We start from the raw sequence: 70,664 nt of genomic DNA, 5'->3' as shown, positions 1-70,664 counted from the left end.
CAGTTAATGACTTGATGTAGCATTAACTGTGGTGATAATACTACTACACAAATGGTGCTATTTTAAGGTATTACCTTCTGCTATCAAACATGATTCGTTTTTAATTCGGTAGGCCCAATTATGCCTTGAATTGCCTTGTGTCAATAATGACATGTATGCTATAACAAGTACACATATATACCTGTATTAAAATACCTATTTCAAGTTTGAGAAGTGAAGGTCTCTGTTGCAACTTGGATAGAAGAAAGGCAAATCAATTTAATTCTCAATCCGAGCATACAGTAGTTACAACTTCTATTCACTTTAACTAATAAATCAGCACTTACACAACAACATAAGTATATAATATCCAACAATAAAGAGAGAGAAAGTTAGTACCATAGATTTTAGGATTTGAGATAATCTCCAAAATACCCTTGTACACATCACAGAACAAAATATGAGCATTTGGAAGATATTTGATAAGTGGAGAGACCTGAGACTTATAGGCAATAGCAAATAAGAAGCTTGCGACTTGGATTTGAGCAAATATCATTGGACCCTGAATTTTTTAACATTAAAGAATAAGGTGAAATAATTGCATCATAGATATTTCGTGATAGATGAGGATTCTAAATGGCTATTGCAAGGCTGGATATAATATTAGCAAAAGTCAATAGCAAGGCACGGGGAGTACTGGAAGCTTGAAACTAAATCACGAAATCACCAAACCAAAGCGGAGAAGGATTAAGGCCCGACGGAGCACTTGAAATAGACCTCTTATCAATCATGACAATTCATTGAAAAAACAGATTCAATTACGTCCATTTCACTGCGTTCTTTTGTCAAACACTTGATTTGCACCTCTTATCAAACATACCTGATCGAAGAGGACCGGAGAGACGATCATCAGACATTGATGGATTAGGCGACATCATTTTTCCTTATTTTTATTTTGGCTCTTCTTCTTCTTCACACATCAATTCATCTCTCTCTGTCCCCGTCTTACTCCGGCCCTCTTTCGTTTTCACTTGAGAGTTGGGGACTCCGCTGAATCGGATCTCTTGCTGCCATCTCATCGGTCCGATCATGGCGGCGCTTCCTCCGAGGATGCATCACCTTCGCGCACGACCGAGACAAGTGCGCGAGGGAGGGGGTAGAGGGAGGCGTGCAGGGACGATAGGAGGGGGCGCGAAGGGGAGGGAATGATCCTTCTTCCCCTTCTCTCTCCATCTCTCTCTCCTAGGTTTTTTTTTTCATTGGAAGAAGAAGGGTCGGGGAGGGGACGCAGGACGCTGGGAGAAAAAAATTTCGCAGAAGCGTCAAAATTTGCAATTATCTCCTCTCCGGTGTGGCAATACGTGTAATAATAAGTGTGGCGGGTACAATTGTAATTAATTTTGGACTTCTACACAGAGAAAGACTGTATTTAATCAAAAAAAGGCAGATTAATTATTTAGATAGCTCAGATTCAATCAATAAAAAAAACAGTAAATCAGAACCGTTGCAGGATCTAGACATTAAGCTCCTTAATAAGATAAGGAGAGATATAGAACCTTTTGTCAACGCAATAAATAAATAAATAAATAAATTTTTATCTTTCTTGAGCTTGGATGGATTTTTGTGGGTGTTTTAGTTAGGTTCGAAAATCAGAGAGAACAAATTCGTTATTGTGTTGTCTGCTGCAAAGGGTCCCTAATTCTCCTGGGATACATTTTTCTTTTCTTTTTGATCGATGTGGGACGCTATCATGGATTACCAACACTCAAAATCCAACAAATAAAAATAAAATTAAATAAAATTAATTAGTTTCCTTTTTCTTTTTTCTTTTTTCTTTTTACAAAATTGTGGTTTGACCTCGAAAGTCTTTTGCGAGAAACATAATATGTATGATTTAATTGATTATTGAATCATGTTTACAATGTACAATTGTTATCTATTTATACATATTTGGGCTATGATGACCGTACCGTTATAACGGCCCATCTTTTTGTTATCCCTACAAACAATACAATAATAAAGCCCAATTTTTTCCTCAAAATAAAATAAAAAATAAAGCCCAATTTACCCACTATGTCCTCTCCTTCTCCTCCTCCTCCTTCCCCTGTGACCCTGTCAGATGTCAGATGTCAGATCTGAAACCGGAGTTACTACTCTCTCTCCAACTAAGTTTACTTCCCTCCTCTCTTCTCTTCTCAGATCTGAAATTCTGAATTAAACAGAGAGAGAGAGAGTTAGAAGAAGACAGACGAGCTTTGTTCCATCGTCAATGGCGTCCGTGGCCACAGCCACCGACCTCTTTGGCGAGCCTATCGAGGCGCATCCCACCTGGTTTACCCCTGCCGCCTTCCTCTCCTCCGACTTTGCCCCTTCCACCTACATCTCCTCCCTTCGCTCCTTCGTCCCCCTCGAAACCCTCGCTACTGAGCTCAAATCCCACCTCACCTCTCTCAACTCCGATCTCATCGACCTGGTCAATCGCGACTATGCAGATTTTGTCGGCCTGGGTACTAGGCTTGCTGGCGCCGGTGAAGCGGCGGCGCGGATCCGGGCTCCCCTGACAGAGTTACGTGGTAAGGTGGCCTCATTGCGTGGTGCCGCTGCTACTCAGCTTGTCGAACTCAGAGCAGGGATGGAGCGCCGTGCAGCTGCTGCTGCGGCCAGGGAACTGCTTGAGAGAATGCTTGATACATTTCACGTGGTTTCTAAAGTATGTTCTCTCTTTCTATTTTCGCTCCTCCTCCTATTGTTATAACCTGTTTTATTTGAATTATATCTATATGATTTATAAGATAACCTATGATTGACTTCATCATCAATAATCATGATCTGACTGATACTGGCAGATCTCTACATATTTTGTAATTCTATCCTTGATTATTACACAAGTTCTTAATTAGTAAATTAAAAGTGCGCTCAACTCTTGTTCTTCTTTCAATTGCAATCATTTGGTTTTGATTGTTTTTAACTTGAAATAAATTATAAGACTTCAAGGAGCTGGTACATTTTATATATTTTTCTGATTTAGGTTGAAAAGCTTATAAAAGAGCTTCCTACCACACCATCAGATTTGTCAGGAGCAGAGATTGGTTCTGTAGCTACTGATGGTAGTTTGCAGAACTTGGAAAGTGGAACTAGCAGTAGAATTACTCAAAGCATTCTATTGGAAAGAATCGCCAGTGAGATGAACCGATTAAAATTCTACATCGGTGATGAGAAGGTTTATTTTACTTTTACCCAAATATTTCCATTTTCAGTGGTTATAATGCACAATTATGTACCTTGAGGAAGGTAAGGAAAATGTCAAATCAAGCCTCACATGAATCTAAGCTGACTGAAAGCTTTCCATACTCTTGCAATTTGAGCTTCATTTTTTCCAAATTGCCTACATTTACCCCCTATGTCACAATTGTAGTCTTAGGTGATGATAAGATTTATTTTACTTTTACCCAAATATTCTATTTTCAGAGGGTATAATGTGCAATTGTGTACATTGAGGAATTTGGTACCTAAAATGTCAAATCAAGCCTCACATGACTCTAAGCTGACCGAAAGTTTTCCATACTCTGCAATTTGAGCTTCAATTTTGCCAAATTGCCTACATTTAACCCCTGTGTCACAATTGTACACTGAAAGGCTTGATTGAAGTAATTGATAAAACCGTGGAAAGTTGTGGAGGTAAATCTAGGTTTTATGTGCATCTACAGAATCATGATTTGAAGTATATCCAGAATGGATGAACCAAAAAAGAATGTAGAATAGGACAGTAGGCAATACCAGTACCTTGCAGTACAGATTTTTGGTGCTCATTGTTGTTTCTATTACAATGGCAGTACAGAACCTCCCATTCATCGAAAACATGGAGAAGAGAATTCAAGCTGCAACCTCACTATTAGACAATAGCTTGGAGCAGTGCTTCGTCCAAGGCCTGGAGAACCGTGACAGTAACGCCATCTACAACTGCCTCCGTGCATATGCAGCTGTAGACAACACCTCAGCAGCTGAGGCACTTTTTCGTAAAACCGTGGTTTCTCCTCTAATACAAGAAATCATTCCAAACAGCAGCAACAACCAGACTGAGGCTGTTGCAACGGCATCTAATGACGAACTTGAGGGGGATTATCGGCGAATCATGCAGTGTATAGAGAAGGATTGCAAATTCATACTTGAGTTATCTTCTTCAGGTGAGAAGTAGCATTTTAAAATTTGATCAAGTGTGTACTGTGTTGAATTAAGCCCAATCAACTTTTTCTTGGACTCTTTCTGACCCAACTTTGTCTATTAAATTCTCAGGTGTGAACTTAGTTATCAAATGAAAAATAGGCTGTGGGAAAAGGCAAAATAGTTATGATGTATGGATAACAGACCCTCTTTAGTGTATTCTGGCAACCCTTGACCAAATATTTAGTTGTATGCAATTGGCTCACGTGTACTAAAACTGAAGCTCACGTGAGGCAAAATAGTTATGATGTATGGTTATGATGTATGCAATTGGCTCACGTGTAGTCTGTTGTATGCAATTGGCTCACGTGTAGTCTTTAGTGTATTCTGTTATCCATACATCATAAGCAATTGACTCACGTGTACTAAAATTTGTATCTCTATCATTGGTATCATCTGAACATGCTTTTTTGCAATGTTGTAGCAAATTCTGGGTTGCATGTTTTTGATTTCCTGGCCAATTCGATACTGAAGGAGGTGCTGTTTGTGATTGAGAAGGGGAAGTCCGGGGCCTTCTCACCAGGAAAACCTGCTGAATTCTTGAAGAATTACAAATCTAGCCTTACTTTTCTTGCATTCCTTGAAGGTACTGCTTGTAAAATCTCTATGATTGCAATAGATTACTTCTCTAATGATGTTGGATTTGTGGGCCTTCTCTAGGTTCATATACTTTAAGAAAAAAATTCACGTAGGATTGATTTTTGTTGAATGATGTATCTTTGTTCTGTCAAATTAGTACTGACAACAACCTTGCTATTCCTTTTTTAAGGCTACTGCCCCTCAAAATCTGCTGTTGCTAGATTCCGTTCAGAAACAGTGTATGCGGAGTTCATGAGGAAATGGAATGTTGATGTGTATTTTTCATTGAGGTACTTCCATAAAAATCTGTAAATCATTGTTTTTTTGAAGTTTTATGCAACAACCATCATAATATTTGGATTTTGATTTTCAATGTTGGGTTGGTCTTGAAAATTGCCACAGATAACCATAGATACCAGTAAGGTTGGTGGCACTAATCAGAATTACTACTGCCTGGCACTTAATACTATAATCCTTGGGGTCATTAATAATTCACTACTATATGTCCTGCTTTTACTTAATGTGCTTTTCTTCGACTGCCTAAGATTTCAGGAAATTGCGGGGGGTCTAGATTCTTCCTTGACTGGTCCCATTAAACCAGTCGAAAGCGAAGGGAAAACCCAGAAACTATTGTTGAAACAGAGTATAAAGCTTCTAGAGAGTCTAAAAACTTGTTGGAGTGATGATGTTCTTGTTTTCTCACACTCAGACAAATTCCTGCGTCTATCCTTGCAGCTTCTCGCAAGGTTGGTTTTTTTTCCCCTTTATTTATTACAATTCTTTTAATTTTACTTCTATAATAATTATTTTCTTCCTTTTTGGTGATCTGATCAGGTACTCAACATGGCTATCTACTGGTCTGGCTGCTCGCCAAGCACATAGTGGGGATGCTGATTGGGCAACATCTGCACCAGTGGAGGATTTTGTATATGTATGCTTTCTTGTTAATTTGAATTTATCTTGCATAAATTTTCCATCACTTGTGATCGCTGAACCTTATTTAAAGCAATGGAATTTGAGGGAGCTATTTTCTCAGTAGGTTATAGGGAATCTCCTTTTTCTTATATTAGTATCGAAAAACAATTAAACATTGGAGGAAGAGAAAAAAGAATATTCAAATTGTGGGAATGTAACATAACTTGCACGATCATCATATTATTCTGCTTCTGATATGCTCAATGTTGACAACTTGTACAGTTATGACCAAATTGGTTCATTTCTTTTATCTAGATTAAATATTTAGTTGTTTTTTTCATTTTTCAGGTGTTCCATGATGTTTCTGTCTTGATCAGTGAGCTTTCTGAAGACTTCATGGTGCACGTGAGGCAATTGCTTAGTTCCTGTTCAGATGAAGTTACCCAGCTTGTGAGAGAAAGCATAGCTCAAGCTGGCAAATCGCTCCAGCAATTGCTACCTATTATATTGGATATCATGATAGATTCCATTGTTGAGAAATCTGAAAAGGTTAGTAAATTTGATGCAAGTTTTCAGATATAATGGTGGTTGTTAAAACTCACACCTGTTTCATTTATCTTTTCATTATAGGACTTGAAGCAGTTGAAAGGAATATCAGCGAAATACAGGATGACGAACCAGCTTCCAGTTAGGCATTCACCATATGTTTCAGGGAGTTTAAGGCCTCTTAAGGTTCATTTCTTTGTCCTTTTAAGGTTCATATATAAGGACTGAAATTTGAAATTTGAGTTTGCCTGAGATTGGTGGTATGTTTTTGTATAGGTATTTCTGGAAGGAGATCGTTCAGCTTATTTAACTAAAGATGCAACTCAGAATCTTCTGTTGGCCTCTATTGAAAAGATCACCAACCGCTATTATGAACTTGCATCTGATCTTGTCCATGTGGTAAGTAGCAATTTTAACTAGTCTATATGATATAAAAGGAATTTCATATTTTATTTAGCCATTTTTAAACTTTTTTTTTTTGTAACAGACAAAGAAAACTGAATCTTCATTGCAAAGATTACGGCAAGGTGCGCAACGAAGAGTAGGAGCCAGCTCTGATGCTTCTGACAACAATATTTCTGACACTGAGAAGATCTGCATGCAGTTGTTTCTTGACATTCAGGTTTCAATAATTAAATCCCTTGTAGATACGTGCAGACAACACATAATTTCTTCATATTTTCTGATGCACCCACCTTTTGATATGTGTCACTGACAGTTTTGCCCCTTATTCTATAAAGCCATTATTCCCCAAATCCAAAATAAACCAAACAATTAATCAAAGAGGTTTCATGTTTTGAGTTTTAATTCATGTTCTAAACTTCCATTGCAATGTTCGGGACCTTCATGTGATGTTCAGAATAACCAAGAAAAGATTGGGTGTTGGAAGGAAGGAAAAATATCAGACAAAAATGAGATCTTGTATCATCCCCATTGTCCTCTGTTATCTTATTATTGAGACACTTGTAATGGAAGTGGCCATAGTCTAATGCTAATGTTTTACCAATGTTTGGCAGGAATACGGGCGCAATCTTGCAGCAATAGGGATAAATGCTACTGATATTTCCTCTTACCGCTCCCTTTGGCAGTGTGTTGCCCCAGAAGAAAAGCAATCTGTTATTGCTTTCTAAACAATGTGATATATTAACTTGAAAAGAGTGTATACTACAAGGACTTGAAAGAATGTTCTACAATTTTTTCAAATTGTAATCGGTGTTTTGTTTTGGATTTTGGGTTCTACTTTCGTTTGCAGGCTTTGTAGGATGTACTGGATAGATATGTTCATTGATTTTTATCGAGGAAATAAGATTTATTGCTTACTATATTCCTTGTGGAAAAAATATAGATAAAGATTAAAGAGCATCAACCGTCAGGTGGCCTGTATAGCGTTTTAATATGAAGCTGACAAATCACGATTGAGATTTGAGAGGACCACAGTCATATCTGAAATGCATTTAGTTAAATCTAGCATCATCATTTTTTTATTAATTTTAGGAAATCTACAATTAGCTTTGAGTTAGTCCCCTCAATCAGAACAAAGGGTATTTTAGATGATTAAGCCTAACATAATAATAATAATGCAGTTAACAAGAACTAGAAGGTCATTAAAAATGAAGTGCTGCATTATTAGAATAAACGTTACAACTGGAGCGGAACTGTACTCTCCCATGTCCCATCACATTACAAAAATAGAAATTGTAATATAAATGGAAAAAACGGGTGAAAAAGATCGGAACTCATGCCACTTTAATTTAGGTAACAACCGTAAATAAAAAAAGAGAAATAAATTTCTAATGAGCATCTCAAAACTTGTACACCGTCTCTTCAGTATATCCTAGCTCCTTTAGTATTCCTGTAAGCTGAAAGCAATAAAAAGAACAATTAAGCTTAGCTGAGCCTTAAAACCGTAAAAGAAAAACTATCAAAATTAACAGTTGGCATCCACTTCCTTTTTGATCCAAGTATTAAACTGAAAGAATAAATATGTAATTTCATGTATTACCACACCTTAATATTTCACTATCATATCTTGACATAATTAGCTCCAATTATTCACATATGTCCTTGCTAGTATTGTTTCATTACTAAGATTTTAATTACATCAAAAGCCTATAGTGTAAAAATTCTTTTGTAATATAGCTCCAATTATACACCGATGGAAAACAATGTTGATATCAAATAAGTCAAAGGAACTTGATGGCCTTGTAATGCTAGGACCATTGATGATTGTCTATTAGTTTTCCTGCTAGGATACCTTACAGTGGTTGTGATATGTTTTATTTCTAGCCTACCCCAACTTGTTTGGGACTAAAGGCTTGGTTATTGTTATTGTTATTGTTATTGTTATTGTTGTTATTGCATTTTAGGGATTCACAGCTACGAAACAAAGTTTGCCAAAATATAAGACATTATATATATTTGGGTGCCAGAAAAGAAAACACAAAAGCTTTACCTCTCCTTGAGATCTATCCTTTGCTTTATCTCCAGAAATATGCTTCATCATTCCTGGAGGGCCACATACCTGTTGGCAAATTATAAAATTTGCAATTACAGCTGCCTCATCCAATTAATTTGTGCAAAAAAGAGTAAAAAGAGATCAAAAAGAATCTCACTAGTATTAGAGAGTCAGCACTAGGACTAGGCAAGCCTTTCAATGCCATTTCCTTTGATATGTAACCAACACCTCCTCTCCAGTTATCAGCTGGTTTATCCACTGTATAAAACACCTATAATATATTTTTTTTAATAAAATAACTGAACTTGCATATATGCAAACCTGCTGAAAAATTCACTCAATTTCTTACCTTAAAATTCGGATAGCTCGCGGCAAGCTTGTCAAGCTCTGCTTTCAGCAAAATATCATCAGGCGAAACATTTGCATATACTAGAGAAAGCTGTGTATTGGCATGAAAGTAATTAAACAAGCACCAATCAGTACAAGTGCATAATTAAGATTCCAAAGAAAAAGAAACCATCTCAGGATATAAATGTAATGCATAATTCCCTGAAGGACATACATTAAAAAGATATTATATCTTTCATTGCCCCCAATGTATTATAGGTAGTTGCATAAGATGTTAGCAAGCTTAATAGAAAAATATTGAGTCTGAACTGTGAACAATAAAAATTCATAAAAGATTTAAAAAATTATAATGAGGTAGCTTGCCTGAGTGATGTCATCAGGGTTTTTAAGTACAGTCTTGATGACCTGAAGCATTGGTGTTATGCCCGTACCACCAGCAACCTTTGAAGGAATATATAGAATATATAAGCACGAGTTACTGACATGGAAGGGACAACAAACTTTTTAACTATATATTGCTTTTTAAGGTTTGAAGTAAGTATCGCCTGTTCACTTTGGCACAAGTAAATAATAGATGGAATTGGGAGGAAAAAGGTGGAATTGTTGTCAAATACAATAAAAATAGATGCAAGAGGGGGGATGGAATATCTTATTCTGGGATTGGAATTAGATATTTAAATAGCCTTCAAATTAAACCTATTCCACTTTGCCAAACAGAGTTAAATAATGGAAATGCAACCTATAACCCTATTTTTCACTCTCCAAACACATATCATGAGGTAACTCTTTTTTAAAATACAATTGCAAGACAAGACGTACCATGCCAATTTGTCTCTTCATATTTGGCTTATATCTGAGCTTCTCAATAGGCCTGCAAAATGAATAATGATAAAGTTTAGATATATTTTTTATGTATCCAAAGGGGACAATTTCATGTAAGCCCATATCAAACCATAAAACTCTCATGCACATCCCTTTTCATCAACTTCTTTTTTAAACCCAAATTGTCCCTCTTTCCTTGTGAAGAGAAAAAAAAAAAAGGCAAATTATATTGTTGTAAAGAGGATTCTTTTTTGCATATTCTATATGGGATGTAATATATAGAAAAATGGGAGGATTGTAAGAAACTAATATTGCTGTGCACGATTGACCAGTATATTTTGCAGTTATGCATGACATTTCTTGTTTTGCATGGGCATACATTTGCATTAATTCTGTTTGAGTAAAAAACATAATTCTGTGTATCAACTAATGCTACCCTTTAACTTCAACAACTTCTCCAGGTCTCAAGCTTGCAAAATGCTGACTCATTTTTCCTTCAGGATAAACCTGCCAAAATGTTTATTATTCATGTAAAAAAAAAACTAAATGAACACAAACTTAAACATCAATAAATTTAGAAATACATCAAGGTCTTATTACCTTGATTAACAAGTCGAAGTAGCCCTCAGAATCGGGATCTGATATTGGTGTGTACCTAAAACATTTAAACCAAGAATAGCATAGAATCTGGTTTTTATATGTAATTTTAAAAAATAACATATAAAATGCAAAAACAGAGAACTTACGGCCGGATTACATATTTTTTTTTTCCATCAGATTCCTCTCCAATGGGAGCCCTGGAGAATCACATTAAGATTAAAACCACTTGTACTATGAGATGCAATAAGATTGGATCCATATTCAACATTTCTAAAAAGAGATCTTCATTTTTGTAAATTTACACCCAATATTTGCCGTTGCAAATAACATACAACTATTATCATGTATCAATCTAAAACCTAATTCTGGTTGTGAATTTTACAAAAGAAACTCAACCATTAGGTTGATGCAATAGAAAAGGTACAGGCCCCGAAATATACATTGAAAATTTTATCCTGATATAATTTTAAGCTTGTTTTTCCAAAACTCAAAATGTTCCAAAATCATGTCTCTTTATTCAAATTTTATATTTAAGGTATTAAACTAGTCATGAAAATATTTGAGTTATTACAAAAGTTTAACAATGTAATTTGGGCAATTTGCTGCTAAACTTACTTTTATTTTAGACAGTTCTGCATTATTTGTGAATAACCAAAAAACTTGTTGCATAGTAATTGCAAAAGAATGGATTGCTGAGTTTGCAAAAACATGATAAAAATAGTGCATTGGTATTGCACAACAAAAATCTGTTACTTCTGTCTGAATAATACCTGGTTATGAGGCAAGAAGCAACATCAAGGCCAAGCTTCTTGGAAGGATCAAATGTAAACCTGAAACAATACACGAAATCAATCAAACAAAAAAGAAAATTCTCCATTTATTAGAATAGTTTTCCTCGAGTCAAACTATTGCTTTCAGATTATATTTAGGTTTATCAACCCATTGATCAAAAGATTCATATTATCACAGGAATCCTACAACAAACAACTAATGTAAAATTTGAAATGTATTCTCTTCTTCACAATTATTAGGTGAAAAGGTAACACCACCTGAAAAGTTGAGTGTTATGGCTAACTTTTGCCTTTTCATGAAGCTTGAATTCCAACCATTTTTCAGGATCAAGAGCTGAAAATTTTGAAGAAAAAAAAAGAACCATTGATCATGATAGTAAGAAATTAACTTTTTGGCATCAACTATTAAGCTTAAGTGAGATTGGTCACATTTGTCCTTATGTTGTACATGCAAGACTTAAGTTGCTACAGCAAATATATAAAGCATCTACAATTATGCATTGAATTAATTATGAATGGGATACAAACGCACCTACATTAGGTGCATTCTCTTCACGATTTTCATCAAGATGAGCCTGTGAATATGAGATGAAGATGAGCTTTTAACCACCTCTTGTGAATATTTAACAATTGAAAAAGTAAGTAGAGAGTTAAATTATATGATGAGTAGTGCGGCAATCCATAAAGAGAATCACTCTCTCTCTCTCTTTTACTTACACAGCTTCATTCATGCTAAAAGAGTAAATCGAATGAGCACACTCGCATCTACCAGAAAAGAATTAGATGATCGCGTTGTCTGAGGTCAGATCAATCAGCTAAACTGGCGATCGCGTGTTATAGATTGACAAAAGTAATATCGAGAAGAGAAGAGAAGAGTACAATGGTAGGCGAGGAGGAGAAGTAGTAGAGAGCTAGACCGCCGGAGACAAGGGCGGAGAAGGAGGCGCGGACGGGAATCCCGCGGCCCTGAGTGGAGGAGTAGTAGTGTTGCCTGAAGGGGGCGGGGATGCTGGCCAGGGAAGAGGATTTGGAGAGCCTTCGAAGATGAGTCGCCATGGCTGCGACACCTTTGTTTATGAGCTTCAGCTGAGAAGAGTCAAGAGGAGAGCGAGAGAATGAGAGAACAATCTAAACAAGGGAAGAATTATGGATCCAGGAAGGCAGGAATTTATATCACCCGAATTAACTCAAATTTTGAGTTTATATCCTCAGATCCGAAACGTTCGATATACTTTAGCACGAATATTAACGTCCGAGGGTCCGTGTATTCAACAGATTCTGATCGGATGGTATGGTTCTAAACTCGAAATTTGAGTTACTTTAGAGGATTCATACTCCATAAAAAAAAAATACATTTCGCAATATAATTAATGGTCATTGCCTCATTGGTCGACTGTATTTGCAATTAACACCCAAATATTTTTTTCTGTTTGGTAAACAGTTTATTCGTATTGCAACAAGTGTAAATGTTGAACAAAAGTCAAGTCAAAAGAGTGACCAAATCGCTCTGGAGAATAAAATTTTCCATTATCACCTGGAATGTAGCAAGGAATTTACCTAATCAGTTTATTTTAACAACCTTTTGCTTGCCCCAGTTAAGAAAAAAAATAGTTCTAGTTCACTGTGACAGAGCCGGTTAAAACGAGAGTAAAATGAAAAATATGAAATGACATAGGTTACAAAAATTAATTGAGACGACAAATAACGAATTATACATCTGACATCCATGAACAATTATATGCAACGGCTAATTAAACCCAAAAAGAAGAACGATTTGTTGCTAATCCTGGTAATTCTATATCAACTTCAATTCTTCATCAAAACATAAAACAATTTTAAAAGAATAAAAGTGAAGAGTAAATAACACCACTCAACCCCATGCAATTTTTACAGCCCCAGATGGTAATTAAACATTCCAAATTAAGTTGCCACTTTTAGTCCTACTGAAAATGTCCATTTTAAATACATGGACAACCTATTTGGTTCATTTGGCACGGTATTTATTTTCTAGAAACGAAGAAAAACAACTGTCTAATACCCACCTAATTAGGATATCATTTTTTACTAATAGAGGAAGGTAGGTATGAAAATGTACAGATTATATGTCTACGGAACACAATGAGAAATTTTAGACCTTTAATCAGGAAATAAGTAGAAACATTAGGGCACATTTTCTAAAGATTACTCAAAAGTCAACAAGCATTGCAACTTTTTCGACAAGCACCAGAATAATCGGCACTCCCAAGCATAAAAATTGGGTTCCTCTCGCACTCGCCAAATTCAGCCCAACTTGCACAATTATCATCCTCGTCACTGCATTCCTCCTTGTTAACGGTCAAAGTCAAAGATGATGTCAGCTGCCTCCTGTCAGTGGGCCCTGTATGGAAGTACTTTGTGGCGGACCATTTCGCCCCTTCAAGCACCTTGCAACTCTGATGCAGACTGCTATTATCTGGTGTTGAGTCTAAATTTAGATTGAAGAAAAAGACAGCACTGCCCTTAACAGGTTTTATTGCATAACCGGCTGAAGCACATTCTGAGAAACTCTCATCTTTCAGTCCGGTTGTCTGTAAAATTACAAGATAAAAGGTATATCTGTCAGACAAAGTCAACAGTTACGAAAAATGGCAAGTACTTGCAACAAAAAAAAAATCATTAATTGTTGGATTAATTTTGTTGTTTTAGCATAAAGATCACACAAGTTGTTTTGACCTGAGACTTGGGGAAATTTGTTTCACCACCACGAGTGACATTTGAAAGATATATCAGAACTGTAGCAACTCTATTCCCACCAGGTTTGTCTTCATTGTTCTCGTAGAAGTCAAAATGTGGGCCATAGCTGTCATTGACTCCATAATGCCAAACTTGTATACCGCCTCCATGGTCTATAATCATAGCTCATGATAATTGCACGAGATTCACAAGCAGCTTATTAAGAAATGAGCAACCAAAGCACTTCTACAATTTTACTTTTAACAAAAATAAAGATAACCTGGTCCTCCAAAATTACAAAACATACCTTGTCATACTTGAATTCACATTCAAGCCCCAAGAATAGGCTTTAATCACAAATAAAGGATATGCCACTTGTTGCTTATTTAAAATATTATTGAAATATTCTGCCAAGTGCTCATTGGGCTTAACTAATGTACTGATACTAGTCAAGTATCAGAAACAAACAGCTCTTTTGGCTATGTGAAGTTGACATCTGTTTTTATGGGTCTATTTGAGAATTTTCATAGTAATTTCGTTGCAAGAGCCCTTTAGCTCTAAAATTTGAAACAAAAAAGAAGAAGATGTGGGGAGTAACAGTAAGAATACCTTTAGGAAGCAGTGTCCATAATGATATTCTTTCTTCAATCTTTGACAAGATTTCATCCTATCAAAGGTGGAAAAGGCTGAAAACAATCAATTTGAAATTATTCGTAGTGATCAAGTAAAGAGAGAACGCATAAAAAGAAGGACAAATACACAAACCTGCTCAGAATTTACCAAAAATTTCTTTCCTGTCGAAATGGTTCTTTGCATACCAGTGCTGGCACTACTATCAACAACCAGAGGTTTCTCTATTCCACCATGTGCCTAAAATAAGAATGTCATATTTATCAACCACGTAAAGCACTGAAATAGCAAAGCACAGGAAACAGAAACACACTTCTGAAATTTCAAATACGAAACACACTTTTGAAGTTTTAAATATTTTTTTATAACTTGTAACCAGTAATCAATACTAACTGTAAATTCTGAGCACCAATTTATCCATAAACCTAACAGAACTGATACAAATAGGAAAGATAGTGTAAATTTTGTAGACTGGTAAGGCAATAACTGGTATAAGTTGAGAACATTACCAGAGAAATCAAGTGCTCACACTCTCTGTCTGAAAGAAAATCTTCATATATGGAGACCCTAGCTTGAGGTAAAAAGAAGTCATAATTGTCAGAAAACAAGGGGATGTAACTAGGGTTATTTTTCTTGTGCAAATTGTACAAACTTTTTGTGAACTTGCAGATAGTAACCCCAACATTTTTCATATTATAGCTGAAACCCTGCTTTTTTGGATACTTGCAATAACACCCAAAGGTTAAAGTGATAGAAACAGCATTTTTTGTAAAAATATTTTCAATTTTACTCAACATGTAACCAGCCATTTTTTCTCCAAAAAAAAAAAAAAACTAAGTCAAACAAAGAGGATTCATATGTCAGTACCAAGCTTGCATGACTGTTTAAAAAGTGATCTGTTGGACTTGGATCTGAGAGAGTATTTGAAGACAGTATATAGGGTGCTAATTTCAAAACATTTGATAGTAAGTGTGATTTGGGAAACAATTAAATGTGTTTACAGTTTACACTAAATAATAAAATTAAAAACTGGGAAACAGTTAAATGTGTTTACACTTTACACCCAAAAAAAAAAAATTAGATAGAAAACAAAGTAATTTAGTTGAAATACCTTGGATGCCAAGAAATTTGCTTTGATTTTGACGGGTTAAATCGAACACTTTGCATTCGTTCACGCAAAAGTATAAGATGCTCGGCGTTCGATATTTTCCCCTTTGTTTCTATCCTATAGGGACAGAAAACAATGCTTATTTCTCTCACAAAATGTAACCATATACATTTCTCATGTGAAAAAGATACAGTCTCATATCTTAGAATCCAGACACAATGAAAACATTAATGACACAAATACAATCCATATAATGTTTCATTTGTTTTGCAACTTATAAAAGAATTGCAGATTTTGCTACTAGTCTCAAAAAAATTGTGATTGTTCCCTTTTATCCATTTTGTAGCATTTGACTTTTTTTAATGCTTACACAATTAATATTGAATAAACTGAGTCTAATAAAGTGAATTAAGGTACATAGACCCATATTGGGTGAATAGAAGGGAAATGGAAAAGTTGAGCGAATTTTGGGCCCAAATTGTTCAATCAGAGTTTAGTTGGAGCCTAATAAACCTGAAAATTTGTGCTAATTTACAGACATCAGTTGCTTGTCCCTACTCCCTAGTGTAAAGTAACAGTTAAAAGTTGTAACTATTTTATATAGCTGATAAATTTTCCCCTTAAAAGAAATGTATACATGATCATATCAATGAATGAATTCAAACAATTATAATTTCAATTCAATTAAAATATCATTTAACATTGGGCAAATTTCAATGGTCACTGCTGCGACTGTGTAAATCTGAGCTAACAAGAGGAGAGAGCTTACAATCGAGAAAAGGAAGAGGAAAAGGAAAAGGGGAGAAAAGAAAAGAGCGCGAAGAGATGCAGAAATTGGAGAAAGCGAGATGCCATCCCAACTCCCAAGAATAAGAAATTGCAATCGCTTTTGGAGCTGGAAGATGATTTGCAAAGTTCAACGCGGGGCGGAGATTCCTTGTTCGATTCTTTCCGATTGTATTAACGCAATAAATGAGAGCCCTGCGATCAGATCAGATCTACCTGATTTATAAAACTAGAATCTGATCGTCAGATCTTAAACTAGAATCACGGTCAGATCTATATATTGGGCCCAACTAAAAGGGAGAGGGTCCCGGCCCAACTGAAACTCAGCCCGACCCAAAATGAAGTGGTATAGTGTATAGAGGCCTAGAGGGTGAGAAAGAGGCACATCGATCGATCATTGCTCCTGATTTGCACTTGATTCTGTAGAAGACTATCAGTCATGTGTTGATGAGTTAAAAATAATTTAATTTAAAATCCTTAATTTGTTAGTTCACTCTTCGCTCTTCACATGTGGAGATCATGCAAAGGAAGACTTTGGACGGAGATGGTCCAAACAAAACTTTTTTCCCTCCAACTCATAGAAAGTAATTAAGCCATTTAAATAAAAAATAAAAATAAAAAATAAAAAAAGTGAGATGGAAGTTGGAACCTACAATTTTGGAATTTGAGCGAGATTGGGGGAATAAACAAAGAAAGGCACGCGTGACGAGACGCGTGCTCATTGGAGCAATTGAGTGCACCCACCTTCTCTTCTCTAAATGCAAAAATATATAATTTACCACCGTTACCGTTGCGTTGAGTTGAGGTCTTTACCTAAACTTCTTCTCTTCTCAATTCTCATACTGTCATACACGCCACTAGTGCTGGCTCAAGAATTTAATAACAGAGGATGTGCAACTAAGAATGAATGAATTCTTCAGTAGCAAGTAGCAAGTAGCAACCAGTACGTGATGAAATGATTGTTCAAGTTGAACACCTTTTTAGAATTGTGCTGTGCAACAGACAACAGTGCATGCAGCTCCATTCGCTTATATCTCCTACGAGAGAGTTCGATTCGAATCTAAATTTCCATGGCAGAGCAGAGCATCCATCATACCTACCCTTCCTCTGAATCACCCACTTATCACCTGCTCTCTGCTCTCTGCTCTCTGCTCGCCTCCATTATTATTTCTTCTTTTCACCATCGACTCAAAAAGTCATTCATCTTTTATATACAACAAGGAAAATTAAGTTATTCACACATCTTCTTATTAATTTACAAAATATATCTTTCTACCTTCAATATAATAGTAAAAAGGAACTTTAAAATGTAAAATTTAATATGTAAATACATTTTCAAATGAAAATCCTATAGAACGGTTTTGGATTTTTAAAAATGGAGAGATGAGTTTCTAGCGGGCTGTTATGTAATATGCATATTACTATAGCCTCACTTTTTTTTTAAATACAACCATTTTGCAGACTTCTTGTAATTTTCAAAAGCGTTGTGTGCTATTTAAAATATTTATATCGTCTGTATATATAAAAAAGAGTTATTTTAAAACCGATCAAGTAGTATATATTATAAGAGAGTTGAAATGCCTTCATTTTTTTTAATTTTAATAACTCAAAATTTTAAACTTAAAAATTTAAATAAAATTGTTAGATATAGATGTGATTTACATCATTTTATCTATGCACGTGAAAAAAATTATGATATTAATTAATTTTGTTTTTGTTGTTATCAAGAACTTGTAAAAATGTACTAATGTGGATAATTTATAGACATTGATTTTTCAACTTATTGATTCACATAAGAATAAAATCAAAATGTGATATTTGTTTATGAGCACGTAGAAAAATAACATAGATCACATCTAACGGTTTTATTTTGACGTTTATAATTTAAATTTTGAGGTATTAACATTTTAAAAATGAAGACACAAAAAAGAGACATTTGAACCTTCTTCATGTTATAATTATGTAATTTGGATAACATGCATCAACACGGATATCAGAAAGTATAGCATAACGAAGTACATATATAATAATAATAATAATAATAACCCTACCAAAAGTGTGTATAATAATGAGAGAGATAATTATGTAATTATGTATACAAAGTTGATAGAGAATATCATGTATACATACATATATATATATATAGACATATAGTTGAGCTTGAGAGGACGTACCCTTGAATTGAGTCCACAACGCACTTGTAACTCTTTTTATCATGCATTCTCTCAGTTACGTTTGACTTCATTCATTTATCTTTAGTCTTTATTCTCGTTCTCAATTTCAAATAGTATAAAATAAATAGTAGTGGCAGAGGCAGAGGCTAATGATGCAGGGGATCAGTACGTAGATTCTTTAAAATATATATGTAAATACCATTAATCGTTTCTGATATTCTATCATATATATGAATTAATTATAATTAATTAAAGATAATAGTCACATTAACTAACTTTAATTTTCAACGGGGATTAAGAGCAATTAATTGCTAACATAATTAATTAATTAATGCGATTCACATATTAAATATATATATATAGTTACTCCAAATAATTTAAACCCCACACTCCCACGGCCGATTTTTTTTTTTTATATCCAAAAAAATATATAAATTTAAAAAACTAACCAAACCTCTTGTTTATTTCGAAAACCACCTAAACCGGAAAAAAAATTTCTGGTTTCAATACCAATTTCCGGAAAAAATATTTCCGAAAATTGGATATTAAATCCGGAATTTTTTTTTTTTTAGGAAATTTTTTTTTTCCGAAAATTTTTTTTTCAGATTTTTTTTTTCATTTTTTATAATTTATTTATTTTTTGTATTGAAGTATTACAAATATTTAATATATTTTTTAAAAAATAGATGGAATACTATATAATTTGATTTATTCAAAAGACTGCTACAAATAATCTGGATCAACATTTTTCAAGCCGGATTTTTTACGACCGTAAGAAAAATTAATATTATATAATATATGTATATATAATATAATATGAGGAGGGTTCAAATGCACCCAATTTTTTGTGCACCCAAATACACCCTATCTTTCAAATCTTTTTTCTCCGTTTTCAAAGTCCAAATAGTCAATCCGAACCGTTAGATGCGATCTATATATTAAGATGTGCTTGGAGACCAAATTTTACCTTTTTTGGAATTTTTTACTATTTATTAAGCCACTTTGAAAATCGCTGATTTTGCATTTTCTGGACCATTGGATCAGCGATTTTCAAAGTGGCTTAATAAATAGTAAAAAAATTCTAAAAAATGTAAAATTTGGTCTCCAAGCACATCTTAATATATAGATTGCATCTAACGGTTCGGATTGACTATTTGGACTTTGAAAACAGAGAAAAAAGATAGGGTGCATTTGGGTGCACAAAAATTTAGGTGCATTTGAACCCTCCTCATATAATATATGTATATGTATATATAATATAATATAATATATGTATATATATGGAGATGGGCTATGGTGCATTGCAATGCACAGGCATTCTTGTGCATTGGACCATAAATCACCAATTCAAAGTCTAAATGACCGATCCAAACCGTTCATCTTGTTCTCCATATTAATATGTGCTTGGAGACCAAATTTTACATTTTTTTGAATTCTTTTACTATTTTTTTAGATTTATTGAAAATCTGCAAATTTGGGTGAACAGTAAAAACAGTAAAAATTTCTGGACCACTGGATCGGCAATTTTCAAAGTGGGTTAATAAATAGTAAAAAAAATTCCAAAAAATGTAAAATTTGGTCTCCAAGTACATATTAATATGGAGAACAAGATGAATGGTTTGGATCGGTCATTTGGATTTTGAATTGGTGATTTATGGTCCAATGCACAAGGGTGCCCATGCATTGCAATGCACCATAGCCCATCTCTATATATATGTATATATAATATGAGATTGGCTAAGATCAAAGTGGTAGTTCCTGAGCTTTAGTGCTACCATTTCATTTTTCAATTTTCAAAGTTCAAAGCATTGATCCGAACCATTCAAGTTGATCTCTATATTAAAATGTGCTTGCAGACCAAATTTTACATTTTTCTGAATTTTTTAACTATTTATTAAGCCACTTTGAAAATCACTGATCCAACGGCGGCTTAATAAAACAGTAAAATCAGAAGCCACCGTTGGATCAGCGATTTTCAAAGTGGCTTGATAAATAGTAAAAAAATTCAGAAAAATGTAAAATTTGATCTCCAAGCACATTTTAATATAGAGACCAACTTGGACGGTTTGGATCAACGTTTTAAACTTTGAAAATTGAAAAACGAATTGGTAGCACCAAAGCTCAGGAACTACCACTTTGATCTTAGCCAACCTCTATATAATATAATATATATTTAAAAAAAATTATACTAAAATTTTTATTCGACCCGAACCGTTCAAGAAAAATTTTTATTTGATCTGAACCGTTCAAAAAACAGTGATTTTCTACCCATCTTAAAAAATAGTAAAAAAATTTCAAAAATTATAAAATTTCATCCCTAACCATATTTTAGTATGGATATCATGTTGAACGGTTCAGATCGACAATTTAGACTTTGAATATGAAGAAAATGAAGATATAAAATATGAGGTATGATGAGGTATAAAAAAAATGAGGCATTGGAACCCTCGTTGAGTGCCTCAAAAATTCAGTTTAAGTTTTCGTTCAACGGTAAGCATTCAACGATCGGTATTTTCAAAGTTTTCAAAGTCCAAACAGTCGATCCAAACCGTTCAACATGATGGATATTTTAAAATGTGCTTGCAGATCAAATTTTACATTTTTCTAAATGTTTTTACTATTTATTAAGATGGGTACAAAAATTCAATGGTCTGAATATAGCGATTTTGTTAAATACTTAATAAATAGTAAAAAAAAATTCAAAAAAATATAAAATTTGATATGCAAGCACATTTTAACATATATATTATATTATATATACATATATATACATATATTATATTATATATACATATACATATATTATATTATATATACATATACATATATTATATTATATATACATATACATATATTATATTATATATACATATACATATATTATATTATATGAGTAGGGATCGGATGACACCCTTTTTTGGTGACATCGGATAACATCATGCATTTTTAAAGTTTTCAAAGTCTAAACAGTTGATCCAAACCGTTCTACATAATAGATATGTTAAAATGTGCTTGCAGATCAAATTTTACATTTTTTGAAATTTTTTTACTATTTATTAAGTATTTAACAAAATCACTATATTCAGATTGTTGAATTTTTGTATCCATCTTAATAAGTAGTAAACAAATTCAGAAAAATGTAAAATTTGATCTGCAAGCACATTTTAACATATCCATCAAGTTGAACGGTTTGGATCGACTATTTGGACTTTAAAAATGCACGGTGCCATCCAATGTCACCAAAAAACGGTGTCATCCTGTTACATCTGTAATAAAAAAAAATAAAAAAAAATCGTAAAACGTTATGTAACGTTTTTCACTGTAAAACTTGATAAAAATGGCAATTTTATGAAGGCTGGATTCAATTAAAACGTCATAACGTTTTCAGAAAACGTTATAACGTTTTATACACTGAATTATGTGTTTTATACGCTATTTCTTGTGTTTTTCACCAGCTGAATCGTTATAAGGATTTACCAAAATGTTATAACATTTTATCCGACAATGTGAGGGTCTATTTAGCAAAATTTTGTGTCTCTTTCTCTCTCACTTCGTCCCTTCTCCCTGCCTCTTGTGTGTTCCGCCAAAGAAATAAGAAAAGAGAGAGAGAGCTTCCCCTCCCTCAAAAACTCACCAAAACTCCCATGAAATTGAAGGAAGGAACGAGAAATTGGTTGCTTCTCTCATCTAGCTCTCCCATTCAGTATTCCCTTCTCTCCTCTTCTCCCTCAAAATCCAAATTTCACCATTGTTAGGGTTTTTCGTTTTAAACCCGAGATTTGTGTTTGAATTACTTGTAAACTAGCTCCTTGAGCCTCCTTGGTTGTTTATGTGTCGATTTTTTTCCCGATTTCACCTCGATTTTGGATTCCCATTTCTAGGGTTTTTGGTACCAAATCCGAAATTTGGAAATGTTGTTGATCGGTCATTTTAATCCGACCAAATAGACTTGTAATCGGTAAACCTCTCTCTCTCAACCTTGACATAGAGCGATTAATTCAATTTTCGACCAAATTAGGGTTTAATTAATCGGCAAATTTAATTGTTACGAGAACCAAAATAGTGAGACAGTAAAGGAATTGTTACCAAATTGGAATTGTGTATGGTCTAGAGGACCCAAACGTGAATATGAGAATTGATAAGAGATGTTAAGTAATTAAGACCAATGAAGAAAAGGTTGACACTAAAATATATGAATTTCGTTAAGGAAAGTATAAAGAGATTAGTACAACTCAAGCAAGCACTCGAACAAAGGTTAAACAATGGTACATGTAATATAGGTGTAGGCTCGGTCAAGCAAGACTTTGCGGAACATTTCGAGACGTCTGATCCATAACTAAGCGGTACGCTCGTCGTAATCAGGTGCGGGATTCTTGGACTTGTTTGATACTTTATTTTCAGGAATTAAACTGTGTATTCGTTTGTCATGTTGAATATCATTGATTGCATCATTGAATTGTGTAAAGCATTTGCATAGCCCAATCAAATTAAACTCGAATTTATGTGACTTGAGTGATTTGCATGCTGGTATGGTTGTTGATTGTGTCGATCTATTATGATCTGATTTTGATTGAAAGTCACCACGAACTATGTATGTGAATGGATTTACGAAGTTGAGCACTTGGATCCAATGAATTTGCAAAGTCGGGCTGTATGCTGGCTTTGATTCCCCGGATCCTAATGGCCTTAAGTGAACGGCCCTCAATGTTTCCCAGTACCGGTTAGGACGAGGGAGGGTGATTATGTTATGAGGTGTGAATTGGAATCGTGGGTGACATGTGTAACACTTGTGGCTCGGTGGCATTCTCCTACGTGTTAATGCATTTGGAATGTCAATTGAATATTACGAATACTGGAAATGATTCTAAAGAGAATTTTCTTTATGTGACTTGAACCAGACCTTAATAAACGGTTAAGCCAAGCGATTACAGATGGGTGTCAGATAAAGGGTCCAGCTCGGTGGGCCATCTGTAGGTGTCAGTAACCCTACAGATGTGGGTTTGATAAAGGGTCCAGCTCGAAAGAACATATGTAGTTGCTACAAGCCCTAATGAGTCGAGTTAAGCCAAATATGTGTTGTGTTTGAAATTCATCTTGGAAATTCCGTAGACTGTGATTCAGTTTGATTAATTGTTGTCGAGCATTGGCATTCTGTTATTTATGAATATATATACATCTGTTTGAATTGTTATTGCATGGGTTTCATTTTTGAGTATGGAGTTTGATTGCAAGTCCAATAATCTAACTGTGGCAAATTGGCACTGAGAATTTATTCTCACCCCTCCCTTTGGATCATTTTCAGGTTTATTACACGGATACAGAGAGACGATTCTGGATTGAGAATGACAGCATAACCACACATAATTTGGGATTTGGGTGGTTGAAACTGACAGGATGCGGGAGACAATTCTAAATTGTAGTCTGCCGTATTCTGTCAGATAAATCTTGTAAGGAATATAGGGATGTGGTTATTATGTAATGGTGTTATTGGTAATGCATATAAAAGATCCACTGCCTTGCGTATATATATGTCTTAATAAATATACGCGGCAGGCTGTTATATCCTGGATTTGGGGTGTGACAGTTAAGATGGTATTAGAGCATGGATATGCAGTGCCAATAACTCATTTGCTGTCGAGAGAACATCAGTGAGATTCGATCGAGTAATTCTTATCGTTGACGAAATTCCCTTGTCTATTAATGACATATCTTGAAGGAAGTAGAATAGTGTATTACACTTTAAAACACTCATGTACAGATATAAAAGAAGAGTTTAGGATATGATGGTAACACTTTGAAAATATAATGCAAACTTTAACATATAAATTTCCATGATTGTTATAGTACCAAGACGTTATGATTGTGAATTATTTTAAGTAAACATCTATTAAGAATATCTAGCTAAATTATTTAGGGATATTTGGTACGAACCTATGTGGTAAACATTTTTAGAAAAATATATAGTTTGTCATGGTAAACATTTGGTACGAACCTATTTGGTACGAACCTAAATTATTTAGGGATATTTGGTACGAACCTATATGGTAAACATTTCAAGAAGATACTCTTGGTCTTGAACCATAGAACTCTATATAATGACAAACATAAATCTCTAAAATGTTCACAAACTTGGTTATTAGCATGGAACACTAATATACCATGATAAGTTTGTCATGTTGATTAAAGTACATTGTAGTTCTATAAATGTTGATAAAGGCTTATCGTTTAATAACATGAGTATATGAAAGGTTTCATATATTGAACAGACCTAACGAATGAAAATATTATATGGGTTATGTTAGTGCCATTAATATTTTCATTGTGTCTTGGAATTCTAAGATATGAGATGTATTTCTTTTTCACATGAGAAGTATATAATGTAATTAGTATTAAAAGCTGCTTATCATAAGTGGTGACAAAAATATTAGTTCCTTGTATATAACTTGTGCGGGAGAAAGTTATATGTCAAAAGTATCATTGCCCCTCATTTATAATGAGTGATGATATTTTATGGGCCCTTTGGTAAAGTAGAATTATAATGCATGCGATATAACTGAAGTGCAGTTATATATTTATAATTTACTTAAGAGACCAAGAAACGAATATAATACAAAGATGACACAGCCCGACTTTGTATATTATTCATAATATCATGTGGCAAGGAATGGACACAAGTAATGTTATTCGTAACGTTACTTTAAATGATCATATATTGTAAAAATGATACTTTACATCTATGTTATTTGGGTAACTATAATGTATAGCTAGAATACCGCTTATAGTTTATGGTAATAAAATGTTTTATGCCATTGCCAACATAACACAGATCCTCCATATAGGTCACACCAACTGAACGAGAAACAAGAAGGATATTTTATTTATATGATGTATATTGTTTCATATGACATGAAATAATATACATGTGATAAATAAATATCATGACTGCTTAGAACGAAGATAAATTTATGAGAAGTGTGCATATATATTATTTGGTATAATATGGTGCATATTATATAGTATAATATACATGACACATAATTAATAATGTGCAAAACATTGTTATAACATAAGTTTATTAAAACCCAAAATGAATATGAGTTGAGATTGGCAATGTAGCAGTTACTGTAGCGCGCACTGTAGCAGCGGCTAGGGTTGGCTCTTTTAATAAGGAGAATTATACTATGACGGTTATATAATATAAATCCTAGTATATTTGTATATAAGGAGAGGTAGAAAAGGCATTAGGTGTAAGAAATTTTCTGAAAATTTATTTCCTTCTCTTCCTCTCCCTCCTAGCCGCCATCTCTCTTCCTCTCATATTATTGGTTTCTCTAATGAGAAATTATTAGAAGAACAAGAAGGGTTATTAACTAGGTTCTAAGCTTAGATTAAATTAAGATCTCTAGCAAGGTCTTTCTAATCCTTGTTTAGTTCAAGGTGAACACTAGGAGGCCGTTTCGACAAACGAAGGTATCCAAGAGATCTAGAAGAGAATTCGACTTCTCTCTATTTACCAAATTGACATTTGGTAGAGGTATATCCAAATCACCTTTAGTAAATAGATTTGTGATTAATGAATGAGTAGATATCCATTTGCATGCATTTGAATTGCTTTAATATAATTAGCATAATAAAGTAGATCCGTAGATGCTTGTAAGAAGGTTAAAAATCTTTTGAATTTATTGCCTTGCCGCATCATGAAATCCTTCAATAAGTTCCTCGAGATCTCTTGAGCGAAAGTAGGGGAGGGCTCGTGTACGAGATTCCGCTGAGGGCTCTGCAATCGGGCTGAGAGCTCGCGTATGAGATTTCGCTATGTTGGCACTCATTCTTAATAGAATAAATCTAACCTATTCAAAACAAATCTAATTACTTCACATATTCAAAAAAATAAATCTAACATCTTTATTTAACCTATTAAAAATAAATTCGAATTTCAAAAATAAAATCTAACCTATTCAAAACAAATCTAATTACTTCACATATTCAAAAAAATAAATCTAACATCTTTATTTAACCTATTAAAAATAAATCCGAATTTCGAAAATAAAATCTAACCTATTCAAAACAAATCTAATTACTTCACATATTCAAAAAAATAAATCTAACATCTTTTATTAACCTATTAAAAATAAATCCGAATTTCAAAAATAAAATCTAACCTATTCAAAACAAATATAATTACTTCACATATTCAAAAAAATAAATCTAACATCTTGTATTAACCTATTAAAAATAAATCCGAATTTCAAAAATAAAATCTAACCTATTCAAAACAAATCTAATTACTTCACATATTCAAAAAAATAAATCTAACATCTTTTATTAACCTATTAAAAATAAATCCGAATTTCAAAAATAAAATCTAACCTATTCAAAACAAATCTAATTACTTCACATATTCAAAAAAAAAAAATCTAACATCTTTTATTAACCTATTAAAAATAAATCCGAATTTCAAAAATAAAATCTAACCTATTCAAAACAAATCTGATTACTTCACATATTCAAAAAAATAAATCTCACATCTTTTATTAACCTATTAAAAATAAATCCGAATTTCAAAAATAAAATCTAACCTATTCAAAACAAATCTAATTACTTCACATATTCAAAAAAATAAATCTAACATCTTTTATTAACCTATTAAAAATAAATCCGAATTTCAAAAATAAAATCTAACCTATTCAAAAGAAATCTAATTAATTCACATATTCAAAAAAAAAAAATCTAACATCTTTTATTAACCTATTAAAAATAAATTCAAATTTCAAAAGTAAAATCTAACATATTTAAAACAAATCAAATTACTTCACATATTCAAAAAAATAATCTAACATCTTTTATTAACCCATTAAAAATAAATCCGAATTTCAAAAATAAAATCTAACCTATTCAAAAGAAATATAATTAATTCACATATTTTAAAAAATAAATCTAACATCTTTTATTAACCTATTAAAAATAAATCCGAATTTCAAAAGTAAAATCTAACCTATTCAAAACAAATCAAATTACTTCACATATTCAAAAAAATAAATCTAACATCTTTTATTAACCTATTAAAAATAAATCCGAATTTCAAAAGTAAAATCTAACCTATTCAAAACAAATCTAATTACTTCACATATTCAAAAAAATAAATCTAACATCTTTTATTAACCTATTAAAAATAAATCCGAATTTCAAAAGTAAAATCTAACCTATTCAAAAGAAATCTAATTAATTCACATATTCAAAAAAATAAATCTAACATCTTTTATTAACCTATTAAAAATAAATTCAAATTTCAAAAGTAAAATCTAACATATTTAAAACAAATCAAATTACTTCACATATTCAAAAAAATAAATCTAACATCTTTTATTAACCTATTAAAAATAAATTCGAATTTCAAAAATAAAATCTAACATATTCAAAACAAATCAATTTACTTCACATATTCAAAAAAATAAATCTAACATCTTTTATTAACCTATTAAAAATAAATCCGAATTTCAAAAATAAAATCTAACCTATTCAAAACAAATCTAATTACTTCACATATTCAAAAAAATAAATCTAACATCTTTTATTAACCTTTTAAAAATAAATCCGAATTTCAAAAATAAAATCTAACCTATTCAAAAGAAATCTAATTAATTCACATATTCAAAAAAATAAATCTAACATCTTTTATTAACCTATTAAAAATAAATCCGAATTTCAAAAATAAAATCTAACCTATTCAAAACAAATCAAATTACTTCACATATTCAAAAAAATAAATCTAACATCTTTTATTAACCTATTAAAAATAAATTCGAATTTCAAAAGTAAAATCTAACCTATTCAAAACAAATCAAATTACTTCACATATTCAAAAAAATAAATCTAACATCTTTTATTAACCTATTAAAAATAAATCTGAATTTCAAAAGTAAAACCTAACCTATTCAAAACAAATCAAATTACTTCACATATTCAAAAAAATAAATCGAACATCTTTTATTAACCTATTAAAAATAAATCCGAATTTCAAAAATAAAATCTAACCTATTCAAAACAAATCTAATTATTTTACATATTCAAAAAAAAAAAAAATCTAACATCTTTTATTAACCTATTAAAAATAAATCCGAATTTCAAAAATAAAATATAACCTATTCAAAACAAATCAAATTACTTCACATATTCAAAAAAATAAATCTAACATCTTTTATTAACCTATTAAAAATAAATCCGAATTTCAAAAATAAAATCTAACATATTCAAAACAAATCTAATTAGTACCCATCTAACAAATCTAACATAAACTAAATAAATCTAACAAATCTAACATGAACTAAATCTTACAAATCTAATTACTTAACAAATTTAATAAATCTAACATTCAATAAATATAACAAATCTAATTACTTAACATTCAATAAATTCAACATAAACTAAATCTAACATTCAATTTAAATTCTAAATTTCTCTACAAAAATAATTCTTACATCAAATTTAATTTTTAAATTACTCTACAAAAATAAATCTAACATTGAATATTTCAATATAACAAAATTTAATCTAGCAAAATTTAATCTAACAAAATGTAATCTACCAAAAATTAATGTTACCTTTTTAATTTTGCGGGAAAATCTTCGAGAATACCTTCGTAATTCTGTTTGCGTTTGCGTATTTGTTAAATTAACAACTATATTTTTTTTAACAATAAAATTTAAATTGGAGAATAATAAAAATATTGAGATTGAGAGAATAAGAGATGAAAATATTGAGAGAGATGTGAAAATTTGTAAGGAATGGGTGTATATTTATAGAATTTTGTTTGGAGGGATTAAAATTTGAATTTAAAAAAAAAAAAAAAAAGGGTAGGGGTTCGGGTAGAAAGTGTGACTGTGGGGCATGGTGGGAATGGGGGGTTGGGGGGGGGGGGGGGGGGGGGGGGGGGGGATTTGAGTTTAAATTTTGAATTTTAGACCAAAAGTAAGAAAAAAAAAAATCTGCCACAGACTCACGGTCACGGGTATGGGGGTCCGGGTTCTCATGGATATTTTTTCAAAAAACCGGGTCCGGTCTGTTTAATACCCGTGCCCGTGTATCCGTGCATACCTGTGGCACGAGCACGGGTACGACCGGACCGGTCCCGGGTGGGTCCCGGTGGTATTTACCAAACACTAATGTACATGTATTACGTCTACCTGTGGCCTGTGGCCTGTGGGACAAAAAGAAAGATACAAAATTAATTAATACGTACACAACACAACACAGCATGAGCATGTGAGCATGAGCGAGAGCGATTGCTAGATACACTGGTAGGAGACTAGGAGCCAGAGCCTAGGACAGTAGGACTAGGAGGTGGTCGGTGGGGGTGCGTGGGTCAATAAATTGTATTTATTTCAGTCACATTCAATTTGGTTCATGAATTATACTTACATTGCATTGCAATGCAGATCGATACCACAAGTACGTAATTCCTACCTTTGTATTTAATTTGTTTCTTAACTCGATCTGGTTTTATATTCCAACATTTTGAATTTAATTGGCATTCATTTATGTTATGTCGTAATTTTCTTTTCTGAAAAGATGGTAACTATATATATATATATAACTTCACCAAATCAAAAAAAATGAGCGAGCACAAGATATTACCTTAATCATGCTAGCTAATTAATTTAGTAAATTAATCTGAAAAGAACATACTAGCTAGAAATTAACATACCCAAAAAAAACAAACTTTTACAAACATCTACAAGCAGCTGACGTACGTGGCTTCATTTAGTTATCTCACTTTTCCTAACCCACTACTAATTAATTAAACTCTCTAAGCAAATTTGTAGACCGTTGTAAAAGCTGCCTCTACAATTGTGAAGTATATTCACTTATAATTAATTAGCATATTATATACCCCTCAAAAATACTCGATATATGGTGGAATACTGTTATATGCTGGTGCTGCTTCCCTGTCTTTTCTCAGAACCCTATAGTTACCACCTAAGTCATTGCTGATTCTTGTTTTTTGCATCTCTCTCGGCACCTCTGGCGGTTTTACCGACCTGATCAAAGCCCAATTCACGCCTTTAAAGAACTCGTGCCGTTTTATCTCAACCGACCCCTTCACACTACCAATTCTCTTTTTCGGATCCTTCACCAGCAATTTACTCATCAAGTCTTGTGCTTCAAACATTTCTTCCATGTCTTTCATGCTTCTCGCGCCTATTTTTTGAAAGCTCAATGGCTGCTTGATTATGTTGATTAGGGTTTTCTGGTTATCTTCTCCCTTGAACGGCGTTCTTCCGTATATCATCTCGTATACAAATATGCCAAGTGTCCACCAGTCGACCGCACTGCCATGTCCCCCACCAGATATAACCTCTGGTGCAAGGTATTCGTGTGTACCAACAAATGATTTTGATCGGGCCAATACAGGTTCTGCTACTAGCTCCGGGTTGAGCTCAGTTTCTTTGGCTGACTCATTTCCTCTAATTGCCTCTTGGGTCACCTCATCTCTGGCGACTTCTCTGTTACACTTGTTAACCCCACTATAGAAGCACGAGAGAACCGGTTGTATAGGCAGTACGCAAGATGAACTGGAGCCTGGGCTTGATGCTGAGATTGAATTTTTAGAGGTTTTATTGTCTGAAACTGAAATAGTGTTTGAGAGTTTTTCTTGACGGAGGAGTTTCGGTACGACAACACAGCGCATAGCGAGGTCAAAATCAGAAAGCATAATGTGGCCATCGTCTCGTACCAGTACATTTTCTGGTTTCAGGTCTCTGTATATTACACCCATCATGTGTAGGTACTCCAATGCCAGTAGTATCTCAGCCGCATAAAATCTGACAAAACAAAAAAAACAAATTTTCATCCATTTTGTTTTGAAGGATACTCAAACTCAAGTACATATATACTAGAATTTGAGAGCACTGGCATATTAAAGTTTTGAAAGTTCTTAAGAAGTACCTGCAGCTAGAATTAATGTACCAATACCCGTTTATACATAGAAAATTGCAAAATTCTATTGTTCCTTTTAATTATTTGTTTACCCTCTTAGATAGCTATATATACTTACCTTGCTGTAGATATACTGAACCTTCTCTTCGGTTGCCGTTGTCGTGCCACATGTAAATCCCCGCCGGTACAGAACTCCATTACTAAACAGGAATAATGCGCTGCCTCAAAATCCGCATAGAGCGTTGGTAAAAACGGGTGGTCTAGAGCACGCAATATCTCTCTCTCAGTCTCAGCCCGTTTGAGCTTGTTGCGAAATGTGAGCGCCTCCCGATCCACGACCTTCATCGCATACATGCACCCGGTCCACCGTGGATCCCTGAGCCGGCACAAGTACACGTTGCCCAAATCGCCACTTCCTAGCCTACGCACCAGGAAGAAGTGCTCTAGGCGGACCCGTCCGGTGGGGTTGACAGACCGGATCGATTGAATTGCCTCCCACTCAGCTTCGGTCGATTTGTGAGGCTTTTGCGCCTGCCGGTGCTTCGATTTGGGTACTTGAGTATAAAAAGATCGGACAGAAATGGAGCTTGAGCTGGCCAAACTGGTTTCGCTAAGCCAGCTCCGACACGAGCCAATGGCTGTGAAGGAAGAACTGCTGCTGTCATAGTCAGAATCGTCTCTACTTGTGGCCATGGAAAAGGAACAGAGGATGTAATTAACTAGCTAGATGGTTTCCAAGTTTTTGTAAGTTTTGCTCTCTTATATAAGGGGTGCTGACTGCTGAGGAGAGATTTTAAGTTATAATTACAATTGGGGTAAATTTAAATTTTGCCAAGGTGGCTAGCTGGTGGTTGACCATTATTCTAAATTTAAATTCAGGAAATTAAGAATTTCAATTTACCTTTCCTGAACCATTGAAGTTGTTCATATATAATTTGATATAATAATATAATATATATATATATATATATATATATATATATATATATATATATATAGAGAGAGAGAGAGAGAGAGAGAGTACGGTTAACGCGCTTCCTCTAGCATATGGGCCGAAATGCTTCCGGTAGAAATTTGAAATTTCAAAATCCAAAAAGTCGATCTGAACCGTTCATCTCCTTCTCCATATTAATATCTGCTTGGAGACCAAATTTTACATTTTTCTGAAATTTTTTACTATTTATTAAGCCACTTTGAAAATCGCTGATCCAATGGTTTTACTGTTTTGTTAAGCCACCGTTGGATCAGCGATTTTCAAAGTGGCTTAATAAATAGTAAAAAATTTCAGAAAAATGTAAAATTTGGTCTCCAAGCAGATATTAATATGGAGAAGGAGATGAACGGTTCAGATCGACTTTTTAGATTTTGAAATTTCAAATTTCCACCGGAAGCATTTCGGCCCATATGCTAGAGGAAGCGCGTTAGCCATACTCTATATATATATATATATATGAGTAAAGCTAGGGTGTGACATGCTCACCAAGAAAGTTTGGTGAGCATAACTCCAAAAGTATATCGGATCGATGCCAAATGCCGAATCCAAACCGTTGAAATCCATGTACTTCATGAGTGATGCATATACATGCAAAATTTTGAAAGTTTCGAGTTTATTTGCTACACGGTCAAGTGGTCAAAGAAACGAACATTTTATTATAAGTTATTTTATATTTTCAATTTTTATTATTTCTTTGACCACTTGACCGTGTAGTAAATAAACTCGAAACTTTCAAAATTTTGCATGTATATTCATCACTCATGAAGTACATGGATTTCAACGGTTTGGATTCGGCATTTGACGTCGATCCGATATACTTTTGGAGTTATGCTCACCAAACTTTCTTGGTGAGCATGTCACACCCTAGCTTTACTCTATATATATATATATATATATATATATATATATATATATATATAGGAAGCAGCTAACAGTCCTCCAACTCCAGTCCCTCAAAAATCTCCGGAGATTTTCAACTAATTCTGTAAACATCAATACTAAATCCTGTAAACTAATTCAACAAATTCTATAAACATAAAAACGCGTGAAAGCTGTTAAAAACGCGTGACAGCTGTTGGGGACCACCTTCTGTAAACATACACATAATATCCTGTAAACATACACATATTATATTGTAAACATACACATATTATCCTATAAACATACACATATAATTCTGTAAACATACATAGTGTACTTGAAATTATAGCAGTTGAAATTATGGCTAATATCCTGTAAACATACACATATAATTCTGTAAACATACATAGTGTACTTGAAATTATAACAGTTGAAATTATGGTAGTTGTGGCAGTTAAAAACGCGTCATAACTAAACTAAAAAAGGAAGGCTTTTATACACAGGGATTTTTGGGGGACTGTAGCCCAGGGGACATTACCTTTTCTCATATATATATAGAGAGAGATGGGCTATGGTGCATTGCAATGCATAGGCACCCTTGTGCATTGGACCATAAATCACTGATTCAAAGTCCAAATGACCGATCCAAGCTGTTCATCTTGTTCTCCATATTAATATGTGCTTGGAGACCAAATTTTACATTATTTGAAATTTTTTTACTATTTTTTTAGATTTATTGAAAATCTGGATGAACATTAAAAAAACAGTAAAAATTTCTGGATCACCGGATCAGCGATTTTCAAAGTGACTTAATAAATATAAAAAAAATTCCAAAAAATGTAAAATATGGTCTCCAAGCACATATTAATATGGAGAACAAGATGAACGGTTTGGATCGGTCATTTGGACTTTGAATCGGTGATTTATGGTCTAATGCACAAGGGTGCCTATGCATTGCAATGCACCATAGCCCATCTCTCTCTCTCTCTCTCTCTCTCTCTCTCTCTCTCTCTATATATATATATATATATATATATATATATATAGAGGTTGGCTAAGATCAAAGTGGTAGTTCCTGAGCTTTGGTGCTACCAATTCGTTTTTCAATTTCAAAGTTTAAAACATCGATCCAAACCGTTCAAATTGTTCTTCATATTAAATTGTGCTTGGAGACCAAATTTTATATTTTTCTGAATTTTTTTACTATTTATTAAGTCACTTTGAAAATCGCTGATCCAACGATGGCTTAACAAAACAATAAAATCAGAAGCCACCGTTGGATCAGCTGTTTTCAAAGTGGCTTAATAAATAGTAAAAAAATTCAGAAAAATATAAAATTTGGTCTCCGAGCACAATTTAATATGGAGAACAACTTGAACGGTTCGGATCGATGTTTTGAACTTTAAAAATTAAAAAACGAATTTGTAGCACCAAAGCTCAGGAACTACCACTTTGATCTTAGCCAACCTCTATATATATATATATATATATATATTCAATCCACGAGGTAAAAATCTCTATTTTTTAAGATAATCAGAGCAAAATTTATTATTTACAAAGATATCACTATTACCGACAGTAGTATCTACTGATATTATTAATTATTTTTATTTTTATAGATAAAACAAATTCTTGTAATTCTCTGTCACTATTTCACTGTAATTATAACTAATGCAACAATTAATGATAAAATATATATATATATATAGTTTTGTTAATTACATTATCTATAAATGCACTATTTTTTTTTGCCAAAATCATAACTTTGAAAAAATTATTTACTAGTAATCAATACTATTTATGAAGAAAACAATATAATTGTTATATTGTAGAGCGAAGTTCAATACATGCCATACATACATCTAAACCTCATATTTTAAAATGTTCATTATCTATATTCTATACTACGAAGTGATCCAATTTTTAATAGTGTGCATAAAAAAATAAAGTCCAATATTAATGCAACTTTATATATTCTCAAAAATTAAGTGCCTATCATTAAATACTGATTACTTAACATGCATGCTTTATTAAAGAAATATATATATATAGAGTACGGCTAACGCGCTTCCTCTAGCATATGGGCCGAAATGCTTCCGGTGGAAATTTGAAATTTCAAAATCCAAAAAGTCGATCTGAACCGTTCATCTTCTTCTCCATATTAATATCTGCTTGGAAACCAAATTTTACATTTTTCTGAAATTTTTTACTATTTATTAAGCCACTTTGAAAATTGCTGATCCAACGGTGGCTTGCCAAACAGTAAAAATCAGAAGCTACCGTTGGATCAGCGATTTTCAAAGTGGCTTAATAAATAGTAAAAAAATTCAGAAAAATGTAAAATTTGGTCTCCAAGCAGATATTAATATGGAGAAGGAGATGAACGGTTCAGATCGACTTTTTGGATTTTGAAATTTCAAATTTCCACCGGAAGCATTTCGGCCCATATGCTAGAGGAAGCGCGTTAGCCGTACTCTATATATATATATATATATTCTATATCAAAAGTTCATGTAATGCAATATGAAATAAAAATGTAGAGCTAATTAAAGTTACAATGTTTTTACTGATTTGTTGCAAGGACACATGAACCTCTCCATTCACATTTCACAGTGGTAGTTAATTATAATTAAAGTTGAGAAAACTACTACTGCATGCATCCGTTAGCGCCAAACTTAATAATTAATTAATATATGTTACAGAGATGAGTAGACTAATTATATATTTATGCTAAAATAACTTGTGTAATTGTTCCTGTTTAAAAAGTAAGTAAAATATATTAAGGTCGACTTAACTGAAAAGTGCTTAAACAGAGAGACATGGGACATGAGACATGAGACATGAGACATGAGACATGCATGCCTGACCCGTGCCTGTGTATTAAATACATACACAGCCCATAACTATTACCTCTCCTTTTTATTCCTATAATAAACGGAATAATAAAAAGGTAATTAAATTAATAATCGAATGCTCTAATCGCCAAAACATCATGTGACTCATTTAACTGCCTACATTACCCTTTGTTCATTACATTCCTTTTCCTTTACACATGTAGCTATATATATATATATATAATAGAGGGTACGTTAGAGATCGAATTAAGTAGAGCATATGATGTACATGCATGTAGATCATGAGCACAATCATAATCATATATAATCGAATTCATATCTATACATATCATCATGATTATACATTTATATATGTTCATCACTTGTAAAGCACCAAATAAACCCCTCGATCTACTTTATTCGAAAATGTATTGATATATAATATACTTTTGTCTTTTGAGACAACATATCCTTAACTAAGATGATTAAAATATAGAAACGATCCAAGCATCTTATCCAGAAGAAGAGCAAGGCAAATTTTGAATTTCTTATATATTATATATATATATACACACGTCACAACAGCTTATTTCTTATTAGTGACTAGCTAGCTTAATTTCCGGGATTTCGCAAGGTTGGTAACAAGTGCATCCGACTTCTGTCTGATCTGCTTTAAGATCCGTACGCACTAGATCCACACGAATATTAAAGCATGCAACATGCACGTATGGATCATAAAATGAAACCCATCAATCTCAAATTTGAGTCCGATGTACTACGTACGGACGCACTCTTTTCCCTTCAAAGTTAATAAAACAAACATATATTACCTAATTTTTTCTAAAAAATATTAGTGGCATGCCAGCTTGAAATAGGAATAAATTAATGATGAAGCTTTTGAACCTTACAACTTTTATGTTTTTGTTAACATAGATCTTGTCGTCTCGTTAGTTTACAAGATGTTGTTACATACTTATTTGCCCTCTTATCTCTTCTCTGAAAATATATCCTGCGAATGTATATTTTCCTCCATAATTAATGATAATACAAAGCAAATTGACATTTGAAGTTGACTGATCGTTTTATGGTTGGATTTGAGTTCAGCAGCATCTGTCTTAACTCTTAATTAATTAAAAAGGACGTGATATTTTATAAACTTGATTAGATAAATTAAGTGGCATGCATGCAGGAAGCTAGTATGAAATTTGATCTGGACCGTTCATCTTAAAATTAATTAGACAGCTAGCCCATGCATGCATATCAAAATATATATATGGTCAGAAATAGATAAATAAATTAATTAATCTTCGGATCTGAAACTGATGATCCAAATTTATTAGCTCAAATATATCTACAATGAAATCGTTACAATTGGAGAGGAGAGAGAGAGAGAGAGAGAGAGAACCAAAAGGGGAGAAATATAGTTTAGAGGTCATACTCTTCATGTGTTCCTTTGTGTCAATTTTTGGTACCACTACCTAGCTAGCTAGCTAGCTACCTTGTGACCTGCCACCCACCATCTCTATCTATCTATCCATACATTTTTCACCTCTATTTAATTTGTATTTCAACCCTTGTATCCACGGCACATATATATATATATGACGTACCAGTCATATCTACATTTTAATTTCCAGCGGCTGCAAATTGTTTGCCAAACTCCTTAATTATTTCCTTTTGTTAATGCATGTGCTTAATTTCTTTGGTAACAGAGAATCAGGTTGTGTCTGTACTCTGTGCATTTTGCAAGTCATATAGCAGGCAAGTGCATTTGCTTTATATGTCCCCAATTTCTCTTCTCCATACTCTGAATTTAACTGATATCATTCTCTGCATCTGCATGCCAGCCATCCACCCAACATCCTCTGCACCTTTCACTACCTCCATACCTCTTACTTTTTTACAACCAAAACACACAGAAAAAAATCTTATAATAATAATAATAATAGTTTTATCATGATGTAAAGCAAGTCAAATGAGAACATAATTAAGTGTTACTCAAAAAGAGATGCTCTACACAAAAACAAATCCACTATACTGGTAGACTTCTTGAAATTATATTATTTTTTAATTTTGTTTCTGGATGTCTAATGTGATTACTAGATAAATAAAGATATCATAATAAGAGAATTTTAACTATTTTGTTGTACCAGCATCCTATAAAATACTGTTACAGATAAAGCAAGGTACTATAAAAATTTCATAATGTTATTCAAAACAGCATTTTGTGCTTAGAAAGATAAAAACAAGAGCAAAGATAGGAAAATTGATACAAAGATAAAAACAAGAACAAACGGACCAAATTAAGGTGGGACAAAAATCCAAAAATTGATAGTTCACTGAATTGCAATCAATTCCAAAATGGACCACAAAAAATGAAGCGCTTTTGCATAATGAGAAAAAGGTTTTCACCGTAGTAGAGAATCAAGTAGAGTAATTGACAAAGCCAAAATACACTCCAAGATGGCAAGATCTTTAAATTTGGCGAAAAGTGCATATGAACAATTATTTACAACAAGATCTAGTAGAAACAAAAGGGGTCCACAAAAGGAAAGACCACCTAAAGCTAAAGAAGACAATTATACAAAAGTATCTTTCTTTCTAGTGGTCTTGTCATGGCAACTGGACATCAAAAAATAAATAAAAATAAAAATAAAAATTCTAAAACTAGTTGTAATGAAATCAGTGAAGAACCAATTGGGAGTACTCATTAGCAGCATCTGAGGAAAAACTGTAACACATCATTTTTATTTAGACCAACTGTTTCACATCATCACAAGATTTAAACCCAAAGAAAAAAAAATACAATTTGTTCCTTTTTATTCTTTGTTGGCATTTCTTTTTGTTGATTTGGACCTGACCTGTGATTTTTATAATTGTTCCTTCAAAAATGGATGTTGGATATATACTTTAGAAAAGATCGATGTACATGACAAACAACAAAGTAACGGATAATTTAATTTTATAAAATATCCTGCCCTTTTTAAAACAACAAATAAAATATTTTTGTTTCTAATATTTATAATTTATAGAATGAGTAGTAGCCAAACATTTTGAATCTTCTCATGCTAACCTCAACCGTATTTGTGTAATCAAACTGACGCATCCAGCATTCCAGCTCATGGAGACCAAGTTAAAAGTCATTCACACATTGAATCAATTGAAGCCCAATTTATCCATCGTTTCAAAATTTGTGATGTGGGTAAACCTCAAATAATTACTCACCTATTCTACCCTTAAAACTTATTATATTTAATTTGAACACACATTGGTGTGCACTTAACAATATTAGTATTTTTCTATATGGATACTTGATTTAATATATATATTTGCTATCATGCCCAGCCCATACGGCCATACTGTAATTTTCTGGCTTGTCAGATGAAACTCGGTCTCCGAAGCTGTACTATTAATCATGTTTTTTGCCTAGCATCATCATTTAGAGATATTTTTATATGAGACTTGAGACTTAATTGACCTTTCTTTTTGAGGAAAAGAAAAACAAAAATTAGAAAATCCAAAAATATTTACCAAATTTCAAAACGAAAAACAGACCCAGCCTTCCCTTGAAAGAAGAGTCAGATTCTGAAAGCTCAACCTTCCTGCTGGAGAAGGAGAATACAAAGAATGCTCAACCCTTAGAACCCAAACTTCTTTGTTTTTTTAACAGGTACTAGGCATCGGGTAACGGGTTCAGTAATTAAAATGGAAAATGGCTGGGTACTGAGAATCCAGCCATCCAGCTTGTAAACACTCGAGTGTAAATCCAGCCATCCAGCTTATAAAATTTGAGATATCTCAGGGGATATCTTTTGCTATCATGTTTTTTTCTATATTAATTACTTGATTTAATATATTTGCTATCATGCCCAAAATAGTGGCTTCTGACAATAAAATTTGTACTTGATCATAAAATGTAATTAGAAACTAGTTCAAAAAAATAACACACACACACACACAATTGATCATCTTTGCCCTGAGTGCCCTCACATTATTCCACTATCTAAATGATCTATTCAGCAAAAATCACCGCAAAAAATTTCCAATAGAAAATTTTAGAAACAACCTTATTACAAAATTATCTATTACTGGAAAGAAAATTAGGTAAAAAGGGAGAAGGAAGATATCCCCAAAACTAAAAGCTGATATAATTAATTTATTGCTCATCTAACAAAAGGGAGGTGCATGATAAGAGGCTTGATAATTCCTCATCTGCAGCAGATCCAAAACCTTGCCACCTTATTCTTCCTTCCCGATCAAGGAGAAAAACATACCTGTTTCAAGTACCATGAAAAAATTATCAATGGGACACAATGCCTTCTGCTTCAGTAATCTCTTTTATACCAGTTTAAAAACTTTCCTCTACTTTGTTGTTATATACTTGAAAGAACCATGCTAATTAGAGTTAAAATAAGTAACCAATGGTTTTAAGTCTTACCAATTGATTTTATTGAACTAATTAATTTCTCCTCTTTCTACATTCAAGCTTAAAGATCTTGTTATAGTTGCATATTCAATATCACTAAACTAGAAAGCCTAATGACAAATTTTACGTGAAAAATTACCCTGTGAGAAGATTTAGTATCTGGAGTTGCTTCCTAAAATAATAGTGGTCTCCAAATGCATATACAATTTGTCGTTGCGGCGTATTGGATTTCTTCATAATCTTGATAAAGGATCGCCTTATCAGACCGAGGGATAATAGCCATGAGTCGACAAATGATACCTGAGCAGAAGTAGACGTGTACTAGCTATATTTTAGATTTAGTTATCCCTAGAAAGAGCCATTGGATTACTATGGTATTGAAATAGAGTGATTGCTCTAATCACCTCATATATTTGAATATTTGCACCACCACCGAATTTATCCAGAAAAGGAAGGCTCCAAGTTTCTATCATTCTCTGTCAACGAAAAAATGAAGAATATTAAAATTATTAGATTTTCAATAGATCGGAACTTCCAATAATCTCTACAAGATTGTGCCAATAATATACAGCCAATTAATGTCATTTTGTTTCTTCTCACTCCCTAATTGTCTTTTTAGTGGCTTTTGGTTATCCTATCAGATTTCTGAAAGGACATTGCACACATTACAACCAATATTTTTTAGTTAGGTGCAAAATTGTCAATATTTTACAACTGACAGCTATTCCATCACAACCGTATGAAGCGATGGTGCTTATTTGCAATATTTAACAATGGAGACCTATTCTTTTGAGAATATCTCAAAAGAATGTGACCAATTCCAAACATCCGAAAAATGGCTCTTATTTGCAATGTTTCAAATGAGAGCCCACCTTTCTTCTGCCGTCATCATGTATTCACATTTTGAGATTAACAGAAAATATCGAGAACTCAAGTAACACAATATATGGTTAAGCATGATCTATATTATTTTCACTATATGCAACAACTTATGATGGGAGAAAGCTATCTAGCATTTTAAGAACACCACGTCATCTATCGCTCATCAAGTAAATACACATTCCCCTTGGCAAGAGAGAGCCGGTACCTTCTGATGTCCCTGCTTTTCAAGAACATGACGAGCAGAAAAGAAAGGACTCATAAAATTGGCCACGGCAGCATTTTTATAAACCTCTTGATGCCAATTTTAAGTACACTGGAATGTTACGTGTGCTAATAAAGACAGCACTACAGATCATGTTTAATGGTTGTATCATGTCCAGTTGACATTCTTTTTAGTTAATTTGTAAAAATTGGAGGCCTGGTGGATGCACATGACCCTTCCTCTTTGCAAATCCTTCTTATAAAAGCCGCAATCTTTTCAAATTAATCTTTCTAGAGCAAATCTGGATTCTGGACCATAAAATCTATTATATGTATTATAGCCATCCATCTTCTTCTTAGTCATTCCCGCATTACAACTTCTAACATCTCTCATGCATTTAATTTTCTCAAAGTCCAACCCGCAATTACCACCAATCTTATTGTATGAGTCTTTCTTACTATGTTGATTATTTTGTTATACAAGAAGATGAGAGATAAACAAATTTATATTTTATTAGTGACAACTCGAATGCCATTGTCATCTTTCTCTAAGTTGTGATTTTCCAATGCAGAGCATGGGTCATTGATTAGTACAATTATGTACATGCAGTTACTTGATATAAATTCTTTCTGATAATCATCAAGCATGCATCTTTCCTTTGAGTTATGCTTCCCTTTTAATCATGTAAATACTACAGATATAGATCACTAACAAAAAAAAAAGGTCAACAAGGGTTCTTACCTGAGAGCTTGCCCGAAAAGAAAGGCACATCAATGAAGCATCAGGAATCTTGTCTCCCGCAATAACGGGTAATTTCATAGTCGCGCAGTCTGCCAAGTTAACTTCCAGCTCAGGAAACTTAACTGCCACATCTGCTGGAATTAGTATTTTATTTGCCACCGCAATCTGCAAAGCATATCATGATTTCATAATGCTTCATATCAATTCTTAAAAACTCATAGCTTGGTGCTTATGTTGGTCATTTCTTGTAAATATCCGGAGGGACTTAAATGGGGGTCCGTATTCTCACAGATAACTGAGGATGCAATTAAGAAAGAACGGTCCTGATTTAATCCCAGTTGGGCCAAAAGAATTTGGTGCCTATTTAGACATAGGGGGTCCGCTGTAGGATTCGTGCTAGAGTTAAAAAGAACAGTCTGATTTTCTCTATTGCACCTCAGGTAAGCTGAGGGGATACGGACCCCTTAAATGGAAAGGGTGCATTACCAGTGAAGTATGTTATGTCATACATTGTATCAGTAAAGTATGGGAACTACCAGAACTAAAAACCAGAGCAGATGATGCTATCTTGGTGCCAACTGTCACTCTTTAAGTTAAAAAAGTGAATGGAAATGTTGCTTAGTGCAGATGTAGAGTGACTTGTAAACTGATAGTATCATACCAAAATAAATCTAAAAGACATTAGTCGGGGGTAGAGGACACAACACAATGGTACGAGTCAGAAAGTGGATGAACAAAAAATAAAAAGAAAAGAGAGTGGAGTTGAATGAATCAACCTTACCACCATGTTTACGCATTTCTGCTATATCTGCAAAATAACCCCGGCTTAACTCATCTGAACTGGAGAAGTACGCAATTAATACTCACTCAATAGGAAAGAAATATAATTAATTAAATTTAATTAGACAAGTAAAAGAAAAGGGTACAGAGAGAAAGGCATACAGCCTAGCTTTCTCCTTCTCTATAGCCTCTTTGTTTATCATCTGTAGAGAGAACACAAGATTATATGAGCTCATGAATTAGATTCATACATTTCTCTAATTATATATTTATATTTATATTTATATTAAAAAGAGGAGGGGAGGAGACCTGACCTTGTGGAGATCGAGGAAGCCACGGGTGGTGATGTGGAAGTACGGACTTGGTCCGAGAGGGAGAATCTGGTTAGTGGGACCCGTCGGGCAGAGCATCCTCGCCTGGAACTGGAAGGCGGCGATCGGAGAAGAGCGAGATGCAACCCGCCTTAGCATTGTCTCGTCTTGTCGGAATTGCGTAAAAGCGCGACTTCTTTATGAATTATTATGAGTCTGGAACTGGATTGATTATTGGGCCTCATAAAATGGTAATTTTATTTCAGGCCTGAAAGTATAAATGGGCCATACTGTCGCCATTGTGCTCCAAATTGTTCAGCTGTTTGGAATTGGCGGTCACTCTAATTACAATATTACAATAATAATCATTTTAATCTTCATTAATTTAATGCTAAGCCTTAGTGATGTTTGAACCAATTTAATTAGAGTGATGGTCTGATACTCTGATGGAACATGCCAGTGCCAGCCATACTGACAATAACTTTATTTAACAATCAAATTAATTAATTAATTAATTAAAATTATACATATTTACAAAAGAATGGCGCATGCACCATTAAACGACGGAGAAAATGCTACGGACCCACTTGCAGAAAGAGATGGGCTTTGTCAGAGAAAAACACCGCGACCATTAGTTGTGCTGTCATCACAGAAAGGCGAAATCCGTTGGATGGAGATCGGACGAGTGAGGAGGATTAGGCACAAGTAGGTGCGTTTAAGGTGCTAGTTTTAAGTTTCGTAATTACCACTCCCGCTCATAAATCATAATTCCCTCTCACTAATCAAGAAAAAAAGGAACTGCGACTCTTGACGCCCTTCTACTTTGCAAGGTTTAGATTTTGATCGATGAATTCTCACCAAGATTCAACCTCTAAGAGACGAATGTGCAACGAATCTCCACCCGTTGAGGTATATCTCTCAATCTTGATCTCTCTGTGTTTCTGAAAGTTTTTTTTTTTTTTTATTAGGGTTTTCAGATTTCGTTATTTCTGATATCCCACCTGTTGAGGTATATCTCTGAATCATGATCGCTCTGTTTTTCTGAAAGTACATCTGAAATTGGATTGGGGTTTTCAGAATTCGTTATTTCCGATCATTTTTTATCTTGATTTGATAAAATTAATGCTTTTAATCTCTTACCTGATCAGTATCGGAGTTTGATTCCAATCAATCTTCTGCTGCACCTCTAATCTCTACATCCATTGTATTGAATTGCAATTGCAAAAGCAATACTTCTATGACAAGCGGGCCCTCATAGCTCTTGTCAGTTTTGAGTACAGAGAACTCGAGAAAAGGCGCATTATGGACGCTGCTGTTGGAAGTGCCAATAGCCCACTTCAGGCCAGATTGCTTGACCTCTCCAAAAATACAAATCAGCATGAGGGACTAGATTGCAGTCCCAAGAAGAAGCGGTATCTATTTAATTTTTCCTTATTCTGTATTTTAAATATTTGGAATGGATTTGGATATAACAAATCCAACATAATTCTATAAGAAAAATATTTGTTTTCCTAAGAAAGATGTCATGTTTGTATTCCTCTTGCTAACTCTCTATTGATCATGTCCCAGGAAGAAAATCACGGATGGTACGAAGAGCTGTAACTGCAGGAAGTCCAAGTGCCTAAAATTGTATGTTGCCTCTGCTATTTTGTAATACAAAATTCATTGTATGTTGGAATTTTCTTCAATGTTCCCTTTTTATGTGTTTCAGATACTGTGAATGCTTTGCAAACGGCTTATTCTGTAATGAAAATTGTGGGTGCTCTGACTGCTTGAACAAGTATGACCAAGAGGAAATAATTTTGCGGAGCCGGCAAGTTATTGAGGGCAGGAATTCTCATGCATTTGCACCTAAAGTAGTCTTGCATGCAACTCAACCACCAAAGGTAATATCTGATTTGTATTATTATTGCTATCTTTTAGTTGTTGCTACTAGAAAGCTGGAATTTTGTTATTGGTACTGTGTTGTTGTTATTGTCATCTTCATAGTTACTTTCTGTTGTTAGTGTACTCATTATGGCTTGTTTAACATTGTGTTTCACATAAAAAAATGATTCAAGGTAGGTCCTCATCTACAAAGATTTACTTTATTTCATTTTTTAGTTAATTAATGAGTATTTTGCACTCTTGTTCTGCAACAACTGAAAAGTTGAGGGGGTCAAATTGAAATTAAGCCTAAACATAATTTATTTACTCCATTTCTTCTCTTTTTTTCTTATACGAACTAATGTAGTTTATTCTTTACCTTTGTTCATACTGTTGCACGATCATAACTGGTGGTGGGTTGTACCTGTAAAAGGACCAATAATGCTTGACCTGACCTTACCAGCATAAGATTGGCCTTATGGGTTAATAGTCATGTGCAAATCAAGCTATTCTGACTTGACTGGATAAGTCATGTCCAACCGAGCTTGACTTGTTTTGTTGGAGATTAGCAAGGGAAAAATGTTTACCCAGTGGCCGGCCTTGGAGTATGATGGAGATGGAAACAAAAAATTTAGACTCAAATTCAAACTACTTGTGAATTAAGTGTCATAGACCAATTGGACCCATATGGGTCAATTCTTTCAAACCATGACCTTTAAGCATCTTTTGGTACCTGCTGACATGTGGGTCAACATTTGTTGAATCAACCTGACCTGACCCGTTGCCACCTTAACCTCTAAGGTACTTCTTACAACACTTAATTCAGTATTGCATCTTACCTTCACCTCTCAGTACCTGCATAATCAACTTTGTACAAGATTGTCATATGCTACAAATTGTGGTTTATTTAATTCAATTTTCCAGTAGGACAATTCTGATTAGCTCCCTTTTTTCAATTTCTAGGAATCAGTCAAGTCTACAACACCAATTGCAAGACACAGAATAGGATGCAGCTGCTTAAAGTCACTTTGCATAAAGAAGTACTGTGAGTGCTTTCAGGTACTTGGTATGCTATCCAGATATCAATTAATAGAAGACATATTAGGAAAAATTGACTATTATTTGACTTCTCTTGCTCTCCTCTATTATTTTGAATTTTAGGCTGGAGTTGGCTGTTTCTCTGGCTGTCGATGTGAAGGCTGTCAAAACAAATTTGGGAGGAAGGGAGGTAGGAATTTTACTCCATAAATTTTGTTTCTAGCTTTTCAAATTTACTTGTTTCTAATTTATGTATGTGTTGTTGTGTTTTGTTTCATACATGAGGCTATATGTAGTACATAGACAGTTGTCAGTGGCAAAAAAAAAGGCTGCAGAGAATGCCAATATATTTTCATATTTTAGGTCTCAGTAGCTATTTTGCGAGCTAGGGTTAATTGTTTCTGAATTTAATTGAATGTTGGGTCAACTGAGGATTTATCAGCTTTATTTCAAAGCAATGGGAACTGGCATGGTGATACATAGCTGTACTAGTACAGTACTGTACCAGTACTATGTTTAATGTATTTTTCCTCTCTTTCTTGTGTAGGATGTGGTAAATTAACTAAGGTAGAACTGAGCAAGAATATAATTGGAACAGAGAGAGGCACTGAACTGTCAGGACCCAACATTATTATAGGCAGCCAAGAAATGCGCACAGAGCCTTCTCTTAACCCTCTTACACCTGCAATTGAGTGCTCCATGTAAGTTCTCATATCATAAAATCCGATATATAATCTTTATGTATAAATCTTATGTGGTTTATGCATGTATTTATGATATTTATATTGGTATTACAGACCTCGCATTCCATCTAATTCATCCTTCTCTACCTTCTATCCTGCCTCACCAAATACCTCGGTTGACAGTATACTTGAGCTACTCGAGAGCATAGAATGCATGTCCCCTTCGATCGGCCTCGGCGATGAACCACAGGAGCCAAGGCCGTAGTTCTTAAATCTGCAAATCAATTATAATGACTTCTTTATTTTCTCTTTGATGATCTTATTGTTATTTTTCAGTTATTTGTTACTACATGAACGGACTAAGAGTACTGAAAATGTAGCTAATTTGATGCATTTGCAACAGATGCTTGTGCTTAAATAAAAATATTTTCACAGTTTGTTGATTTCACATTATACAAATTGATAGTCTTTTTCCTTTTCTTATATTCTCACTAAAATGATGAGACTTGTACCAGTTTGCAATTTAAACAACAATCAAATTAACAATTCAGTTTTATGATCAGTTTATTAATAACCAGATTACTCTCAATTCGCATCAAATTTGTCTTCAACATTGTAAATATATATAATAAAGATAATAGATATCTACAGAATTTTGAAGATGATATTTAAAGTGATTTATTTGAGCACCTTTTTTAATAAACTTAGGGTGTGAAATGATCTACGAGTTGATTGAAGGTGTGATTTGGTAAATGAATTAGTGAACAAAGTGTGACAAATTGTTATTTAAATTATAAATTTGTTGGTCCACGAACTAATGTATGCCGCACCATTCCAACCGTTCCTTTTTCTTAAATGAAAAAAATTCTCACATGTAATAATGCGGAAATAGATGATGAGACTTGTAGCAGTTTGCAAAATGGCACCTGCTAATGAAATGTATGCATGCATGCCCCAGGCCCCAGGCCCCAGCTAGCTCTATGCCTCTATACCACTTCGTTCATGGCCCCTGACTCCTGGGTTGGACCCTACAAGCTGATATACAGTTTTTTTATTCAATTTGGAACAGTACCTGCAATTAATTTCTTACAAATAAATATTGGAGGAAATCAATTTTTTTCATATAATTATATAAATATATAAGTTATTAGTAATAACCTCATATTCCTTTTAAAATTAAAATTATGTTATTACATTACTCATTTACTAAAAATAATCAATTTATCAATCGAATATACAAAATCATTCAATTGATTTAGAGATTTTTCATTACTTGGCATATTAGTAACCCAAATTTGTATTACAACAAAATTCTGAGCACATAATTTTTTTCAAACCTACTTTTGTTGTTATTTTCAAATTTGAACGGTACAAGAATAGTGGAAGAATAGTGGTACAAGTATTTTAAATTGTTCTAAACACATGGGGTGCTTATTTCTTCTCAACAGTATGGATGCTGTGGAAACAACGCAACAACAAAATCTTTTAAAGATGCATGTTGAATTCTAAATTGGCTGCGGAATCTGCTTGGAGAGAAACGGTTTTATGGCTAAAGCATTGTTGATGTGAGGTTGATGTATTAGATTGTTTTTGATATGAGGCTGTTGTTGTTGTTAATTTTTTAAATTACTGTAATCACTGATAGCTTCTATCAGTTTTTCAAAAAAAAGACAACCATAGCTAATTTTCTTAATCATAAATATAAATTTTAATTCAGAAATACAAAAATACAAAAATTCTACTAAAAACAAGTTTTGATTCAGAAGAAATAAACAATAATAATAGTTGTCTAAGAAACCGTGAAGAAATCAAGGTGACTGGCTACTACTTTTGTATACCCAAACCCTTACCACAATATACTCCAATCATTTATTAAAGTCTAGAACAAGCAAAAAGGATGCATTATTAAATCCTCTTTTGGCTCAAGTTTAAATCAAAGACCCAAACTTGAGGTGAGAAATTTGCACACTTCCTCCATCTCTTCTGGTACAGTGTAGTGTCCCATGCTGCATTTGTTCAGACAAAATTACATTGTAAAAAAGAGTAACTAAGTATTTGCCCACTTTCGTTTTATTTCCGACCTCACGAATGAAAACAAATCCTCCTTTCAAAAAAAGCCAACTGCCTATATATTGAATATCTATTTCTCATACAAAATGCTTGCTTGGTGTTAATATTGATTCAACTTTGGTTCAGCAAGCAAATGCAAGCACCGCAAAATTAGTAACTGCTGTTGTAAGCAATGACCTTGGTGACAAGGTTGGTATATATAAAAAGATACAATGCAAGTAAAGAAATTTATGAGGGATAAAACCATAAAAAAAAATAATAAATAAATAAAAAAACAATTATGAAGAGGAAAGAAGTTAAATTTAAATTAAGACCTGCTGTAAGACTTGAAATTGAGATTGGAAAAACCATGGGATTTCAACACATCAGCAGATTTCTCCCCATGCTTGTATTGTATCACGTCATCAGCTGTTACATTTTAAAATCCACAAAAAAAAGAAGGGACAATTATCAGATGAGTTTAACTACTAAAGAAAAGCCATTTTTTGGTGCTGGCAAATGAATGCTGCGATACTGGTTGACATAAAATTTATAACATAAATTAAAAATCACATACCTTTTCCATGACAAAGCAGAATAGGCAAGGAGGAAGCCCTTGTTGGAGCCTCAGGCGTGCTTTCTAGTTTCCCCTTCAAGGCCCTACATGCATCCAATTGAACACATCAAAATTACAAAATATAAAAACGAGCATAGGATACACAAAAGATTCCTCGAGCATGTATACCATTTTGATCCCTGCAGTTTCCAAATTCCCATTTTGCTCCTAATTGGTCACATTTCTGGTTCCATCCAAAATACCAGTCAATGTCACCCCAATTTATATTATTAACTTAAAGCAACAGTACAAACAAACTGTTATAGAGCAGAATGTTAATCGACAAAAATGGGAAGTACCAGTTATTTTCAATTATCAGGGATCAAATGTTAAAAAGGTTATTACTCTAGTAATATCTTTGCACTTTTCTCTTTAAAAAGTCAAAACATAAAGGAGGAAGAATACCTCACACACGGAAGCCAACCACTTAAACCGACAGCAACACTGAGGTTGACAGGGTAAGAATTGCCATTGTTGTATTTGCCATGAACAAAGCAAGTGGCAGAGTATAATGCCATAGCCGCACCCATGCTAAACCCACCTACTCCCAGTTTTACTGTACAGTTAAAAAAAACATAGTAAGCAGTTGACCCATGCATAAAAAGGACCAGATGATCCATTCATCATGACTTATAATCTTTTCCTTTCATAAATCAAGCAATTAAAACTGACCAGTAAGATCCATGGACAAGTTCCCAAGTTAAATTGAGGATATTTATGGCAGAATATGATTAACCTATGAGAAAAATCATTGTTGTGTGGGTCAAATCACGTATTCATATTTTCACTAAACCATTACACGAGAGCCGAACAAATAGTTGATCCATATAGAGTTATTGTCAAATTGAGATTTTAATTATTAACTATAAGTCATCCTCTGCTAATTGTGAACCATGCACCAAACTAAAATGTAAGATTCACCAAAAGATTTGTGGCATAAAATAATAAAAAAATGTCTTCAGAGACAACTAAATGTACCGGAACCATGACCTAGGAATCAGAGTTTAAGGGTAGTGTTATAGGCTTTAGGTCCTAAGGCTTTTGATTTGGGATCAAGGACGTAGGGCTTAGGACTTTGGCCCCTACGATTTATAGTGTAGGCATAATATTGTTAGTATTATTATTAGTATTATTACTATTATTATTGGTACCATTATTACTATTAGTATCACTACTACTGTTGTTGTTGTTGTTGTTGTTATTTTATTATTTTCATTACTATCTACTTTGGTTTTGTGACTACGGTTGGGTTTCATTTCTAGCCTTCCTCAACTTGTTTTGGACTAAAGGCTTTGTTGTTGTTGTTGTAGACTACTAAATGATGATATATGTCATTGCGTATTACTAAACCAACCTACTGTCACTTTGTACTGAATTTAAGAAACCATCAGAACAAGTAGATACAAGCATAAAAGGAACTTTTTCTTTTACAGGTTGCAGCCCTAATGTGCAAATAGCACTCAGCATTTTGCATTGTTATCACAATCTATTATCGTGGTTGCAAGCAAAAAAGAGCCAAAAATGACCCCAAATAATGACTGAACTGACGACACATTAACAACTAAATTGCCACTATTTTCATATTAAAGATTATTTCAGACTAGCCTATGTTAAATAAGAACCCAACATCTAAATCCATTTGACTTAATCTCTGCAGTCCAACTAAAACTAAGTTAAAAAAAAATAACTCATCGCAGTCAGGGTAAAATTGTCAACATTTAATAGCACATACCTTCTTCATCAGACTAAGTCTTAATCTAGAGGGAATATCTTATAAACGTTGTAAATTAACTTGTAAGTTGCCAGTATGACCAGTGCTCGGTGTTATTTGCAACAAAAAGTAAAACGGTTGATCTACAAAAAAAACTATAATGAAAAATCATACTGTCGGTAGGCTCTGTAGATAAGAGATTGGCAACATGTGCAGCTGACGCCTCCATTCCCTCCACATCATCAGGTGCATCCTCCGACAGATCACGCACATCAAACCCTAGATAATTCGAAATGGCATGAAATTAATAATTGCTTAGAACTAATAGCTTGAATCGAAAAAACCAAAGAGAAGATTGTTACAGGCAGTAGAAGGAAAACCGCCGAAAACTGCAACTGGTCGTGTAGGGGCAGTGGGGCATATCCACTTTATCTGCACAATTTTGATTAAATTAGACAAGAACACTGCATGGACAACAAAAAACAAGTAGCTTTTTCTGCAAAATACACCCACCATTCCAAATTTGCAGACAGAACATTTGATTTTTGGTTTTTCACAATACACCCGTTATTATGCTCGCAAGAATTTTTGTTGGAAAAGTTCATCTTTGGCCATCTTTGAATTAATAACTGTTTGTTTCGACTTTTTATTCTTAAAGTGACTGTTTCAAAGAATAACAGGAAAAGAAGGAATCTAGGAGAATGATTTAATTGGCTCCCATTTGAGGTCTACATGAAATTACTGAAATAAGGGCTAAAGTAACAAGTACATATTTCCTAACTCCATAACTTGGGTTTTGTGTCTTCTACAAATCAGGAATGCCTTTTTTAAACAAAAAAAAACAAAACAATAGAGAAAAAATATAATTAGTTTAGAAGCTACAAGCTTACATTCGGTAGAGGAAGAGTTTCCAAGAGCGTCGACCAGCTACAAGCACACAATTTAAATTAAGTTATATTAATGGATTTCTTTCTCCATTTTATGCTAGACAAAAATGTCCCAAAAAGTTGATCACATCTACCAGTTCACAAAGGAACAGTAACAACTAGCCACCTAATTTATAAATGGAAAATACAGTATAGGGAAGTTTATCTGTAATCCTCAAAACCTTGTATGACAGATATCTACAATATGAAAACCATCATGCGAATCCCAGAGCATAGAAAATATCAAAAGCCCCCCCCCCCCCCCACACACACACACACCACCTAAGCACAAAATATACAAAAAGTGCAATATCTGTAATACCATTGACTTCACCATTCTCTCCAAATCATACCAGATATACCTCTACTGCATTACTTTGTTATTTTCCTTCAGTTTTGGTCCAATCACCCCACATGTTGTATTTTTTTTTCCAGTTAATTTGAGAATAAAAGATCATTCCTTATAAACTCCGTGGTATCAGAAGGCCAAATTTTACTAAATATGTTCCAATGCACGTGGGAGGATGGAAGGACACCTCTTTCTCCATTAGATAGAAAGAGAGCCAAGGGATTTAAATTAATTGCAAAGGCGTCACCCATTAAAACATTCTTTTGAAGGGGTAAAAGAGTAATCGCATACCTGGCTCCATTATCCCCTAATCCATGGAGCCACACAATTGTCGCCAAGTGGCGCCCTTTCGGCCTCACCACATGGGTTCTTCCAAACTCAAATGGCCTTGAACTACTCTTGAGGCCTGTGCATTGAGCAGTTCATCTTATACTCTTTATTTCGTATCATCTGGTACCAGTAACCCCCACCACTAGAAACACAGTGCACCATCACTATGGAAAGCCATTTTTCTATGCAAAAATGGGGAATTGAGGTGCTTTCTATCCAATCCTTTCCAATGAGTTAATGATGTCAGTAGGGATGAATTTAATGAACTTTTATTTTTATTGGCCAGAGCTATCACTTAATATTGAAGCTTTAATAAAGAAAAAACAGTAGAGAAGAAAAAAGATAGTACCACCGCTGAGACATAAACCCATGTTTAAATTGGAAAAAGCTTGAATAAATTAGAATTGTTTGATAAGAGTAAGACAGACCAGAGCCAATGGAGCTACTTCCATAGCTCATCTCTTTCAAGCCAAGAGCAGCTCTTAAAGCCCCACCACACCACCTTAGTTTTAAAATCGACCGAATTTTACTGCGCTACAAACAAAAGCATCAGATTGGGATCTTTATAATTGAAGTGCAGGAGAGATTAAAAAAAAAAGAGCCGAATTTAGAATGATGGAGATAAAGCGAATGAGCTTTTATCCCCAAAAATTTGAGGCAGGGAATCAACCAGCAAATCAGAAAGCACCCGGCATTAGATGCTGAAAGGGATTTGATGGTGAAAGAAGAAAAAAAAAATCACAGCAGGTTAACGATCGGATTGATGAGGAGAGAAAAGGTGAAAGCTTATGCGAAATGGATTGGATTGGATATTTTTAATACAATATACAAACCTGAGATAAAATTAGTGTTTTGCTTTCTCTGATTGGGAAGAGATTTTGATTCTATTCTATAGATTAGTGAGAGGAGAGGACTAGAAAGAAATAGACTAGAGCCGCGCACCGAGAGAGAGAGAGAGAGAGAGAGAGAGAGAGAGAGAGAAATAGAAATAGAAATAAAAATAGAAATGTTGAAAATATCGAGAAGATCTCATGACATCTCTCACATCACATGACATGATGACAACAAACTATACCTCCTCTGTTATCATTTCTTCATTTCAAAATCATGCAATCACACTTTCATTTTACATTTCAAACATAACTAATGCTAAATCTCAAACAACTACAATATTTTCTAACATCGCTAACAAGGTTCAGTTCAAAACACGACTATGCTTTGGAAATTGGACATGTAATTTTTTTAAATAGTCACGATAAGTAAATAGACATGACACACAACAAATGAATTACAAATTTACAACACATAACCAACACATCTGACCAAGTTATGTCGCAACTTACATCTCATCTCGTAATCTTATATTATTCATAATTTTATACTTCTATATTACTTCACCTGAAAAAATCAAACATAACGCGCATGCACACCAACTGTGTCTGTAACATAGGTGAAAACGGTATGGATAATATCCGATTTGTATTCCATTCGAAAATTTAAATCTAGATATCTGATATCCGAATATTTATGTGAACAAGAATACTAATATAGTTTTACGTTTCAATTATTTGTAAGTAGCTATATATCATATATTTTAATATATATTATGAAAAATTTATATTATTCATCATTATAATTTAGGGCTGCAAATCAAGCCGAATCAAACTTACCCCAGTTTGAGTTTGGTTTTAATTAATTTCGAACTAAGTTTGATTTGAATTAATTTTGAATCGAATTTTTTACGAACTCAATTTCGAATCTTTTAGGAACTTTTTTACAACAAGGAAGAGTGATCGTAGTCGCCGAAAGCGAGAGGTGAAAGTCGTCTAGAGTTTTAGAACTGAGAGCGAGGGTTACGTCTTACGAGTTATGACTCATAGCTGGGCGGCCTTATGTTTTAACTTTTAGGTCATCAGTAGAAGTCAACAATTCACGTTACTTTGAGATTCGAACTAGAATAGTTTGCGAGCCTATTTCGAACGAACCAGGTCCAGTTTGAATTTGGTTTGAATTAATTTCAAACTATTTCGAATCGAATTTTTTACTAACTTTTTCGAATCAAACGTGAATCGAATCACGAACTATGAATTTTTTGTGCAACCTTATTATAATTAGATAAATATTACGAACTTCAATATTTTTTAATATTTTTTTATATTATTTTAATAAATATCCAATCTGATCCTGACCCATATTCGTATCCGTCTTATATTCGCTCTTTATCTGTATCCGAAAAATAAAAAAAAAATTATGGGTATAGTTTTTGTATCCGCTCGGTTTTCACCCCTTCTGTAACGTCAATTAAATTTGTTTCCTTTTTTGGGATAACTTGATAACAAGCTAAATATGACATTATAAATCAATAATCATTAAGAACATTCTAAATAATATAATCTTTTGGAGAAGAGGAATCTAGTTACACTCTTTTTTGGTGACACCAGATTACACTCTACATTTTTAAAGTTCAAACAGTCAATCCAAACCATTCAACATGATGGATATATTAAATTCAAAAATTCAATAGTCTGAATATAGCGATTTTGTTAAATACTTAATAAATAGTAAAAAATTCGAAAAAATATAAAATTTGATATGTAAGCATATTTTAATATATTCATTATGTTGAGCAGTTTGAATAGACTATTTGAATTTTGAAAAGTTTAAAAATATAGTGTGTAATTTGACGTTACAAAAAAGAAAAGAGTGCAAGTGAATCTTCCTTTTTTTGGAACCTTTTAAATTTAATATTTAATTTTCATATATTCCGAAACTATCTCTCGGCACTTCTCGAATGAACATGGTTTCGTTGCCAAAAAAAAAAAAAAAAAAAAACATTTATTTATAGGTAAAGCAGAATACAAGTTTCGATGAAGGATTCAGAGAACATGGACCGCGACCGCCATTTGGATTACAAAAATATAACATTTCCATTGCTCCAGGAATGCCAGCGAATCAACCTCCAATTTGAGCTTATTCTAACGTTGGGCTGATTCATTTCTCCGATACCTGTCCCCATAAATTGTCTGTACACGATAATCCAAATTATGAATAACTGTTCAATAAATAACAGACTTCGAAATAATATTCTTAGATAAATTATATATACTACTAAAATAAACATGTGGAATGTTTATATGATGATTTGAAACAAGCACAGAGGACGTATTAACAATTCATTTTGAGCTAATATAATTCGTAATTTTCCAATTTTATTTCGTTATTTTCTTGAGACAGTACTAAGGTTTCTGTTTTCTGAACCAAGAAAAACATCATGTTTATGTGTTCTCAATTTTTAATTTTTTATTCTATTCTTTGAAAAAATAATTTGTTGTTGAGTGGTCTTTGTCATTAGTTGCTTACGGAAGAGTAAGAGTGTCAATTCCTTGTGTGAATATGTGTTTCACGGTTTCAAAATTTTTTAAAGCTTTATAAAGCTTCAATATAAATTATGTTTAAAGCTTTATAAAGTAATTTTTTAAAATTTACTTTATAAAGCTTTATAAAGTAATTTTTTCTTTGTCTGTCCAACCAATCCTTACAAACTCACTACTTTCAAAATTTGAAAAGTTGGATCTACTGGTGGAGACTGGAGACACTTACCTATTTTGTAATTGTAATTACCATATAACTAAAAAAGAAAAGAAAAACAGAGAAGAATCAGTATATAACAAAGACCTGATTCAAATGGGTCTGTAAAACAGAGGTGGCACGTCAGATGCCAAATGAGCTGGTTGGCTGAATGGCAGGCAACTCCACGCCATCATTGTCCTGTTCACTTGTCAAAATATCATTTATTTCCTTGCCTTTAAACAAAATTACACTTAAACTTCACAAATTGGTTGTGCATGCTCAAGGGTAGAGTGGGAAAAATGACACGGCGGAGCCAACTCCGTCATGGAACGGCACGTAGGGATGGATCCAGAATTTTCGTCGGTGGACAAAAAAATATCGAATCGGGTTTAAATAGCTAATCGGATTTAAACCCATTAACTAATTGAGTACTCGATAAAAAAAACAATGCTTTGACTTATATTTTCCAATGCTTTGACTTGTTATTTATGATGCTTTAACTTATAATTATAGTTACTGATCATAATTCAAAATATTTACTTTAATTTTAACACTAAATTTAATCCGAATTGCAAATCAAACATCCAGAGGGGAGAAAAAAATTTCAGGGGGACAAAGTCAATTAGTATCGATTGATCGCCACTAAAACTCAAAATCCAAGGGGGCGGCTGCCCCCCTGTATAGTGCTGGGTCTGCCCCTGATGGCACGACACATGTGTCAGTTACATGCCGTGGTCATATTTTGAAACTTTGGCACGGCACGGCACGGCACGTCACGTGAAAAATCCAGTCAAGTCACAGCATGGCACGTAGTCACGTGAGTCACGTGTAATTAGGACCATTAGATAATGATTAAATGGTGAATCTTGAATAAACTAACTTAAATTATGATTAAATGGTCACACGAGTCACGTGAGACACGTTTGATCACTGCACATTTGGGCACAACGTGACCATTCACGTGCTGTGATCACTCCTTGATATTTTAGTCATGGCACGTCATAGCATGTGAAAAATTAACTTGATTACGGTACGGCACAAGACCAAAATCACGACGTGTTAGTCACGGCACGACATGTTTTTTCTACTCTGCTTAAGGGTCAAGCCAAAGATCAAAGATGCAGTTGAGTGCTCATCCTCTATGGTGCTAGTTTTTTTATTGGAACTAAAATTAAGGTTTTAGATAGTGATTATCGCTTCATCATGAAAAAACTAAAAAAATACTATAGCTAATTATAGCATTAAAAATCACAGATAGCGCTTTAGCTTTAAAGGTCCGAAAACACTATTACAACTCTATAACTAGCTATTAAGAATACTGACTAAAATACACTAAATAATTAACTATCATACTATAATCAAGAGAGAGTTTAATTGTATTTATTTCTTATACTTCGATTGTATCTTTACTTTTTAAACTCTAATAACTTAAATATTAAAATAAAACTATCATATATGATCTACATCGTTTTTTCTATGCACATATAAAATATTATGACGTTTTGACTTTATTATGATTGATATCAAGAGTTTGTAAAAATACACTAATGTGAATAATTTCTAGACGTTATTTTTAAAAAAAATTGATTGATATAAAAAACAAAATCGAAAAGTGATATTTTTCTTTGTATTTGTAGAAAAAATAATATTGTTCACATCTAATAATTTTATTTTGACAAATAAATTTTCAAATTCTTATTATTAAGAAATTACTTTGTATTTGAACCTCCCTTCTCGTTATCAATTCAGTTTGAGCCAAATAGTTAAAGTTACTGTAACTTTTATTTATACTTTTATCATACACATATATTAAATAATTATTATGTTACTAGTATCGTACATGTGCGTTGCAACGAGGACATATTATAAGAGAAGAAAAAAAAGCTTTCATAGAATTTAATGTATTTTGATAAATAGATAGACCAATAAAAATAATAATTATTCAATAATATCCACGGATGATATTAATATAGATTGGAACGAGACATTATAAGAGAGTAAATATATGTGTAAAATTCAGTATTTTATATAAAACAAGTTTGAATACTTTTAATTCATACGTACATTGATTTTGTGTGGTTTTATATTACAATAGATACTGTAATTTGTTATTTTACTACGAGGAGGGATTCAATTACACCTATTTTGGAGACACCGAATTACACTATTGATTTTCAAAGTTTTCAAAGTTCAAATAGTCAATCCAAAATTCCAAACCGTTAAACATAATGGATGTGTTAAAATGTGCTTGCAGATCAAATTTTATATTTTTTGAATTTTTTTCACCATTTATTAAGTATTTAACAAAATCGCTATATTTAGACCATTGAATTTTTGTACTCATCTTAATAAATAGTAAAAAAAATTCAAAAAAAAATGTAAAATTTGACCTGAAAGCACATTTTAACCTATCCATTATGTTGAACGGTTTGGATCGACTGTTTGGACTTTGAAAATATAGAGTGTAATTTGGTGTCACCAAAAAAATGTGTAATTGCATCCCTCATCTACTATATTATCAATTATAGTATTGTGCATGAAAATTTGTATAGTTTTTGTATTGATGTAGATATGCTATCCTTAGTGCTATTTTGCATGGATATGTATTTTTTTTAGATAGAAAGATGGAGATCTAGCTTACCAACTTCCATTTAATTGTCTATAAAGTACCTCCCATCCGGGTTTCGAACCAAAGATCTCCACACGGAGAATGTTGCTCTTTGCCACTAGATCAAAAGATAATTTTCGTGTAGATATGTATCCTTATTACTATTAATGCGAATATGTAATCCTTATTGTTACTACGTGTGCATCCATAACTAGCATGTAACGAAATAAAAAAAAAATGCAATGATTATTTTTAAATGACATATTAAAAATACAAATAAATCAGAACCAATAAAAAAAGATGAGTATCTGATAATCAAATAAGGAGTGTTAGAAATTTTAAAAAAAAATTAGAGAAATTATGACATCTACATGTGACTAGTGTATGTGCCGAGTACATGTCTAAATAAATTTGAACTTTTGCACGTAGAAAACATTAAAAGGATGCATAGAACAATAAAGAAAAAAAGACATATTGTTTGATGGTAAGAATGATAATTAATTTGAAATTTCATCTTTTAATCACAACCGTGACTCATAAACGAGGACATCTTTTTATGTTTAATATAAAAATGGAGATTTATATGCTAGTGCAAAAGGCATAGTTGAAAGGGTTAGATATGCAAAAGACAAAGGTCAACTCTGCAACTAGTTTAGTGGGCAATTTGTACTAAAAAGATTTAAAAAAGCAGGAGAGCAGGAGAGCTGGAGAGCGCACCATGCATGGCCATTGGCCGCATGGGACAAACCTTTTTTTTATTCCAGGTTTTGGACCAATAACCAGTGTAGTACTGTGTGCCTAGCTGGCTAACTGTCGCTTTTTGCCGAAGGCTGCATTATCTGTAGTTCTGTACTACCATTTCTGTAGGCTTCCAAGGAGACATGACAATAAACGGGCCGGGTCGGTCTTGGCCCGGACCGAACCGATTCCATCTGTAGCTACAAGCCTAACCTCTGGAAGCGAGAGCAGGCCTTCATGTTGGTTCACCAGTTCTCCTTCTTATAAAGGCCCATTAAGGACCCAATAGAATATTTTATATAATAAATAATTAATTTAACCACAATTCCGCGTTCACCAGCTGCCTACCTCAAGAGTCAAGATGGCAAGATACGAAGAAAGTTCCCCCAAGTGCTCGCTATTATCACTCCATTTATTCATTAAACTGGAGACCAGAATAATATTAGTGATTTAATCGTTGTACATGATATGATCTATTGGTTGATCACAGACCTCTCCTGTTATTATTTTGAACTGCAGAGGTGAGAAGCTATTTAGACCTTTCCCTCGCTCTCAATCTCAATTTCCAATCGCAAATTCCAAACCCAATCAATCAACCGACGACTCTATCTCTCTCTTCCTCTTCCTCCTCCTCTAATCACCACGTGGCGTCACGAGATGAACCGGACGTCAGGTGGTGAACGAGCGAAGCACGTGAGGTCCCGTCCGTCGGTGAGTCTAGATCGGCTGCCTACGTGGGACCCACATTCCGACGTCGGGAAGAGGGAGGCACGCCGGGAGAGGTTGTCTGCTGACGCTGTCCATGTCATCCCTCTCGTCATCACTCTCTGTCTCGCTCTTCTCTGGTTCTTCTCTCTCTGGTATGAATCGTCATATACTCTCTTTTCAATTAAACTCATTGATATCTTGGCCTCAAACAAAGTATGATTTAATTACAGAAATCGGAGCTAATTAATGCAAAGTAGAGTTTAATTGGGTATAGTTCACGATTGACCTCACAAAATCAGGCTTAATTAGGATTCATCAACACTTCAATTTTAAATATCGTATGCTGGTAGGTTCAGTAATTGCTCATTAGTATATAGTAGCCAAATTTAATCTTGCTAGACAATGCATGTTGTGTGCTACATGTTCAGAGATAACAATAATCAAGAAACTGAATAATGTTCTTGTTTTTTTTTTTTTTTTTTATGCCAGAAACAAGACCTGAGAAATGAAGTGGTGAAGACAGATCAAATAACAAAAACAGTGTTTGTTTTGATTGTGTATACAAATAACATTTTTAATCTTTTCAAGAAATTCAATTTGTTTATAACATTTAACCAAAGTAAAAAGGTATGAAGTATAGATGGTACACAGTTTTGTTATATTTTGTTTTCTGTGATTTGTGAAGACATGTTACTATGTAATGAGGAACAGAGTAAAATAATAACTACAGGCTCTTGTGTTTCATTCATAGATTTTTTTTGCATCAGTATTTACTTTTATCTAAATCTTTTAATTTTATTCATTGAATTCTTGCATCTTTTAATTACAACAGTCAATGACACTGATGAGGACAATTTAATTTAAGAAAGCAATGTAAGAGAGAAATTTTTTTTGTTTATCAAATCTAACAATTAGGCAATTGGGCAATTGGAAGCAGAGACGAAAAGGAGAGGTTATAATAGCTTTTTCTTTGTCTGATAGCAAGTATGATTGTGGCTTAAGGGAACTTGCAGGATAAAAAAAATGATTGGCAAAGACATATCAACCCCCCTTCCTCAAGTATTAGACTGTGATTTGTGCTCTTCTCTGATGGGCATTACACTTTGATAGTTGTGAAAACTCAGAAATTCACAGAGTTTGCAGTTTTGACTTGTAAACTCAAAATTGAAATTATGCAATAAATCACAATTTGCATATTGGGCAGAAATTCAAATTTTCATGCGTGTATAGGTAGGTGGTTGTTGATGTTTTGAATTGTATATTGTATGGATTTTCTGTTATACTTTGCCTAATATGCAGTATATACTATGCTTTGAATGAGTTGACAAATCTGCCATATAGTTTAACATTTTAGTGTCCATTGCATTTACGAATCAATTTTTTCTTGTACCGCTTTCGTTTATCAGAGAGTTAACGGTCCTATTGCGTGGCTGCAGCTCTGAGTTGCAGTAGGTAACTAAAAATCAAGAATTGTCACTACGGTGGCTGAAATTATATCTAATCTCATCTGTTTGTTGGGAAAAAAAATGAAAAACTAATTCGTACAAGTGACTTAACTGAGTCCCATATCTCAGTTTTTTTCCCTTCCAAACTCTGAAAATCCAAAACCACATCTCAGATCAATTAGTGCACCGTTGGATTAACACATATGCTGATACAGGTATATTCATTAGTGCCCTCATAGATTAATTGCTGGTACTATATCACCTCACTGAAATCACTGAAGCACCATGTATCAGCAGCGTATCTCTGTTGAAGCTCCGGTGAATCCTCTAACTCTGGTCAGAAACTAATACTGTAAAAAAAAAAAAAAAAAAGTTTTAGTAGCAAAAGAGAATGATCCATAGTTGTGAGTTGTAACTGTCAAGCGCGCTATTCAATTGTTTTCATTCAATATTAATTTGCTTGTTTTGTCAGGTTTGGGCTTTAACGGCCACAACTCTTATTGGGCCTGGCTTCAAAAGCTGACAAAAAAAAAACTAATTCTAATTAATCTCGACATCATAATACTTGTTTCTCCCTTTATGACATTAATAGCTGATTGAGATCTGTGAACATATCTAAAATGAAAATTGAAAGATCAAAGACTGAACATTTGTATTTTTTTTTGCTTTCTTGGTATTATATACCGCGTACCTTACTGTCATGTAGCTCTGGTTAAGCATTGATGATTAGCAACGAAATTATTTTAAACTCGGCTCAATTATAGATGAAGCCCGTTGAAAGTTCAAACTTTGAATTTAAGTTTAGAAGTATACCATGCATCTCTTTCCGCAAAAATAAACAAATTAATTAAATTTGTTTTCAAGTGATTTAGGTGAGCGGATGAGGATGATTACCTGAATTTTGTCCTCATGTGGGCGTAATCTCTCCAATAATTGGTTATCAAATTAAACATCACAATTAAGTATAGTTTAACAAATGCATTATTTAAACTAGTCAATCTTTAGTTATGTTAAGTGGGACTGTGGGAGCCTCAGCCAGCTGCTAGCTTATTTCCAGGTCTACTTAAGTTGTTTGGTAGTTGTACATGTAATTCTCCCTTGTCATGTTTTTGTTTTCCAGCCTCTTTGAATGTTCAGTAGAACTAGCTAGCTAGGGTGTTCTTAAGTTCACCAAGCTACTTGCTGAACTAAAGTCTAAATCCGTCAAATCGGTTTTAAATGACGAATTCGAACGTTGAAACCCGCCTACCTTACAAGTGAAAATTTTAAACATTCGAAATTAATTTAGTATAAAGTCAAGCGGTCAAAATTAGATTGTTAATAAATTAATTTTGCATTCATTTTTTAATGTTTTTTGACCACTTGACTCTCTACAAAATTAATTTCAAAATTAATTTTTTTTTATATGTAGACGTATCACTCGTAAAGTAAGTGAGTTTCAACGTTTCAGATTCGTCATTTAAAGCCAATTTGATTAGTTTTAGACTTGAGTTCATCAAGAGGCTTAATGAACTTAAGAACACCCTAGTTCTACTCTTGAATGTTTTCATTTATTGAAAAGGGGTAAATGTTGTTTATGCTGCCTAATTGAAACGTACAACTAGCTGATTTGTACCAGTAGATATAGGTTACAGCTGCTTGAACTGGAACTAGGTAGGCCTGTGATATGAGGCGGTATATGCAGGGTCCGGATCCCCTAAAGTAACCCAATCTTTGGGTTTTGAATTGGGACCGTCCGATTCGAATCCAACACTTGAGATTGCTTCACGATTTGAATTTATCTCTCGGGATGTGTGCGCTCCACTTCAGATGGATTATCACAGATTCGAATCGGATGGTCCCGATTTAAAACCCAAAGATTGAATTACTTCACTGGATCTGAACTCGTATATGCATGGCAGGCCTTGCCATACACTACCACATAACGGCCGGTTACACTACTACATAACGGTTTTACAGCTTTTAAAACATTTATACCATTAATATAGCAAACTTTTATACAAAACTTTCATGCCATTAAATATTATTCAAAAGTAGGCCATCTGTACCAGCATGTCTGATACTGTGTTTGTGTTAGCTAGGTTACATTGTGCCTTTAATTAATTAGTTTCTGTTTATTTATACCACAGCCATTCTGTAGTCTACATAAAATATATATATATATATATATATATATCCCAGCAGAAAGGATATGTTCTTATCTTATTTTATGTGAATGGAACATTTTGGAATTTGGAGAGTAAATAACCCTGGAAGCATTCCAACTACCTTTGATCGGTTCAGTGCAGTAATGAAAGCACACAAATTTAAATGAAAATGATGAAATAGAACAAAAAAAAAAACTACTGTCCAGGTCAGAGATTCTGAACTGAGCATGTTGGTTTTTACCTTGGTCAAATGCAAAATTCAAAACAAGTTTCAGTGGTAGCACAAGCTACAGTAGTCTGACCTTCTCTGCAATTTTACTCAGCATAAGGCATCAGAAATGTACCAATCCCACTCCCTGCCATGACTGCTCTAGAATTAATTCTCTTACAATGCTTATGTGCCCTCTACTGTGCATGATTGTTAGCATTTAATGAGCAAAGGAGCATTTAATGATGAACAAGAGTACCAACAGCAACAGAAACAGGATTCTCCCTCCGGTTTTATCCCCTTATCTCTCTCTCTCATCCTATTCATTCATTCATTCATTGTTTATTTCATGGATTTGGTAGTAAACAGCAACAACACTTGTCTTTCTCATATTCTCATGTGCATTCTTCTTCTCATATATATATATATATATATATATATATATATATATATATATATATATATATATATATATATATATATATATGATCTTATCATTTGTTTAGCTGTTACATATTCCATCATCTGTTGATCAATAGGAACCTACCTATACTATACTTTCTTCCTTATCCATTCAGATAATACATGCATGGCAACCCCTCTTAATTTGTACATATTCACATTCCTCTTTAATATTGAATAGTGTACCGAATTTTTTTTTTTTTTTAATTATGCCTTCTAGTTATTAATTACCTACCAGTCTTTCAAAATTAAAATTATTTTTTACCATCATCTCACCTACAACAAAAACTTGATTGTTGGTTATTTTCCTTCTAAAACCATCCTTGTTAATTAAAACTGACTTAAAAGTGAGGGATGGCATGCAGCATATATGGTTGTCCTATTTTGGAAATTAGGAGGAAGTGGCATGATTTTAGAACTATATATATATATATATATATATATATATATAGGCTGTGGCTAATTTGTTGCCGGCAGCATTTTTGTCGGCGGTGCTGCCACCGTTTTTTTTTATTTTGTGATGTCCAAACAACAAATCCAAACCGTTAGATGTTTAATCTATATTATAATCTAGTTGGAGACCAAATTTTACATTTTTTGGAATTTTTTTACTATTTATTAAGCTGGTTTGAAAACCGCTGATTTCAATGCTGCAGAAATTTACTGAAATCAGCGGTTTTCAAACCAGCTTAATAAATAGTAAAAAAATTCCAAAAAATGTAAAATTTGGTCTCCAAGTAGATTATAATATAAATTAAACATCTAACGGTTTGAATTTGTTGTTTGGATATCACAAAATAAAAAAAAGGCGACAGCACCTCCGGCTAAAATGCTGCCGGCAGCAAATTAGCCGGACCCTATATATATATATATATATAGAGGTTGGCTAAGATCAAAGTGGTAGTTCCTGAGCTTTGGTGCTACCAATTCGTTTTTCAATTTTGCAAAGTTCAAAACGTCGATCCGAACCGTTCAAGTTGTTCTCCATATTAAATTGTGCTTGGAGACCAAATTTTATATTTTTCTGAATTTTTTTACTATTTATTAAGCCATTTTGAAAATCGCTGATCCAACGGTGGCTTAACAAAACAGAAAAATCAGAAGCCACCGTTGGATCAGCTGTTTTCAAAGTGGCTTAATAAATAGTAAACAAATTCAAAAAAATGTAAAATTTGGTCTCCAAGCACAATTTAATATGGAGAACAACTTGAACGGTTCGGATCGACGTTTTGAACTTTGCAAAATTGAAAAACGAATTGGTAGCACCAAAGCTCAGGAACTACCACTTTGATCTTAGCCAACCTCTATATATATATATATAGGGTCTGTCTAAATTGCTGCTGGCAGCATTTCAGCAGAGGTGCTGCCGGGGCTATATTTAGCCGTGTGATGTCCAAACAACAAATCAAAACCGTTAGATGTTTAATCTATATTATAATATACTCGGAGACCAAATTTTACATTTTTTTTACTATATATTAAGCTGGTTTGAAAACCACTGATTTCAATGCTGCAGAAATTTACTGAAAGAAATTAGCGGTTTTCAAACCAGCTTAATATATAGTAAAAAAATTCCAAAAAATGTAAAATTTGATCTCTCTTGCTACCCACAAATTTTACAATTCAAAAAAACCCGACCAATAAAAAAACACTGATATAAAAAATCAAGAGAATTCATTTAATACTCTCTCTTGCTAGTTGCTACCCACAAATATTTTATTTTATTTTTTTAAGTGAGTCACAAATCACAATTGCTTGTTATTTAAAAGCAAATAGACTTCCTCCACGTACATAAGCAGCCAAAAGAAGCTAGCACTAAAGAATTAAGCCATTAAGGTTATGGCGCACAAGCCCAGGCATGGAAGAGAAGAGAACGGTTGCCATACGAAACCATATTAATTAATTATACAAATAAAGAATTTTCAATTTTCTAGGGAAGCAAGCAACTCTACTAAAACTAAAGTGACAAGTATGCAAAGGACCTAGCTAGGCTAGGTACATATCTTATAGTTTTTTAATTCCTTCAATTTTTTAGCAATGCTATGAGCCTATGGCCCTATGCACAATGCACCCAACCTTTTTATTCTTATGTGATAGATCGCTCTTTATTAATTATATTGGTTGGAATTTTTATTATGTTTAAGTCAATGCAGTATTGCAGTGTCACTTTAATTCTATATATATATGATATATAGATCACTGTTTATATTGGTTGAAATTTCTATTATGGTATATAACTATAACTATATATATATATATAGAGAGGGGTTCAAATGTCTTCATTTTTTGCGCCTCCATCATGTCTCCATTTTTTAAAACTTTAATAACTCAAAATTTAAAACTTAAAAGTCAAAATAAAACCGTTAGATGTGATCTATATTATTTTCTCTATCTGCTCATAAAAAATTATCATATTTCAAATTTGTTTTTATGTAAATCAATAACTTCAAAAATCAACGTCTAGAAATCATCCACATTAGTGCACTTTTTACAAGCTCTTGATGACAATCAAAATAAAATTGAAATGCCATAATTTTTTGCACGTGCATAAATAAAATGATGTAGATCATATCCAACGGTTTTATTTTAACTTTTAAGTTTTAAATTTTGAATTATTAAAGTTTTAAAAAATGAAGACATGGTGGAGACACAAAAAATGAAGGCATTTGAACCCTCCTCATATATATATATAGTACGGCCAACGCGCTTCCTCTAGCATATTAACAATATGCTTCCGATCTCTAAAATCTATCGAATCGGCTTCAAATGACAAATCTAAACCGTTCAAACCAATGTCCTTAATGAGAGCTTCGTTTCCATATAAAAAAAATTTAAGTTTCGAATTTATTTACTATCAAGTCAAGCGGTCAAAAGATGAAGGATTTTATGCGCATTTTAATGCACTATTTTGGTCATTTTTTTGACCACTTGACTTGATAGTAAATAAATTCGAAACTTAATTTTTTTTTATATGAAAACAAAGCTCTCATTAAGGACATTGGTTTGAACGGTTTAGATTTGTAATTTGAAGCCGATTCGATAGATTTTAGAGACCGGAAGCATATTGTTAATATGCTAGAGGAAGCGCGTTAGCCGTACTATATATATATATATATATAGAGAGAGAGAGAGAGAGAGAGAGTGGCTAATATCAAAACGTTTGCACCAATTTTCTCGTGCAACCGAGTCAGTTTTCGATTTTTAAAGTCCAAATGATAAATCTAAACGGTTAGATGTGTTCTCCATATTAAAATGTTCTTGGAGACCAAATTTTACATTTTTTGAAATTTTTTTACTATTTATTAAGCCACTTTGAAAATCGCTGATCCAACAGTGGCTGTTTGGAACAGTAAAATCAAAAGCCACCGTTGGATCAGCGATTTTCAAAGTGGCTTAATAAATAGTAAAAAAATTCCAAAAAATGTAAAATTTGGTCTCCAAGCACATTTTAATATGGAGAATACATCTAACAGTTTAGATTTATCATTTAGACTTTAAAAATCAGAAACTGACTCGGTTGCACGGGAGGGTTGGTGCAAACATTTTGATATTAGCCACTCTCTCTCTCTCTCTCTCTCTATATATATATAGAGGTTGGCTAAGATCAAAGTGGTAGTTCTTGAGCTTTGGTGCTACCAATTCGTTTTTTAATTTTTAAAGTTCAAAACATCGATCCGAACCGTTCAAGTTGTTCTCCATATTAAATTGTGCTTGGAGACCAAATTTTATATTTTTCTGAATTTTTTTACTATTTATCAAGCTTCTAAATAGCGTTTATAGCGGTGTAGCGGGGAGACAAAAAAAAAGCTTTAACGAATAGCGGAGCTATAGCGAAAGCTATTATAAATAGCGAAAGCTATTATAAATAGCGTTTTTTTATTTCAAAAATTATATTTTATATTTCTACTAATAGTAAAAAGAGTGATGCTTCTATGGACATAAGGGCCTATTTGTAAAATGAATATATTTTTATTTTCAAAGTTCAAACAGCCGATCCGAACCGTTCATCTTGTTCTCCATATTAATATATCTTTGGAGACCAAATTTTACATTTTTCTGAATTTATTTACTATTTATTAAGATGGGTATAAAAAATATCAAATTCAGACCATTGAATTTTGTACCCATCTTAATAAATAGTAAAAAAAATCAGAAAAATGTAAAATTTGGTCTCCAAGCACATATTAATATGGAGAACAAGATGAACGGTTCGGATCGACTGTTTGAACTTTAAAAATAAAAATATGTTCATTTTACAAATAGGTCCTTATGTCCATAGAAGGCTTTGCCTAGTAAAAATGTCTCAAGAAAAAAAATATCAAATTAATTAAGAAGTTCTAATATTATTCATATTAAACCAATACAAAGTTCAAATTGTCATTCAAAATATCCCTAATTCAAAAACTATCGATATATTTTATATTCAAAATATACCACTACCATATATTAATGCATGATACAAAATTTAATTGATATAGCGGTATAGCCCGCACATGTTCCATTGTATTGATATAGCTTAATAAAGTAAAAAAAAACCAATCTAGATATTAAGGCCCATTAAAATTGCAAAATCATGTTTTCAGAAAAAAAAATTACAAAATCATAACCCATGTAGCATAGCGGACCGCTATTGCCGCTATAGCGGTCGTAGCTTGATTAGCGCAGTTTTAGCCCGTAGCTTAGCTTTCTGGGTCCAAAACCGCTATAGCTAGCTATTTAGAAGCTTGCTATTTATTAAGCCACTTTGAAAATCGCTGATCCAACGGTGGCTTAACAAAACAGTAAAATCAGAAGCCACCGTTGGATCAGCTATTTTCAGAGTGGCTTAATAAATAGTAAACAAATTCAGAAAAATGTAAAATTTGGTCTCCAAGCACAATTTAATATGAAGAACAACTTGAATGGTTCGGATCGACATTTTGAACTTTGAAAATTAAAAAACGAATTAGTAGCACCAAAGCTCGGGAACTACCACTTTGATCTTAGCCAACCTCTATATATATATATATATGAGGAGGGTTCAAATGCCTCCATTTTTTGTGCCTCCATGATGCCTCCATTTTTTAAAACTTTAATAACTCAAGATTTAAAACTTAAAAGTCAAAATAAAACCATTAAATGTTATCTATGTTATTTTCTCTATGTGCTCATAAAAAATTAACACATTTCAATTTTGTTTTCATGTGAATCAATATGTTCAAAAATTAACGTCTAGAAATCATCCAAATTAGTGCATTTTTTACAAGCTCTTGATGACAATCAAAATAAAATTGAAATGTCATAATTTTTCACATGTGCATAGATAAAATGATGTAGATCATATCCAACGGTTTTATTTTGATTTTTAAGTTTTAAATTATAAATTATTAAAGTTTTAAAAAATGGAGGCACAAAAAATGGAGGCATTTGAACCCTCCTCTCTCTCTCTATATATATATATATTAAGTCAATGTAGTGTCAGTTTATAAGTTTGAATTAAACTATAAATGTAGTATACGTTTTGTCTTTTTTTTTTTTTGTTCATTTACAACGTATAAAGACATACACATAAAAATATTTAACTTTGTAGGATATATA

General features: G+C 33.3%; 7 protein-coding genes across 14 annotated transcripts; 2 read left to right on the top strand and 5 right to left on the bottom strand.

Annotated features, from left to right (window-relative positions):
• Nucleotides 1-2,156: 2,156 nt before the first annotated feature.
• On the top strand, nt 2,157-7,562 carry LOC144568242 (oligomeric golgi complex subunit-like protein). Its single transcript, XM_078318524.1, has 12 exons — nt 2,157-2,689; nt 3,008-3,199; nt 3,818-4,163; nt 4,625-4,786; nt 4,970-5,069; nt 5,325-5,525; nt 5,614-5,710; nt 6,043-6,243; nt 6,325-6,426; nt 6,517-6,639; nt 6,728-6,862; nt 7,257-7,562. Exons 1-12 carry the CDS (start codon nt 2,249-2,251, stop codon nt 7,368-7,370), a joined length of 2,214 nt encoding a protein of 737 aa, XP_078174650.1. The 5' UTR covers nt 2,157-2,248; the 3' UTR covers nt 7,371-7,562.
• A 274-nt stretch (nt 7,563-7,836) lies between these two features.
• On the bottom strand, nt 7,837-12,410 carry LOC144568481 (FAD/NAD(P)-binding oxidoreductase). Its single transcript, XM_078318844.1, has 13 exons — nt 12,136-12,410; nt 11,789-11,831; nt 11,515-11,590; nt 11,236-11,295; nt 10,612-10,662; nt 10,466-10,520; nt 10,302-10,372; nt 9,863-9,914; nt 9,407-9,484; nt 9,045-9,134; nt 8,853-8,966; nt 8,693-8,761; nt 7,837-8,099 (listed from the first exon to the last, which is right to left on the bottom strand). The coding sequence occupies exons 1-13, from the start codon at nt 12,310-12,312 to the stop codon at nt 8,043-8,045; spliced, it is 993 nt and encodes a 330-aa protein (XP_078174970.1). The 5' UTR covers nt 12,313-12,410; the 3' UTR covers nt 7,837-8,042.
• Nucleotides 12,411-13,253: 843 nt separating this feature from the next.
• Nucleotides 13,254-16,618, bottom strand: LOC144568781 (putative prolyl 4-hydroxylase 7). 3 transcript variants are annotated; one of them, XM_078319168.1, is made up of 7 exons: nt 16,476-16,618; nt 15,710-15,823; nt 15,108-15,165; nt 14,734-14,838; nt 14,578-14,635; nt 13,969-14,141; nt 13,254-13,823 (listed from the first exon to the last, which is right to left on the bottom strand). In XM_078319168.1, exons 1-7 carry the CDS (start codon nt 16,559-16,561, stop codon nt 13,449-13,451), a joined length of 969 nt encoding a protein of 322 aa, XP_078175294.1. In that variant the 5' UTR covers nt 16,562-16,618; the 3' UTR covers nt 13,254-13,448. The 3 variants fall into 3 exon arrangements, with proteins under 3 accessions (XP_078175294.1, XP_078175295.1, XP_078175296.1); XM_078319169.1 differs by having other exon boundaries at nt 13,969-14,120; XM_078319170.1 differs by having other exon boundaries at nt 15,710-15,818; nt 16,476-16,608.
• Nucleotides 16,619-30,348: 13,730 nt separating this feature from the next.
• Nucleotides 30,349-32,349, bottom strand: PID2 (AGC (cAMP-dependent, cGMP-dependent and protein kinase C) kinase family protein). The gene is made up of 2 exons (XM_078319187.1): nt 31,721-32,349; nt 30,349-31,487 (listed from the first exon to the last, which is right to left on the bottom strand). Exons 1-2 carry the CDS (start codon nt 32,293-32,295, stop codon nt 30,560-30,562), a joined length of 1,503 nt encoding a protein of 500 aa, XP_078175313.1. The 5' UTR covers nt 32,296-32,349; the 3' UTR covers nt 30,349-30,559.
• A 7,897-nt stretch (nt 32,350-40,246) lies between these two features.
• Nucleotides 40,247-43,796, bottom strand: LOC144568744 (ATPase complex subunit). Of its 2 annotated transcripts, none has more exons than XM_078319124.1 (7): nt 43,637-43,796; nt 43,485-43,525; nt 43,319-43,382; nt 42,543-42,707; nt 41,122-41,193; nt 40,857-41,042; nt 40,247-40,565 (listed from the first exon to the last, which is right to left on the bottom strand). In XM_078319124.1, exons 1-6 carry the CDS (start codon nt 43,790-43,792, stop codon nt 40,890-40,892), a joined length of 651 nt encoding a protein of 216 aa, XP_078175250.1. In that variant the 5' UTR covers nt 43,793-43,796; the 3' UTR covers nt 40,247-40,565; nt 40,857-40,889. The 2 variants fall into 2 exon arrangements, with proteins under 2 accessions (XP_078175250.1, XP_078175249.1); XM_078319123.1 differs by having other exon boundaries at nt 40,857-41,017.
• A 610-nt stretch (nt 43,797-44,406) lies between these two features.
• LOC144568597 (protein tesmin/TSO1-like CXC 2) lies at nt 44,407-47,602 on the top strand. 3 transcript variants are annotated; one of them, XM_078318971.1, is made up of 8 exons: nt 44,407-44,542; nt 44,782-45,045; nt 45,203-45,262; nt 45,345-45,519; nt 46,463-46,558; nt 46,661-46,727; nt 47,085-47,238; nt 47,335-47,602. In XM_078318971.1, the coding sequence occupies exons 2-8, from the start codon at nt 44,936-44,938 to the stop codon at nt 47,483-47,485; spliced, it is 813 nt and encodes a 270-aa protein (XP_078175097.1). In that variant the 5' UTR covers nt 44,407-44,542; nt 44,782-44,935; the 3' UTR covers nt 47,486-47,602. The 3 variants fall into 3 exon arrangements, with proteins under 3 accessions (XP_078175097.1, XP_078175098.1, XP_078175096.1); XM_078318972.1 differs by lacking the exon at nt 44,407-44,542 and having other exon boundaries at nt 44,736-45,045; nt 47,404-47,602; XM_078318970.1 differs by lacking the exon at nt 44,407-44,542 and having other exon boundaries at nt 44,736-45,045.
• A 1,287-nt stretch (nt 47,603-48,889) lies between these two features.
• LOC144568189 (alpha/beta-Hydrolases superfamily protein) lies at nt 48,890-54,109 on the bottom strand. 3 transcript variants are annotated; one of them, XM_078318459.1, is made up of 10 exons: nt 54,035-54,109; nt 53,630-53,735; nt 53,163-53,277; nt 52,487-52,523; nt 51,959-52,028; nt 51,771-51,875; nt 50,291-50,441; nt 49,847-49,929; nt 49,605-49,698; nt 48,890-49,226 (listed from the first exon to the last, which is right to left on the bottom strand). In XM_078318459.1, the coding sequence occupies exons 2-10, from the start codon at nt 53,658-53,660 to the stop codon at nt 49,154-49,156; spliced, it is 759 nt and encodes a 252-aa protein (XP_078174585.1). In that variant the 5' UTR covers nt 53,661-53,735; nt 54,035-54,109; the 3' UTR covers nt 48,890-49,153. The 3 variants fall into 3 exon arrangements, with proteins under 3 accessions (XP_078174585.1, XP_078174584.1, XP_078174586.1); XM_078318458.1 differs by having other exon boundaries at nt 53,630-53,730; XM_078318460.1 differs by lacking the exon at nt 54,035-54,109 and adding an exon at nt 53,872-53,897.
• Nucleotides 54,110-70,664: the final 16,555 nt, after the last annotated feature.

Source organism: Carex rostrata, chromosome 17 (genome assembly GCF_964058835.1).
Source record: "Carex rostrata chromosome 17, lpCarRost1.2, whole genome shotgun sequence".
In the NCBI taxonomy this organism is placed as follows: Eukaryota; Viridiplantae; Streptophyta; class Magnoliopsida; order Poales; family Cyperaceae; genus Carex; species Carex rostrata.
This window is presented reverse-complemented; position numbering and strand designations above follow the sequence as displayed.

What these genes read in the sequence shown, in the direction of transcription:
- LOC144568242 (XM_078318524.1), top strand. Translation starts at nt 2,249, where the DNA reads ATGGCGTCCGTGGCCACAGCCACCGACCTCTTTGGCGAGCCTATCGAG. An exon ending in TTGTTGAGAAATCTGAAAAG is followed by an intron (nt 6,244 to 6,324) that starts GTTAGTAAATTT and finishes TTTTCATTATAG; the next exon opens with GACTTGAAGCAGTTGAAAGG. An exon ending in CATCTGATCTTGTCCATGTG is followed by an intron (nt 6,640 to 6,727) that starts GTAAGTAGCAAT and finishes TTTTTGTAACAG; the next exon opens with ACAAAGAAAACTGAATCTTC.
- LOC144568481 (XM_078318844.1), bottom strand. Translation starts at nt 12,312, where the DNA reads ATGGCGACTCATCTTCGAAGGCTCTCCAAATCCTCTTCCCTGGCCAGC. An exon ending in CATAACACTCAACTTTTCAG is followed by an intron (nt 11,296 to 11,514) that starts GTGGTGTTACCT and finishes GTATTGTTTCAG; the next exon opens with GTTTACATTTGATCCTTCCA. An exon ending in CGAGCTATCCGAATTTTAAG is followed by an intron (nt 8,967 to 9,044) that starts GTAAGAAATTGA and finishes AATATATTATAG; the next exon opens with GTGTTTTATACAGTGGATAA.
- LOC144568597 (XM_078318971.1), top strand. Translation starts at nt 44,936, where the DNA reads ATGGACGCTGCTGTTGGAAGTGCCAATAGCCCACTTCAGGCCAGATTG. An exon ending in ATGCAACTCAACCACCAAAG is followed by an intron (nt 45,520 to 46,462) that starts GTAATATCTGAT and finishes TTCAATTTCTAG; the next exon opens with GAATCAGTCAAGTCTACAAC. An exon ending in AGTACTGTGAGTGCTTTCAG is followed by an intron (nt 46,559 to 46,660) that starts GTACTTGGTATG and finishes TTTGAATTTTAG; the next exon opens with GCTGGAGTTGGCTGTTTCTC.
- LOC144568189 (XM_078318459.1), bottom strand. Translation starts at nt 53,660, where the DNA reads ATGAGCTATGGAAGTAGCTCCATTGGCTCTG. An exon ending in TTAGGGGATAATGGAGCCAG is followed by an intron (nt 52,524 to 53,162) that starts GTATGCGATTAC and finishes GTGTGCTTGTAG; the next exon opens with CTGGTCGACGCTCTTGGAAA. An exon ending in TCTGCTTTGTCATGGAAAAG is followed by an intron (nt 49,699 to 49,846) that starts GTATGTGATTTT and finishes AAAATGTAACAG; the next exon opens with CTGATGACGTGATACAATAC.
- LOC144568744 (XM_078319123.1), bottom strand. Translation starts at nt 43,792, where the DNA reads ATGCTAAGGCGGGTTGCATCTCGCTCTTCTCCGATCGCCGCCTTCCAG. An exon ending in CTTTTCGGGCAAGCTCTCAG is followed by an intron (nt 41,194 to 42,542) that starts GTAAGAACCCTT and finishes TTTCGTTGACAG; the next exon opens with AGAATGATAGAAACTTGGAG. An exon ending in CAAATATTCAAATATATGAG is followed by an intron (nt 41,018 to 41,121) that starts GTGATTAGAGCA and finishes ACTTCTGCTCAG; the next exon opens with GTATCATTTGTCGACTCATG.
- PID2 (XM_078319187.1), bottom strand. Translation starts at nt 32,295, where the DNA reads ATGGCCACAAGTAGAGACGATTCTGACTATGACAGCAGCAGTTCTTCC. An exon ending in TTCAGTATATCTACAGCAAG is followed by an intron (nt 31,488 to 31,720) that starts GTAAGTATATAT and finishes TTGTTTTGTCAG; the next exon opens with ATTTTATGCGGCTGAGATAC.
- LOC144568781 (XM_078319168.1), bottom strand. Translation starts at nt 16,561, where the DNA reads ATGGCATCTCGCTTTCTCCAATTTCTGCATCTCTTCGCGCTCTTTTCT. An exon ending in TTTTGGTAAATTCTGAGCAG is followed by an intron (nt 14,636 to 14,733) that starts GTTTGTGTATTT and finishes CACCTTTGATAG; the next exon opens with GATGAAATCTTGTCAAAGAT. An exon ending in ATGGACACTGCTTCCTAAAG is followed by an intron (nt 14,142 to 14,577) that starts GTATTCTTACTG and finishes CTATGATTATAG; the next exon opens with ACCATGGAGGCGGTATACAA.